A 72089-nucleotide genomic window follows, 5' to 3' on the forward strand; every position below is an offset into this window, starting at 1 on the left:
GAACTCGAGGGGTGTTCATGGTGCAGCAGAGCGATTCACAGGAATAGCAGATAACAAGTTTTGAGTCTCCTCTGAGAATTATTTCTGACCTTTGGGTAAAATTCCAAATTTGAGGAATGGGGTAGAGAGGTTTCTTGTTCCCATTTGTGATCAAAAAAGAAAACAGAGGAGGCTTCCATATTCCACGCTCACTCCTGTATCCCACTGAGAATGACTGCAGGCCTGAGGCCAGCAGAGGGAGAATAATGTGACTGCTTGTCACCCCCAACCTCCTGCCTGGCTCAACAGGAAGGGGCCCTGGGAGTTAAAGTATGGCACTCCTCTGGGCTAGGGTTCTTCTGTCCACACCCCAGGGCATGTGGCTCTAGTGGCTTTTCAAGCCCAGCTTATTGTCTCTTGGAATCCTTTGGGTGCCTTTAGTCCCACTCTCCAGGACCCCCCCCCAGTCCAGTCCTCATCATGTGGGCAATCCATCCTAGTAACTGATCGACTAATTTCCTCCCCTGGAGGTGGAGCCCAGGGTCCTGTCCATGCTACCCGAGTGCCGTACCGCTAGCCACATCCCCAGTGTCTCAAGTTCTCCATTTATTATTATTTGAAAATTTTATTTTATTATTTTTTTACGTTTGATTAATTAATTACTTAATCTGTAATTAATGACTGTGTAATTAATGACTGTGGAGGCGATCAGAAGAGGAGCTGTGGGGGTCAGTTCTCTTCTTCCACCATGTGGGTTCCTGGGACTGGACTCAGTCATTGGGATTGATAGCCAATGCCTCTACCGGCTGAGCCATCTCACCTGCCACTACTGTCGCTCTCTGCCAATGACTCAGCTACCAACTGTCTGCTCATATGCAGCAAAGAAGAGACAGGCAGAGTCTCTGGACGGCAAGGCAAGCCTCAGTGTCTGAATTAGCCCCCAAGAACCTCCAGGACGGAGATGATGCAGCTGCAAGGGGGTCGAAAACAGGAGCGCTTCTAAAGCTACTATGATGAATACGCTTAAACGATATTCATTTGAAATTTTGAGTTTTGTGTAGATACATATGCTCATGAGTGTAGTTAACATAGAAGCCAGAAGAGGTCATTGGGCTGTTGGATCCCCAGAACGTGAGCTACAGAGGTGATTGCAAGCTGTCAGGCATTGGTGCTGGGACTAGAACGTGGGTCCTCTGAAAGAGCAGCAAGTACTCCCACCCGCTGAGCCGCCTCTCCAGCCCGAAGGATGAAATTTTCTAGTGTGACCCAGTTCCTGTTTCTTAATGTTTCTATGCATATAGGAAAATTAAATTCATTTAGTAAGTAAATCTAATTTACTTCATATGTGGAACTAAATGAAGTTTAATTCATCTCACATGTAGTAAGAGACCAATAAAATTTCTCAAGTAATTTCATTTATACCAGAAATCATGTTAACCATGAATTCTAAAGTTCATTTTAAACATCATAATCAGTAGCAGAAAATATATCCGTATGGCAACGACACACAAAATTTCAACAGCTCTGAGATTCCACTTCACAACAGGAGCATGGGTGCCTGCTGTGGACACTTTGAATTTACAATTCTACCTCATGTTTTGAAAACTGGGGTAATGAACCAGGCATTGAGGCTGGGAGTATCAGGAGGACTCAGTGAGCTTCCTCTTGCCTGATGGCATTTTCTACAAGTTCTGTTGTGACCGGGTCACAACAAAGCGGAAGAGAAACACCAGTCTGTGGTCCTCACGCTGCGTCCTTTCTCCCGAAACACTCCTAATGAGATTTCTTACATCCGTCTTCTGTCCCCAAAGAGAACTGTCCAACAATATCCAAAGGAAAAGCAAGAGGCAAAAAGAATCATTCTGCAAATTAGTTTATAGTTTGATCAAAACCAATATCTCAAAACACGTACAAACATAAAGTGCTTCCTCTATTATATACATAAAATCTCTCAGGTCAATACAAAAGCTGTAGGATTTAATACATATTTTAAGGTTCAAGCCTGTTTCCTCATGCCCTATTCCAACAAATTGCCTTGCATATTCACATTGCTTTTCCTGCAGCAAGTATTTTCCGAGCTTTGGGGTACGTCCGATATGTGAATCACGAATCTCTGTCCATTGCTTAGGGTTATGAGGGCTTCTTGTCCCACAGGGAGACTGAGTTTAACAGTGCTTTCGGTGGCCTTGTCTTCGAGCAATACCTGGATGAGCTGCAGGGGGGAAGGGTTTGAAAGGAAAGGACAAAGGGTCAGTGTTATACTAGTCCTGGTTGCAGAAGCCACCCACTTGGGGGCCTACAGAACGTGTGTGCACTTCCTCTGCTCCTGCCAGAGGATCCTAATTTCTCAGGGGAATCTTTGGGATCTAGTGGAGATTTCATGGGAGGACACATGATCAGGGGAAAAGGCAGGAGAGATGGCTCAAGTCAAGTGGATTGACTTGAGGAATGGGGTGAGGGTCTGTGGTTTTGAGAAACATCCTAGAGCTGACAATTTCCCATAAAGATCCCCCCCCCCCACCATTCCTCAACCGTACAGTTAGATTGGGGGATGGGCTGTGAAAACAGTTGCCCTCCACCGGCTGAGTTGACATGAGGTTGAGAAGTAAGGGATTGCAGACGTTCACAGGCTCGAGTTCCCTCTCTCAATGACCTGCCTACACCCTGGGGAACAGGGAACGGATAGAGTCATAGAGTCCCTCACCTCTGGGGGAGTTGGAAAATCTGCAAAGCTTTGAGCAAATCTTAGAGTAGAAACAAGTGTCTCCGCTTGATCTGACTCCAACAGCAAAGCCCCCATAAGTGAATATATTTTTACAAAGATGTGCATGGGATACAAGTTAGATGCCAAGACTCACAAAAATATCTCTCTCCAGCTGCAACAGTCACACCCCTCCCCCCACCACACCCCCCAAATCTGTCTGTCTTTGGGCTAGCGAGATGGCTCAGCTGACAAAGGCAGTTGCTACCAAACCTGCTGAGTTTGATCTCAGAGACCTAAATGAGGGAAGGAGAGAATCAGCTCCTATAAGTTGTCCCTCTGACCTTCACATGAGCACATACACCCCTACACACACACACACACACACACACACACACACACACAGAGGAAAATAAATGCAACAGACAAAATAACTATCTTTGACTCCAACATTGATACAATAATCTTCTCCCCATCACACAATACACCCCTCTCTCTCTCTCTCTCTCTCTCTCTCTCTCTCTCTCTCTCTCTCTCCCTCCTCCCCCTCCCTTTCCCCCTCCCCCTCTCCCTCTCCCTCTCTGTGCTTTAAATCTGAGAACGTGAAGGCAGAAAACATAGTTTGTCTTTGGAAAAGGGTTTCCTTATTTGACGTCATCAGCACCTTTTGGTTTCTCTCTTAAACACGCCTTGGCATCTTAGGATGGTTGGACTGTCACCACAGCGCCCGAGACTGACAGATGGATGTGTCAGTCTGGAATGCTGACACAGCTGGTACCCTAGGTGCAGGGCAGCGCTAAATTGTTCTGAGAACGAGGCTCTCACAGATGTGCAGTGCACGGGGCGTTAACTCTCAGCAGATGAATACAGATGAGATGGGGGGCGGGGGGTGCTTTTTCGGTTGCCGATGATGAGCGCGCATGCCGAATAATGGGAGCCATGGAAATTAGAGGTGTGTAGCTTTCCGGTGTTAGCTTGTTTAAGTCATTACAGCTGATTCAGCAGGCGTGAAGAAACAGGGAGTTTTAATTAATCCCTAATGCATATTACCTCGGATTATCTGTCATTCATCTGCTTGTACTGCTTTATTACCAAGTTCAATTAAGTTTTTAATATCTTCTCTATTGTTTCCACCAATTAAGCATAAGTCAAACCTCATTGTGATGAACTTCTGGGGCGCTATGGGATGGGGTGGAGGGTTAAGGACAGGTGCTTGGAGCAGGAGGCTCGATGGGAGAAACGACAATAACGACCAGTGATTGGTTGGTCTGTGTTCTGAGGAATTTTCTGAGCCTTTCTCAGAGATTGGCTTACTGAACTCTTATAGCCCTAAGGGATTAAGCTGCTTGCTCTGGCTTCTCAGGTAGCAGATGAAGAGGTGAAATTCTGAAATTCATCTGCACGAACCACACACTCACCAGTCACTGACTTTAGAGTTAATCCCATCAGTGAAAGGGTCACTGACGATAGATGCTAGGAAGGTCAGTCTCGGAAAGGATGTGAACCCTGCACTCTGCCGGTCCTCAGTGAGGTGACCTTGGGAAAACCTCTCCACCACCCACAAGCCTCAGCTTTGTCTCGTGTAACACACAGCCGGTGACATCATCTTCCCACACAGCCGAGTGAAATTCATGCCTGCTCTCCGTCCTGTCCAACTGTGGCTCAGGAGGTCAGAGTTCACTGTTTACCTTGCTGGCTAAGAGCGAACAGCCAAGCTTGAACACGATTCTCTTCTGCCTGGACAAACTTAACTCTGAATCTTCTTCTAGAACCATCTATGCACTTAAGGAATCTCTAGTCAATTCGGGGAGATCCTACTACCCCTTGATACTCTATCACCCTGCATATATGGTTCCTCAGCCCAATCCCCAGAATAAATATGGTCACCATGGTCTATCTTTAAGAACAGGCTTAGTGAGCTGATTTACCCAGACCCTTCCTGACTTCAAATGCCCTCTTAGTGATTCCCACTCGCTGACTGCTCCTTGATGCTTAACTCTACATCTCTCTATATCTTCTTCATGTTTTCAGAGTCAAGCAAGACCCTGCTCTGTGGTCCTTGCACCACCATAGCAGTCTTGAGTAAAGTGTTCCTTATCATGTTTTAATCGATACCATGGAATGGTGTCTTTTCTTAACAAATTCTCATACTGCAGCCCATACTCTTCCTGGAAGCGGAATACTAAGCACAGCACTAAAGCTGATGGTTCTACAGGGTTCTACAGAATGCTCTAGAATAGGTTCAGATGGGTTTTCATAGATTTTTCCAGGTCATTGTTCAAGGCGAGCCATCCTCCTGTCGTAGCCTTTGTCCTAGAGGTCCGGGGCTCCTTTCCGTCACTGCTCCTGTGATGCTGGTTCTAGACCATCCTCATCTGAGCAGTCCAGCTCCCACCGTAGGTAGGGGCCTGGCTCGTTGATTGCATTCGCTCACACAGGAGAACCCACGTCGTGACGGGCTGACTCCTTTGTCCACTGTTACGAGTTGCAATGAAATACCTGATATTTCTGATGGTCTCAAGTGACCCCCGTGAAAGGATCAGTGGCACATTCTTGTCATTCTGGTGATTGGGCGGTGGGGACAGGAGGACTCCAGCCAGCCTCGCTGAAGCAGCAAGACCCAGGTCTCCATGAGAGACCCTGTCTCAAAATAAGGGTAGGTAGCCCCAAGAAATGACACCTGAAGTTTACCTCTGTCCTACACGCACACATACACACACACATACATACACACACCTGTGCACACGTGCCCTTTTACAAGAACATGCAAATATATGCACATTCATGCGTATGCATACAACAAGATAATAAAAAGTATTACTATTATATTATTATTATTAAGGGGTAGATTTCAAGTGCCATAATGAGGAACCTCCAGGGCTGGCTTTCCATAGCTATATTAGAAGCTAGAATAAACCCTGCACCAGCTTGTCTGTACCCAATGTCCACAGACTGCCCGTACCAAATGGCAACATTAAAGACGAGCCAATGGCAGGGGCTTCACACTTGATACCAGAGCCCAAGGATAAATCCAACCAGTGAGTCCTTCGTAGCCCAGAGCAACCAAATCTAAAAGGTAAAGTTTGTTACTATTCATTCCTGTCTTACATACTCTCTGGGTTCTTGGCCACACAGGTTAAACCAAAAACCACCGTGGCTAGATACTTCCTCTCTCTTGGTTGGTCCAAATGATGGAATCTGTTTTCCTGCCCAAGCCACATACCACCTGGGAGGAAAAGGATCCCATGCTCCCTTGAGGGACAAAGTCTCTGGGCCTCAGTTCTTTCTCTGCCTCAGGGAGCTGTATGGCTCCCTGTGGCATCTTTTCTACTTTTATTTTAATAGAATATCCATCTTAAATCTCTAGACTCCCACCCCGCATCCTTACCATTAAGCTCAGAATACTCTCATTCCTTCCAACTCCAATAAAGTCTTCGTTCCCCATCTCTATTTGTAAATTCTCTTATTATTGAAAGGGAGAACGGACAATGGGGGCTCTGGGAGACAATGGCACTGACAGCTTAGTCACACTGTGTGAGCACCGTGAAGACAAACTCACCAACAGCTTAGTCACACTGCGTGAGCAGTGTGAACACAAACTCACCGACGACAGCTTAGTCACACTGTGTGAGCGCCGTGAAGGCAAACTCACTGACAGCTTAGTCACACTGTGTGAGCAGTGTGAACACAAACTCACCGACAGCTTAGTCACACTGTGTGAGCGCCGTGAAGGCAAACTCACCGACAGCTTAGTCACACTGTGTGAGCGCCGTGAAGGCAAACTCACCGTTTACACATTTCACCTTTCTCCTCATGCCCGGCATATCACTGTACCACATACTACACACCTGTGCTGCCCGGCAGTGAACAGACAAGCTATCCTAATTGCCCTTCACAAAATGACTACAGACCCAAAGAGAGTTCTGGAAGCCCCTTATCATTGTTCAGTCTGTGTGATCTTTATGAGTTTCCTACCCCTCATGCATTTTTATTAACTCTGTTTATCTCTCTCTCTCTCTCTCTCTCTCTCTCTCTCTCTCTCTCTCTCTCTCTCTCTCTCTCTCTCTCTCTCTCTCTGTTTACCTTATTGCCTGTGGCGGTGTCCACCAGGAAGCCCAGCACCTGGAGAACCATGCTGCTCACACCCATGGGACCGCAGCTCTGGCTCATGTGTTTCAGTGTCACCTGAGGTGACTCCACACTCCGGCTTGCACATTCCAATGTTGGCAAAGTATCCAGAGGGTGGAAAAGGGCCTGGTCTGGCTGGGTGAGGAACTGCTCATCTGACAGCAAGTCCTGGAGACTCCCCAGGTCCTCCTCTTCCTCTTCTTCCTCTACGAACGACTCCAGAATGTGAATCACATATTCCAAAAGCAGCAAATGGAACAGATGCCAGGCGCCTACATTTCAATAACACCAGAAATGAATACAAACGATAGATGGCGGACAGACAGGCATAAATCAATCTCTCCTGAATGGATGGCTTTGAACTTCTTGCTACCAGAGAATCAACAGAATGGCTGGTGTGGTTGGTGGTAAGGAACCTGTGACTCTTGCAGTCGTCCACACACAAGAAACCCAGCACATCAGCCCTCAGAGATAGAGGGCCAAAGACTCGAGCTGAGTCCCTACGAAAGAACTGAAAACTCACCTGGTGTGAGGTAGGAGAAAAAAGTCCACCACAGAGATGGGTGCTGTCCCTCTGCTCTTCCAGAGAGATGTCTGCCCTTGATGTTTGCCCAAGAAACAGAACGGGAGCTCTGGCCTGTGCAATCTTTAAAGATACTTTTTAAACAAAGGCAGAACTGTGGCTCTGATGTGATTTATTTAAGGAGAGAGAGGATGAGGGAGATGCTGCGGGTGAATGGAAGGAGAACTGGAATTGCAAGCATAGGGCAGCAGCAGGGCCTGGTGACAGGTAGGTCACAAATAAATGCAGACGTGACCTGTTCTCTGGGCAGCGGTCAGTTTTGCACGAGGACACCAGCAATGTGCGCCTGTGTGAGTGGGCATCGCTAGGGGTTTCAGTTGGCTGTGGTTTACAGAGGTGTAAAATGATGAATGTGTTTGCCAGAAGTGTGGACTCCATTTTTTTTCTGAGTCAGGATTCTCTATGTATCTTTGGTGGACTCCATCTTCTTACAGGTTCTGTCCACATCAAATGTTTTTGCCCATTTCCAAGCCTCCACGATGTCTCCTATCCAGTGTTCATCCATTCTTGATGGATGTAGGGGGATGGGCACTCCCTGTGAGGCAGTTGCTGACTTGCCTATAGTCAACTTGGTCAGCGATGCCCAGCCTTCTAAGCCTTGTCAAAGCTAGTCTACATGAGGAGGGGAATCTGCTGGTGTGGATGCTTTGGCTTTGAGTGACAGGCCGGGAGATGGAATGACACCCTCAGACCCGGGCATTCTTCTGGGCTCACACATTGGTCTTACTCTACTTCTTTGCCGCGATGAGTGTTAGCATCAAGTCTGGACCTCATTAGAAGGGAGTGCCTCATTAAAAATGGGTGTCACCCACACGGTAACTTCTAGGAGCCATCCTCCCAAGAGCAGAGCTACAGGGTGTTTGCAAACTGATCTAGAAAATGGCTTGCCTTCTCCCTGCTCGGTCTGTGTGGGGCCAGGGCACCTGGCAGCTGGTGGGGCAAGGCTGACTCTGACCCCCTAGTGCATAGGCTATAGGAGGGGAGGCTCAATCTGCCGCATTAGCTGTCATTAGTGGGACTAAACACCTGACGGAGGCAGCCTAAGGGAGGGAGGGCATGGCCTACAGTTTCAGAGGGCTCAGTCTGTCATGGTAGGGAAGGCATGGTGGAGCAAAGCAGTCCACACCATAGAACACAGACTGCCTTGTCCCCTCTGCTCTGTCAGGCCCTCGGTGGTGGGAGACACCACACACTTTCCAGTTGGATCATCCTTCCTCAGGTACTTTACTCTAGAAATGTCTTCACAGATACACCTGGAGGTGCACCTCATCTGTCTCCTAGGAGACTCTAAACCCACAAAAGTTGACACGCTATCTGCTCGGCACCCATGAAAGTGCCTTGAACATTGCCGGCGGGGGCAGGGGCAGGGGGGGGGGCGAGAAAAACCTGTTCAACGAATGATTCATCCCAGGAAACCGCAAAAGCAAACAAACAACAAACAAACAAAAAACCAGTTCCCTCCCCACGACTCCTGTACGCTTCATCCTCCACTGGCATGGCTGGCCTCGACAGAGGAAAACCAACTCTTGAGCAGGAAGTCTGCCATTTGCACACGGTGGTGGTTTTAGCAGTGGCTGTTCCTAACAGTTAAAAAAGGGGCTTCAAAGGACATGTCTCCCCTCCATCTCCGAGCACTTTTCTCAAAAATGTCACAATTTGAGCTGGGCAGTGGTGGCGCACGCCTTTAATCCCAGCCCTCGGGAGGCAGAGGCATGCGGATCTCTGTGAGTTCGAGACCAGCCTGGTCTACAAGAGCTAGCTCCAGGACAGGCTCTAAAGCTGCAGAGAAACCCTGTCTTGAAAAACCAAAAAAAAAAAAAAAAAGTCACAATTTATGACTCAAAAACAGGGATAGTTTTCCCGTGTGTCCAGCTGTCACGGATGAGATTGACACACAGTCCGGTTATTCGATAGACAGTCACCTTGCCACCAACGAACAGATAACCACAGTTGTCTGTGTCTGTGTCTGTGGTGCACATTATACAAAATGTTAAGGGAAAAGAGGAATAGATTCTACACAGCAACATTAATATTTATACTACTGTAACATTCTTTTTATTTATTATTTACCGTATCATTTATCTATTTATTAATATTTATCTAATAAGACATTATTATATACAGTTATTATTTCTTTGCTTGCTTTTCAGTGCCAGGGCTTGAACCTCAGGGCCTTGCACACGTCGAGCAAGTGCTGTCTCGTGGAGTCCGCCCCCCACCTCAGTGCTCTCTCGGCCCCTTAAACACGTCTCCGAGTCTTGGACTTACCAAAACTGTCTCTGTGGCTCAGGGTCATGGCTTTGCTCATGGCGGTGAGAAGGAAATTCCATCTTAGCTGGAAGCTGGAGGCCAGCTTGACAAATTCTTCTTTGCTTTTGCTTGGCTATTATTTTTGCGTGTGAGAAAAAAATATATATATTTTGTTTGCGACAAAATTAAAAAAAAATCCAAAACACACCACCACCACCACTGCCACCAAACCCCATGTTCCCAAATACTTACTGATCAACAGCAGACATTTTAAAAAGAGAAGGACAAAGAGCGAGACAGAGATGGCCAAGTAAGAACAGAGGCAGACTTTGTGTGAGGGCTTTGCCTTGTCTTATAGGGTTCTGTTTTGTCATGGTGTTGCCTCTTGGAGGCCTGCTCTTTTTTGAAGGGAGATGGAGGTGAGTAGATGGGAGGAGGGTGGAGAGAGGTGGGGGATGGAGGGAGGGGAACTGTGGTTGGGATGTACTATATGAGAGAAGTATTTATTCTCAATTAAAAAAAAAAAAACAAAAGAACCAAAGCAGAAGGAAGCGGGGTGGGGGGGGGGGGCTATTTCTAGTCTTGAAAGAAAGACATAGCGTCCACTTTTGCTGTTCGTGACCCTGCCCTTGGACCTACAGATACCTGATGGATCCTAATATTAGGTTTAGGGTTTGGCTCAGGAGACAGCTGTTGAAGGAGTGCTTGCCTCAAAAGCAGGAAGACCTGAGTTCCGTCCCCAGAGTACACAGGATAAAGAAGAGTCCAGACAGCCTCGCCTACTGATGAGCCCTTAGCCAGTGAAGGACCCTGTCTCAAAGGACTGCCAGGGAAAGCCAGGACCGGACAACAGCAGCAGAATGAGAGAGAAAGCCTGCCTCAAACACACGATAGAAGGAGAACCAATGCCTAGAAAGTTGACCTCTGACCTCTTCATACAGGCGGCATACTCACCTATGACCCCCACCCCCCAAACCACCCTGTCATAAAATCTTTACAGTGCTTTCAGGGAAGTGGGGGGGGGTGCACAACTCTTTCGCAAGAAAGAAAAAAAGGGTGGACAGTATCTGGGCTCAGGACCAGTGCTGTCCTTTGGCCCGTACACATGTAAACGCTGCCGCACCCACAGACAAGTTTGAAGTCTGACGTTTCTGCTTCTGTCTGTCTCCCTTCCACTGAGTCATTTTTGAGGAAGTCTCCTTTGATTTCCAGATGCAACATGTGAGGTGGCTAAGCCTCTTGTGACGAGACTATGTCTCTTCCCGCAGACAGTAGCAATCTTCTCATGACTGACAAAGCCCAGCCTGACTAAGCCTGATCACAACTGAATCAAGGCTGAAAAATCATGCCACTTCTTAGCCATCTCCTCACATCCTGACCCCACATCCTGACCCCACATCTTACCCTACATCCTCACCCCACATCCTGACCCCACATCTTACCCTACATCCTTAACCCACATCCTCACTCCACATCCTTACCCCACATCTTACCCCACTCAGGTCTGCCCTTTTCCTTTACAATCTAGAAATCCAAAAATTAGTCTGAGGAGGCTGGTCCTCTCTCTCTCTCTCTCTCTCTCTCTCTCTCTCTCTCTCTCTCTCTCGTGTGTGTGTGTGTGTGTGTGTATGCACACGTGTGTGCGCGCATGCATGCACTGCCTGTGGAGGTCTATAGGTGGCACTGGACTCATTGGAGCTGGAGTTACAGGTATGAGCTTCCCCATGTGGGTTCTAGGAGCTGAACTTTGAGTCCTCAGGAAGAGCAGCAAGTGCTCTTAACCACTGAGCATCCCTTCAGACCCTACTTTTCCCATTTGTTTTGTGGGATGAATGACCAGACCTAATTTGTTAGGGTCACTGGAGTCAGGCCACCAGGCTAGGAATCTAGCAATAAGCTTGCTTCATTTCCTTTGGATATGGGTCTGAGGTAGAGCCCTTTGAAATAGGTGGAGAGAAGCAGGGAGGTGGGAAATCAACCTATTTCATTCTCAGTCCCCACACAATTGTTAAAGCAAGGTCAGTTGTGAAGTACGTTGAGTAAACTTTACAGGGGGCATTGATTTGAACTAAGTTCTTGTACCGAGTCCCAACAGGTCCATATGGGTTCACTCAGACTAATGCTCTGTCACCAAAAGAAAACTAAGGCTTTTATTTGACCCAAGAAATCAGGACAGAGGGGTAGGCAGAGGAGAGGGGACGATTAGGAAGGAAGGGAAGGAAGGAGTGGGAGACTAGCCAAGGTCTCAGCCCATGATAACTGGCATGATATGACTTTGTTGAACCTTAACGGCCCATTGACTTTCTGTCCCTCTTTCTTCCTTCTTTAGCTTTTCCTGTCTGAAAACACTGCTAATGTGACAGAGGGGCCCTTTCTGGCTTGGGGGGTTGCCCAGCGCAGGAGCCATTCTTTGTTTAAATGAGCTTTGTTCACTTCATTTTCTTTAGCAGGCACCACAAAGAAATGCCGTGGAGAAGTACCACTGGTAGTTCCCGTAAACCAGCTCTTTCTGCATGCCATGTCTAACTGACAGGGGGTACACAACCCACAGCACTAGATCGTGGGGGTGCCTGTGTGGGAAACAGCTCCGGTTGCTAGCGGTGTGAGTGCCTGCCCTTGCGCTCACATAACTCTGGCCATTGGATGACTGAGGTGGCTGGCACTAACCTGGGTGTCAATCGGATGCTGCCACACGTGACTATGATGTTCTCTGTGGAGACTAAGAGCAGCATTTGGTCACATGGGCACTACAACCATGGAATGCCGTGAGTTTTAAGTGTGTATACCATATGACTGTCCCCAAGCCCTGTCTAAGTGTCGGTCATAGGCCATGTGGCCCGTGCGTGACTGGCAACTGTATGTCTTTGAAGAAGAGAGGGAAAGTTTGGTTGGAGACAGGGAAATGTCTTTTCTTCTTTCCACCCCCTCGGAAAACCTGCACAGGCCGAAGAGCTTCTCTGAGCCTTGCCATCTTTCTTACCACATTTCCCACCTCGGAGGGGCTCCCACTAGTGATCAAGACGGTGGAGTGAGGGTGAGGTTGAAGGACATTGGGACTGTGAAAACACGGGAGTACATTTGCTGGTTTATTTTTTTATTTATCTATTTTGAGGTAACCCTGAAACCCAGCCTCAAGTTTGGTGATGCATTTCTGTCTTCCCACCTCCACCTCTGAAGGCCAGGATTACAGGGATGCACCACTGGAGGCTGGGATTACAGGGGTGCATCACTGTGTATAGTTTTTATGAGATGCTGGGGATTAGACATCATCTATGCTAGGCAAGAACTTTACCAGCTGAACCACATCCTCAGCCCACAGGGATGGGGTGTCACCTAAAGGCACCTGGGAGGGAGCTCTGGGTGGCCAGGAGCACCAGTGAACATTTGGCCCACCACTGTCGCTTCAAGGCACTTCTTGATTTCTACATTTAAAAGTGTTCTTGGGTCCAAACTGAGTAGACGGGGAACAAAGTTGGACATATTCGTCGCTAACAACCCCGCCAGATGCTGACAACCACAGCCATGAGTCATCTCTGACAGGCCCAAGGCTCTGCACTGACTGCTTGATTGACCATCATCTGGATCGTTGTTTTTAAATCAGCCAGACTATTTTATAATAACAAGCCCTTCCAGGGCATGTTCTACAAAAGCGCCATTTTTCTTAACACGCCACATTGGTGAAGACTGCAGAGAGGGTGCTGGAGATGGGCAGGCAACACGTGGGGGGTCACGTGGGGTCATGTGACTTGCACTGTGAGCAAGCAGGTCAGCCTGGCTGCTTAGAGGCAGGACTGGCATTAAAGATTTCTTGGTTAAAGACGGAGACTGAGTGATTGTGCAGACGCAGGGCAGACCCTCAGGAGCCTGCACCCTTGACAAGGTGCAACCTTCAGCTGTCCAGTCCATCATCGGCTAGTATAGGATCTGGAATTATTATTACTTTTTTCTTTCACACAGGGCCTGGCTATGTAGCCCAGGCTAGTCCTGAATTCATAATGTTCCAGCCTCAGTTTTTTTAGTCTTAGGTGTCCACCCTCCTCACATAGCTTGGGGGTGATTATCTTTTAAGAAGCAAAGAATGAGAGGGACCATTGGAAAGAACTTCCGGGCTCTTAGGCATTTTTTTTCTGACTCATCTCTTGGAGATGCAGATGCCGGCCAGGGCTACCCAGAAGGCTGGGAAGCTGGGGTGGGGGGGGGGGCACAGGGGGACAGGGGAGTAGTGGTAAGAGAATGCCCTTTTCCAGTTCTCAGGCCCCAGGGTACTGGATCTGGCCTACAAGTCTACGCTAGGGTTCTCTTCCCCGAAACTTTGCCCCTCTCGCTCAGCTGATAATTAGGCTGTGTGCCTTTCACACGTCACTTCAAGTCCCACACTTTCTCCAAGGCCCCTTGAAGGCAAGTCCTGGATTCCATCTAAGTTCAGGTCCAAAGCCCTGAGCTGCCCCCGCTCAACAGGGACCACAGGCATGGTGCTATAGCTCCTCTCTTGGTCTTCATGGCTTTTCACGGCTTGCTGTCTACCTGGATGGCGATGAAAGTTAAGCCCAGAACCGCAGTGAAAGGAATCCCAAGAGGCCCACGTGCCAGAAGAAGAAGCTATCCAGTCACACCCACTGACCACCCATCTGTGTGTGCGCGTGTGTGCATGCGTGCATGCGTGTACATAAGCGTGTATGGTCCTGGGAGTGGAAACCTTAACTTCACACATGCTAAGCAGCGCTGTGCCTACACACACACCCTGACCTCTACACAGCTGCAGCCCTTCCCCCCCCTTCAGCTCTTCCTTTCTTCTTCTTTTGTTGTTTTGTTTGTGTTGTTGTTGTTTGAGATGGGGTCTCTCTATGCAGTCTTAGCTGTTCTAGAGCTTGCTATGGACTCATAGAGATCCTCCTGCCTCTTCCTATAGAATTCTGGGATTAAAGGTATGAACCACCATGCCCAGCCTTTGAGGTTCTTCAGACTTTATTGGGACATGTCTGTAAAACACCCAGATGGGCACTGCTATTCCCAGGGCAGACCCTTCCTCCTCAACAGCCCACCTGATGCTCATGCCCTCGCCCCCTCATCCTCTTTCTAAGGTTTATGTGCACACCTGCCTCCACTCATCTGTAGACACATCCCTTATTCTAACAGACACCTGTGTACCCAAACACGTGTACGTGCACAACCATGTACCTTACTCCTCCATCTCGCACTTCTACTCAATGCATGTATGCTACTCCATGTTCACTTAAATGCAGTACACACACACACACACACACACACACACACACAAGGTGACATGCCATCTCCCAATTTTGTGCCTTGTTAGAGAGTTGAGAGGCCAAGTCCCTGGCATAACACCCACACTACACCAACATACTTGTGACCATCAGAGAACTTCTTTCTCATGCCCTCAGGACAGACAGTACTTCAAAGGGACTCTTCCCTAGGCCTGTGCTCTTTGGAAACAAAGGCTGAATTCTGAGCCCAGCTTCCCACCTCCCAGGCCATCAAGGCCAGAGTCATACAGGTAAGTGCTGGGTACTAGAGGCTATAATTTAGCTGGAAGGATCAACACCCACTCCTGTCCTGTAAGAATTCAGAGTTTTCTACCTGGAAGACGAGCGCTTGGAGGCTTGAAGATACACAGTTCAGGAGTTCAGCAAGATCCGTGGAGGTTTCCAGCAAAGAAATCAGACAGCCCAAGCCTGCAAGGGCACAGAGTGGGAATAAACAAAAGATTGCATGAACTAGGTACTCATGCCCCAGTAACCCAGGGGCCAGACCCGAAGAACAGTCCAGAGGGAATTCCCGGGACTCATCTTGAACACAAAGGATCACCCCAGTCATTTCTGGGGCCACCTTCTTGGTAATCGTAGTCTTATCTCTGCAATTTGTTGCAATGGAAAGACATGTTTGGAGACAATAGCTCTACCTTGCAATTACACAGAGTCTGGGCTTCAGATGAGCTCACTGCACAGTGCAGACATGACCTCACCTATCCTTGACAGGTTCACAAATGAGCTAGTTTATTAGTGTCACTTAAATGATGGGGGCATCAAAGGCAGTAAGTGCCTTGCCTGGGGTTATGTACTCACACAGGTGGAACCCCCGCCTGTGTGTGATGTCAGGTCTGGGTGTCCCAGGTAGCATGGGAGGAGGAAGAACTCCTCTCCTTCCTGGGGGCAGCTGCCTAGCAAGTGTTTAGGAAGCAACAGGGTGCCGTGACTCTGGATTTCAGAAACATGGGGTCTTCAGGTACCAAAATTAACTAGCATGCACTGACTGAACGCTGCAAGCCTCTCGGAGGGACACAGAGAGATGCTAGCAGACACACATGTGCCCTAGACAGGCCAAGAGGAAGTTCGTAGGCATCTGAGGCCCCTGTGTCTTCACTGGGCTCTATAGATGGGTTAGAGCTAGAGACAAGAATAGTGTACGGATACCCACTTGGGATTTCTGGGGAAGCCAGTGCCCTTGGAGGGAGACTTTTAAGCCCCTCACTATTGGGAATTGATGCCCAGAGCTCTGAACCTTGCTGGGCTAAGGGAACTGGGGCATGCCAGGGGCATCTAGATTGGAGATAGCCAGGGTCTTAGGGACACAGGACATAAGTGACAAGTGAAAGAGGGTTGACAGATACTATTACCCAAAGCATGGGTTATTCCATAGCTTAATAACTAGCACGTACAGCCTTGGCAAGGCCACCTCTACTTCAAGGTCAAAGAAAAGACTATTTTGAAGGTGGCTTATGTGCAACCATCCGGTCACAGAAACCGAAGTGCTGCTATGTGGCAGGGGCCCTCTGGGTGCCCCAGCATGAGCACAGCTGACACCGGAAGGCACTTGCGTCTTTGCAGGTAGCTTCAGTCACAGTGGAGAGGGCTGGGGAGGGAGGGGGTTAAGCCTTCAGAGAAAGAAGCTGCTAGATCTTCCTGGGGTATTCTGACTGGAAGTGGAGCTTGGCACCCATTGCCACCCTCCTGAAAGGTCCTCTGGAAGGTTCCAATCACTCTATCTGTTCCTGTCCCACCCCCACCCCCCAACCCCCAAACTCAGTGTGTCACCAGCAATTAACTGGGCCTCTTTGTAGAAAATGTATTTTCCCTTTCTTGGAAAAAGGATTACAGTTCTCGAATGTCAAGTGGAGGAATCTGGTGCGCTGTATGGGTTGTTTGTGGAATAGTGCCACGGTGAGCAGCCGGACCCCTACACCCCGCATTGTTAGAATTCAACGGGGCTAACAGCAGGTCAACAGGGCTTGGTAAGCCACGGCGCTGACTCCATCCCATCACACAGGATGGATTAGTGTGTATACAAGACAGATGCAGAATGACCCTCCCTGTTCCCCTGAGGAGGGTATCTGGATAGAAATGCTGTCAAGCAGCAACACTGAAGCCTATCTCTCTGTGCCCCTCTCTCCCCAAACATACATTGGCACTGACACCCTGTCTGACCCTCAGGAAGGCCCTGGGAGCAGATGCCATAAGGGATTTCCTGGGTTTCCTGTCGCCCCTGCAGGAAGACATGCGTTGAGCAAGGTCAGCGAGGTAACTACTGCTCAGGTGTCCAGGGATCTTCCTAGTTGTGGCTATGCCCGCCCCAAAGGGAGAGTGCTGTGAAGGAGGGTTACATTTCATCTCTGCATGGCTCTCCAGATCCTCTTCATGGCCCGAGTCACCTGCCAGGACCTTCTTCGAAATATCCAAAGTGCCTTCGCTGATGATGGCGCGCAGATCTGACTTCAGGAGGCCGACTCGTCTGTTATTCTTCAGGACCATCTTCATGGTCTAAGGATGCAGAGGGAGAACAGGGATTACCTCGTGTCGCAGTACCGTGGCTCATTCCCCCTGGACATCCCAGAGCTTCCTATTGCTGTTGAGGGGTAGGAAAAGTGGCTGTGGGTACATCCATTAACATCAATCTCAAATGGCATGAATGTTCAGACTGTATGCCTTCTAGGTCAGGAAGCCAGACCTGCCAAGCTTCGTCTTCCTCAGCACCCTACTCAGGCCCAAGACCCGAGAAAAGAAACTGGAGGGTAATTGATCAGTATCTCAAATGCTGTCCTTGATACTGAGCAGATGGCAGTGGGGTTTTGGAAGCCTGCCTTCTCTCCCTCTCTCTTGCTCTGGGTATTCAGGAGTCACTTTCTCTCTGAGGTGCAGTCCCAACCCTGTTTCTGTGCCTCCTTCTGGGAAGCTTCCAATGGGAATGCAACCTTTAAGAGCTGATTTACTGAATTATCAGGCAGGGACTACAGAAACCTTTACTTTCATGACTTCATAGTATAGGTACCCGGTGAGCCTTCAACTACACCCATCTCCATTTCCCAGAGGAGGGAGCAGCATTGGGATATTCAGTAAATATCCTCACGGGGGCACAAGAGCAGAGATCAGGCTCGGAGCAGGGCTCACTTCAGAACCCAAATGCGCCCCCTGACTGGGATGAAATCAAGGGCCCACTACATAGGCACTGCCAGGAAGACCCATGAATACGTATGCACTCCAGACTGGGGATGGACTGAAGCCCAGCTCAGAACCCAGGGAGGACCGTGTGCTAGATGTATGGACTGCTTAACAGAGGACCTGGTGAGTTCCTCTCCAGCTCAGAAGTACTTGGGGCATAGCGCTGGTGCCCGAGCTGTCTCCTGATCTGCTGTCTGAAGGGTTTCAGGCTCACATCCAGGATGCTGCCATTATACCAGGGTCCCTTGGCATCATTGTGGGGCTGGTTTTCTAGATGCTCTGTAATGCCAGTATACAGAGAGAGCTGAGGTGACTGGAATCTCCCAGGGCAAGGGCCAGGGTGAGCTTCTTGACGCACCACGAGACCTGGGGGCCTCGCTAGCCAGTGGCCAGTGGGCTTTCCTGTCTACCTGCTGCTTGTGGGTGGGCTGGAATAGATGCCAGGCTTTCTAGGTGCCCAAGCCCCTTATAGATGCAGTGTTTGTGCATGGTCCATACAGTCTTCCATACAGCTGAGACCATCTCTAGGGCACTCGGAGCACCCGATACCATAAAGGTTGTGTGGTGTGGTATTGTTGCAAGGCACGATGACAGGGAATGTCTGTCCACACTCAGTACAGACGTGACTGTAAAAGGCTTTTGAATCATCTTCAGGCTGAGGTGAGTTGAGCTATGGGAGAAACCTGCTGATCCAGGAGGCTCGAGCTGTATCACCAGCCTCTAGCGTGTACGCCAGCTACATAACCGCCACAGAGGCCAAAGGCTCAGAGCTGAGGAGACTGGAGCCCCAGACACACAGAGTCCAGAGGGTCGCATATAGAGGGGGAGGGGTTTGTCTGCCTACCCACCTGTCCATCATAGGGTCTACTGTGCTGCCTTTTACCTTTCACCTCTCACCTCTGACACCAGCTGGCCCAGGTTGGCACCCCCAGGGCATCCCTCCAGTATCTGTTAAACGCTGCTCTGCTTTCTCTCTTTGTGCAGAGAGATTAGAGGTGACTGGAGCCTTCCAGTGCCAGGGGCAGGGTGGGCTTCTCACATTGCACCACAGGACCTGAGGGCCTCCCCAGCCAGTGGCCAGCAGACTCCCGTATCTGCCTATGGTTGGGATGAAATGGCCTCCCTCCTGCAGTCAGGGACTGATACGGAGCTTCCCCGTGTGCCTTGGGAGCACGCAGGGAGGTTGAGCTGGGTGTACCTTTGCCATGTTGGAAAGGTATGTCTTTCTCCTGAGTCTTTTGACGAATCCAGTGACTTCTGTAAAGAATAATACACAGGGCCATTACTCCTTCTGCACATTCTAGCTCCTCTGGGCAGGCGGGGGAGGCACCCATGCCTAAGCAGGGAAGCTGGGCTGCCTGAGTCTGGGCCTTCTCCTCCTCCTCACCCGTCTGCTGGACCTTCCCAAAGGCAGAGGGAGTCGGGTAGCAACTGCATGGCCAATAGAAGCCTGGTGGCAGAGACTTGTATAATCCTAGCATCTGGGTTGGGCTGCTACAGGGTGGTTTGGGTTCCCCTTATCTACACGGTGAAGTATTGCTCCACCGCGATGGTACTGAGAAGACACGCCTCAGTGAGCAAATTAGTCATGAACGTGGAAATTTCCTAAAGGGATTGGTGCTTTTAAGAAAGGAGAACTCAGGTAAATTCCTCACCTCTTCCCCAGGGTGAGGGCAAAGCCGACGGACTGTCTATGAAACAGAAAACAGGTCCTGACTAGATCAGGTCTGCCACTGCCCTCAACGCTGGACCTCCAGCCTGTACAGCATCCCTTCCTCACAAAACAGCCGAGCTGCGACTCTCAGATGCTGCTGAGCTGCCCAGGGCACGATGCCTTACAGCAATCTGAGCTAACTAAGCCAGGCATTCCGAGGAGTCTAGAATTTGCACCAAGATCTCCAAATACCCCAACTTTCTCATATCTTTGGAAAAACTATTAAAGGAAAGGATGGAGGGAAAAGGTGTGGGGGAGGGGCTGTGTGTGTGGGGGGAGAGGCTGTGTGTGTGTGAGGAGAGGCTGTGTGTGTGTGGGGGAGAGGCTGTGTGGGGGGAGAGGCTGTGTGTGTGGGGGAGAGGCTGTGTGGGGGGAGAGGCTGTGTGGGGGGGAGAGGCTGTGTGTGTGGGGGAGGGGCTGTGTGTGGGGGGGGGAGAGGCTGTGTGTGTGTGGAGAGAGGCTGGAAGGGGATAGAGGATGTGTGTGTTGGGGGGAGAGGTTGTGTGTGTGTGTGGTGGGGGAGAGGTGGTGTGTGTGTGGGGAGAGGCTGTGTGTGTGTGTGTGGGGGGAGAGGTTATGTGTGGGGGGAGAGCTGTAGGGGGTGGGGAGAGGCTGTGGGAGGGGGAGAGGCTGTGTGGAGGGAGAGGCTTGTGTGGGGGGAGAGACTGTGGGTGGGGGGGAGAGGCTGCGAGTAGTGAGAGTTTCTTACGCTTTCCCTCTCCTCCTAAATGAACTTGGCTATCCACCTGACAGCTATTGAGGAGAACATACCCAGGCAGTGTTTGGCAGTGGGTGGCTCAGCCCAGGAAGCCATCAGAACCACTGATGACAAAATCACCCAGGCAGACGGGGCTCTGCATCCATTTCACGGGGTTACTGCGCACGTCCCACCGGTGGATGGAGCTGCCCTTGTGGCAGCATTCGGTTCTTCGTCTTGCAGAACCTGGGTTTTGTGTGGAGCCCTACCTTTGAGTTTGGAGATCTGTAAGACAGCTGGAAACCCTTCCAGAGCACTGAGAAGCCACAGTTTGAATCTCTTACTGAACAGCCGGACAGATTTCAGGTACTGGATACTAACGTCCTCCAGGAGTCGGGGAGGAGCGTGTCCTCCAGGCCCTGCAGAGAAAGAATCAAGCAGCATGAGCCGGCTTGGCTGCCTCAGGTGCTGCCAATAACTGACACGGGGGACCCAGCAGGTGGTGGTAGGGCTGAGGGAGGTCGCGAATGACCTAATGCAGCCACTGCTTTTTGTACATGACATCCTGGCACCATCATGTGCCAGAACTGCAATCTGGACTTCCCAATATTGATACTGGAATCTTTTTCTTTCTTTCTGATCCTGCGGATGGATTGTACATACCAGCAAATACTAGCCACTGAGATCCACTCTAGTCCCTGATTCAGCTAAAGCAACAAAAACCCAGAGCCAAACAAAAATCAACAACAAGCAGCCAGCACTCTGGTTAAACCAGGAGGGGCAGAAATCTACATGTTTAAGGACAGAGTCAGCTTCTTTCATTCTCCTTCTGTAGTGAAAAGCTAGAGGCACCAGATCTTGAAACCTGAAAGGTGAGATTTGTGATGAGCAAGACAGATCACCACAGAAACAATGCCTGTCTGACCCTCAAAACCTAGGGACTGCCTCCAGAGACTGGAGCTACAGAGCAAGGTAAGCCCCACAAAGGCTGCTCCAGAGTAACCAACCATGGCTCTGCATTCAAAAAACATCTTCTCTGAAATTGTATTTGTTTTTTATTTTATGTGGCACGAGTGTTTCCCTGAGGCACATCTGTGCACTACATGTGTGAGTGCCCGATGAGGCTAGAAGAGGCTTTGGATCCCCTGAAACTGGAGCTACAGAAGGTTGTGAGCTGCCATATGGGTGCTGGAACCAATCCTGGGTCCCTTGGAAGAGCAGTCAGTGCACTTAAACTCTGCGTCATCGCCCCCCGTGACTGCCCTGGAAAAATGCCCTTTTAAAAGACTAGCCTGGGAGAACATCTAATAATCCCAGACCAGAGACTGAGGTAGGAGGATTGTGAGTTCCAGTCAGCTTTGACTGCATAGGAGAATCCTGTCTCAAGAAGCAAACAAAACAAGCAAACAAGATAATAATAAATTAAACATCTTTGGTTGGTATGTCCAGATATGGAAACTGGCTAAATTCTGAATTATGGGTCATTGTATTCTTTGTATGAGGAAAATTTAAAAAGAGCAAAAGGCCCTGATTCACTCACGCACTGGTCATGTCTGTGTTAAGGGTGTGCTGTTCTGGGCCGGTGTGTGTACTGGGGGTGTGCTGTTCTGAGCTGGTGGTGTGTACTGGGGTGTGCTGTTCTGGGCCGGTGTGTGTACTGGGGGTGGTGCTGTTCTGGGCTAGTGCGTATTGGGGGGTGCTGTTCTAACTCGACCACTGTCGTCTGTTTCTGGAAGGGACGCGCAGGAGGATCAGGCTCTGCTCACCTTAAAAACAGCTGCATGTCATAGCATCCAAAGAGCTGGCGCACGTCAGGCAGCGACATGAGCATGACGGTGTCTGCTGCAGAGATTTCCAGAAGGATGTGATTAATTCCTTCCACGCTAATGTGACAGAATGCATCATCAGAAACTTCAGGCTGTGCCTTGTGGGCCCCATCCCCATCCATTCAGAGACCCCGCAGGCTTGCATGGGCTTCACACCACGGCACTGATATGCTATCAGTCTCACCAGCCGTGGTTTGGAGACTATTTTTTTTCTATTTCGTGTGTACTGGTGTTTTTGCCTGCGTTGCGTTTCTGTGTGAAGGCATCAGACAGTTGAGAGCGACCATGTGGCTGGCTGGGATTGAACCCGGGGTTCTCTGGAAGAGCAGCCCTGCTCTTAACCACTGAGCCATCTCTCCAGCAGAACTACTCTTTTCAGCAACCAAAGCCGGTCTGCCCTGCCTTGGTCTCACATCAGAAACCTATTTCCTTGAGGATGCTTCCTAGATGGAACGCTATTTCTGACCACCAGGGGGCTCCAGTTGATATAAGATGAAGGTTGGGCCACGTGGGGGGGGGCAATCAGGGTTGAGAATAAAAGTTCACTGACTGACTGACTAATCCCTTTGTTCATTTTCCAGCACAAAAAGAAAAGGAACAGCCTTGCACCTTGGGCCTCTTCCTCAGCACCAACTGTGAAGTCATGGGAGGCATCTCAAGTTGTCAGTTTCCTTCTTTTCCTGTTTATATATCCGTCATTTCCATTTTTTTTTAAACTAGATTGGCAGCTGCCAGCCAATGAAGACTGCTGCCTTTAAAGGTTAGTTATTACGTGTGTGTATGTGCACGTGTGTCTCTGTGTTAGTATCCACAGATGTGTGTGTAAGCCTGCAGCATCAGAGACATCAGGTCCCCTGGAGCAGGAGTTACAGGTGCTCTGAGCCACCATGCTGGTGCTGGCACTGGACTCGGTCCCTACGAAAGCAAATGAGTGCTCTTCACTACTGAGCCCCAGCCCTAAGATTCTTGCCCTGTGGGATTTATCCAGGCGGAGACATCCTGAGCAGGACAAAACCCTCCAGGACCCCAGTCAGGAAGCGAGTCCCAGTAATAGGCTGTCAAGGAAGTGAGAGCCACAGTAAGGACGTGACTTCGAATCCTATTGACAGGAGACTTCTCCAAAGAGAGTCAGGGAAATGCTATGCTGAGGGCAGGGTGTGTGTCTCCATCCACTTATAGCCTGGTTGGTGACTCTTGCTCCAAGGTCCCTGCTCCTGCTCACTGGTGAGGCAACATCCACAAGTGTTTTCTCCAGTTGTTCCCCTCTCCCTGATATCTGTTACTGACCAAGGCTGAACTGTGTCCCTTCTCACATTGACCATGATGAAACTCCTGTCCAGACAATCCAAAATGGGGGGGCCTTCCGATTTTCCCACTGGGGTCGGAACTTTATGGGGGAGGGCAGACTAACTTTGCTAGTTCAACCTCTGCCACCATCTCCTTTAGGTTTGAAGTCTTTCATTGTCATGTCCCGTTGGGGAACATCTTGCTGCCTCTGCCTACAACATATGTTCCATCTGGATGCCCTTCTGTCCCCAGGTTTCTGACTGCCTAAGCCTCTGCTTTTCCTACTGGGGATTGGAAGCAGCATGGTGACCTGCTTTGGGAGTCCTTTCAGCTTCTGCTCTCCTCTCTGGGCACCCAGAACAGTCTAACATGCAGCCTGCTATGGTTGTCCTCCTCTGAACTTATGAAGGGGTTTATGCCATTGTGGAGGATAAGATATCAGTGTTTAGAGACAGGGCCTTTAGGGAACTGACTTGGATTTAGAAGGTCATTAGGGAAGAGCCTGATGACTGGATGCTCATGGTTCTATAAGAGGAGGAGAAAATCCAGGGTGCTCACACGTGTGTATTCGCACAGTGCATGCGCGCCGCGCGCGCGCGCGCACACACACACACACAACACACACACACGATTTGTGTATTGCGCTGAGCTGCCAACAAGAACGCTGTCATCAGACAGAGTCCTTAAGACCTTGACCCTTTAAACTATGACTTTTTAAATCCTTTATAAAGGAGCCTTTCCCAGGTATCCTGTTACAGTAATTGTGATAGTTTGAATGTGAACTGTCTCCCATGGCCTATAGGTTAAAGGCTTGTCCTTGCTGTAACGCTCTTAGGAGGTTAGGCCCAGTAGGCAGTGTTCCCAGCCACTGGGGGTGTGGCCTTTAAGAGGACTGTGACACTTGCTCTCTTCCTCTTTCTCATAGTGTCTCACCAGGGGGAATACTTTGTTCTGATGCTCACCCCTGCCTTCACTGTTCTATTCTACCTCCTCAGAGATGCAGAGTGAAGAGTCAATCAAACACGGACCGAAATTTCCCAAACTACAAGCGAAAAGAAATGCCCCTTCGTTGTAAGTTTGTCTCAGGTATTCTGCTGCAGTTCACAGTAGCCGGCTAACACCGGCAGGAAAAGGTGACCAGTGACCAGCTCTAGGGCCCATCAGACTTATTGGGGTAACATTGTTTTTTCATTACCAACTCAGGCATTTCTCAAGTTTGGGGAAAATGCCTTCCGAGTCACAGAGATGGAGCCAGTCCTCTCTCACTGTCACGCTCACACTGGCTCCATAGCCCATGTGTGCATGCTGAGGGGCCTGCCACTCAAAGCTGACATGCTTAGGTCGGAAAAGCATTGGGAAAACTTCGTTGGAGTGTGCCCTTGTTTCCCTGGATTTTTATCTCATGCTTAGAAAAGTAAGATCCAGGCAGACAGATGGCCCAAGTGTAGCTTCAAGCAGTTTTTTTTTGTTTTGTTTGTTTTTTGTTTGTTGTTTTTTTGGTTTTCGAGACAGGGTTTCTCTGCAGCTTTTTTAGAGCCTGTCCTGTAACTAGCTCTTGTAGACCAGGCTGGCCTCGAACTCACAGAGATCCGCCTGCCTCTGCCTCTCGAGTGCTGGGATTAAAGGTGTGCGCCACCACCGCCCAGCCAAGCACGGTTTCTTGAGTTCCACCCCTGCCCACTTGGGTGGAAGGACGGAGCTACGCCTGAGAAGTCGTCTCCTGCATTCACACATGTGTCATGTCTACACAAAGAATAAATAAACTGCAATTCAAAAATTAATTTTTGGTAAGCCTAGCACTTGGGGAGGCAAAGACAGGCAGATTTCTGTGGGTTTTGAGGCCAGTCTGGTTCTGGGTCTACAAAGAGCAGCTCTAGGACAGCCGGGGTTACACAGAGAAACCCTGTCTTGAAAAACCAAACAATTTTGTGTTTTCCACAGCCCATTCTACGCCCCTCCTTCTGTAATGGGGAGGCCCCATTATACTTTATACTATAGGTAGCTTTATACTATAGGTAGGTGATGTATCACTGAGTGCCACACAGTCAGTTCTAGAATAAAATCTAACAATGCCTATGCCAGATCACCTGCCTCAAAGTCCTTTTTCTTCTTTCTTTCCTCTCTTTTCTTTTTTAGGCTGAAGACTGACCCAGGGTCTTGTGCTTGCTAGCCAGCTCTCTACCACTGAGCGAGCTAAATCCATAATCCCTACTGTCCTGTTTCTTTTGACCATGACATGTGTTGATAAAATGGCTTGGGCATTACTGGGGGAAAAAAAGGTAGCTATTACCACCCCATACTTTATTCACGCTCAGCTGAATCTGTTCTTCAAGAGTGATGATGCCTGATGCCCGTATCGGAACCTTGAAGAATTTCCAAATGCCTTCACTGAGACTAGGACCTCACCAATGACCAAACAGTTGCGTGATGAGTTGTTGGAATGCAGAGGGATAGCTCTGGGTATCCCCGGATGGATCTGATCAAGTTAAGTGGTTGACACCAATCATAAGTGCTTGTATTTTATAGACAAAAGCCTACCTTTTCCAGCTCTTGGTTTCCTCACATTCTGTAAAATGTCTTGACAGTAGTTGCAGTACTCGTCCGCGAGGAAGATCACCTCGGAAAGCATTTGGATGTCAGCTCATCTGTCAGGCCACTTCGCAAGCAATCATCCTGAGAGAGCCCGTGGAATCTGCTCTCTGAGGCCATCCCTGTCACTGTTCTGACATGACTGTGGCCGGACTTTTCACCCTGCCTGTGTTCTTTGTTTGCAGAGAGTCAGTACAAGTTACAGACTGACACCTCATGGGCTCTAGTTTTCCTGTGGGAACTCACCTAGCACGGTTGGTTATACAGCACTGTAACTTTTGGGGGTGTGAAGTGTGTGTGGTATTGTAGGTGCACATATGTGTGTGTGAACACGCACATGTGTGTGTAAAGGCCAGAGGCTGACTTCCAATGTCTTCATCTACCTTTAATTCCACCTCTAATTTTTTAAAGAATTTTTATATTTACTTATTCATGCATGTGGGAACATGTATGCCACAGCACATGTGTGAGGTCATATTCCGTATTCATGTGTGTGGGTGTATATGGAAACATACATGCCATGGCACATGTGTGAGTTCATGTTCATGATGTAGGTGTATATGGAAGCATGCATGCTACAGCGCATGTGTAAGTCAGAGGAATGGTTTCTCTCCTTTCACTGTGTGAGTCCTAGGAATTGAATCCAGTTTGTCAGGCTTGCTTCTCTCTGCTGATCCATCTCAACTGACCTGACTCCCTCTTTTTGCTTTTGCTGGTGCTGGTGCTGGTGTTGATGGTGGTGTGTGTGTGTGTGTGTGTGTGTGTGTTGTGTACTGTGCATGTTTACATAGGCCCATGGAGGTCATTGGGAATCCCTCTCCTCACTTTTGCCTTGTTCCTTGAGACGGGTACCACTGACCCTGGGCCACTGATTGGCTAGACTAGTTTGTCTAAGATTCCTGCTATCCTCCTGTCTTCAGCCACCCCAGCACTGGGATTGTAGACCTGGGCCTCTGCCAGTGTTGAGGCTGCCGTGGATTCTGGACCTGGGTCCTCATGCTTGCACAATGGGCAACTTACATTATTGATTGAACCATTTTCCAAGGCCAGCAATGTTTGACACCTTTCTTCCTAAACACTAGCACCCTGCATTATTTCCCAGCTCCAGGTTCTAGAGAATCCAGTTCTCTGCCTTCTTGTTCTGACCCCCTTCTTTCACGCAGGAGACCTCACTTGAGAAAATGAACAGCATCAGTCCCAGGGAGCCTTGCACCTGCTCTGAGGGCCAGACCTCAGTTTCAGGCCCACAGGGAAGACTGATCCTCACAGGCCTGAGAGGAAGGAGGCGCTATCCCAGTGATGACAACACCTCACAGGCAAAGTAAGAAGGCCCTGAAAGTAAAAGGCGGATGTCCCTCAGGGCACAAACCTACCAGCTTACAGGGAGTACTTATTTGCCAACTCTTGCTCCCAAATGGACATCTTCTGAAGGGAGACACGGGTGATCCTATCCGTTCCGTCTTTATTGGGGAGTGATTTTCACACTACAAGTCATTGATACGATGATAGTTCTTAAAACAAAATGAGTTCTCTGGCACATAGACTAAGTCATAGTCACAGATATAAGTCACTCTGTCTCACGGTCTTAGACGTGCTACTGTTTCTGCAGCTTCCCCTATAGTACAACCACAGTGATTCCTACAGCACTGTCAGCTACATGGCCACAAAGGGAGGGGTTTAGCTGTAACCCCTCTTAGGGTTTCTGTTGCTGTTGAAGAGACACCATGACCTCGGCAGCTCTTATAAAGGAAAACATTGAATTGAGGGGGCCGCTTACAGTTCAGAGGTTTAGCCCATTTATCATCGTGGCAGGGACATGGCGGCTGGGAGTATGGTGGTGTTCAGACGGACATGGTTGCTGGAGAATTTTACCACTTTGATCCAAAGGCAACAGGAAGTGAACAGTACTGCTGGGCATAGCTTGAGCATATATGAGACCTCAAAGCCCACCCCCACAGTGGACACACTTCCTCCTACAAGGACACGCCTCCTAATAGTGCCACTCCCTTTGGGGGCCATTGTCTTTCAAACCACCGCAAATACATTACCCAACGGATCATTCTTGGGGGGGGGGGTGGTCCTGTGTTACAGTCAGGAGCTGAATAGTCATGATTAATAAAATATCAGCTATGAGCAGCCTAATGTCACTACGTATTTCTAGAAACTGGTCGTCTGTAGAATGTGCTCCTTGAAATAAACTTGGGGTCGGAGCTGTTTCAGAAGAGAGTTGTTTCAGAAATCCTGGGCTGACCGGAAGATGACCGTCACAGGCTTCACTTTTGAGTAACAAATTTCGGGCTAGAAGGGAAGGGGCCAGGGATGTGATGGAAACCACACAGGCCCTCCTCACACTGTTGACCATCTGGGTAGGGGGTGGGACTGCTCCTGGCTAGTTGACACCAATTTTACTTAGTGTGACATCTTTGGGATTTTTGGAAGCTTTCCCCTATAATAGGTTGCTGAAATGAATTCCACTAATTGAACTTTGGTGTAAAGCCAACCACACAGATTGGAGGCTTTTCATCCTCCTCTCCATCTTAAGTATGTGCTCAGTTCTGGTCTTGGAATTCGGGCAAGCTTCCCGGTCAAGGTTTCACATCCTATCCCTGGTTCCCTCAGTTCCTACATGGGCATGCTGAACTCAGTCACTTGCTGGTTTCTGGGGTCTGGGTATGTTGTTGTCTATCAGGGTTCCTGAGGGTCAGCAGCTCCTTTGAACTCCTGGGCACTCTTCCTCAGGCAGAGGGCTGTGCTCAGTCATCAATCCCACAAGTGCCACACACAACAGCAACACCCCAGGGGGAATTTCTCCTTGTTTGTGACACCCCTTATTACTACTGAGTATCACACTGAGGACTGGGGAGTTGGAGGGACCACCCAACAGCCAGGGCTTCTGAACTGGTAGCATCTGGTAAAGCAGGTGACCCTGAACTTCCGAAATGCATACTGTGAGTTCAGGTTTCCAGCACGCGGCACCAACCAACACCCTTTCTGTAGACTCTTAGAAATCAGTGGGGACATCAGTGTCCCACACACACACACACCACACACACACGGCAGAATGTAGAGTGGTGTCGCTCAAAGGCTTGTTTCTATGGATGCTGTCCGTGCCCCAGTCCTGCTGTACCCTGCTCTCTGGTCTCTGGGGATAGTGAGGAACCGACCATCAGGAAGGGCCTGTTTCACAAGCTCACCAGTCTGACCATCAGCGCTTCTCTTAGAGATGACCCAGAGAACTCACAGTTCCAGCGTCCGGGCAGCTTCTCACAGTGAAAACTCCACTTTTACCGGCCGTCTACCTCAGAGCCCAGACAGACCTGGATATAGCTGCTCTCTGGCTGCTGCTATCTGTTCCCAAAGTCATGTTTCTCAAAGTGTGGTCCTGAAACTACATCTTTGTAATAGGGATACATACTCCTAGTCCCCAGGGGGTGATTCAGAGGAGGCCAGAAATCTAGCATTTCCACCACCTTTTCTGGCACACTCAGGGTTGATATCAGGCAGGTGTGTGGGTGTGCACACACGTGTGCTTCCAGGCAGAGGCCGGAGCAGATACCCGGCACCTTCCTCTATTGCCGTTGACTGGATGCCTGATGTTTTGTCTAGGCTTGCTGGCTGCTGAGCCAACCGGATCCAACCTGTCTCTGCTCTTCAATGCTGGGTTATAGGCATGTGCAGCTGTGCCTAGCTGTTTCTTCTCTGGGTGCTTGGGGTCCAATATCAGATCCTCACCAAGCGCTCTCACTCGCTGAGCCATCCTGGAGTCTCTAGGCAGACTTTCTCTTTTTCTTTTCCTTTCTTTCTTCCTCCCTTCTCCCTTTCCTCCTCCTCCCTTCCTTTCTTCTTTTCAATTCTGAACCACTGAAGTCTCTCTATTTCAACATGACCAATCACTGTCTTGCCACCACCCAGAAGTCATGCTAGGATGTATGGGACACTGAAGGATTCTCAGCCCTAGACTGGACTTCTGGATCACCCCCTCCCGCTGTGAGGCTCAGGGTGAGAAAAGAATGTAGAGCCCGAGGTTGGGGGAGGGGTGCCGTGCACTCACCAACTCATGGTAGTTGCAGTTAGCTGAATAAATCCACACAAATGAAGCTACCCAAGTCCGCATGTATGCAGAGGAGCTCACAAGGCCCTACCCCTAGCTAAGGAGCCATTGGCAGTTGTGAGATCCTCTGCGTCCATGCTGGACTTGGGTAGCTTCCACCTTGTGTGGATTTATGCAGCCACCATGATTCTGCTAGAGGAGAAAGAGTCACTTTTCTTTGGGGATGTGCCACTGGCAGGTTGCCCACGCTACAGGGAATAAACCCTCACCCTTGGGCATACGGGCAGAGCAAACTGGACTCAAGAGGACCTGAAGTGTGGAGGGGGTGTGTTGGGAGGCTATTTGGAGGGGATTGCTGAAAGGGAGCAGGGTAGGGCAATATGAAACTTGTCAAATAAGACTACTTATAGAGATAAAGGATTCTAAGACTATAAAAGTACTTGTTATGGGACATCAGAAGGACAATTCACGAGTGCTTGGCATGTAGGGCACTTGGGCTACTCTCCCTCATGTCACGGCAGTAGGTGAACAGCTGGTCTTCAGCAACACACACCCACCATAACTTCTGCCTCACCACAACCCCAGAGGAAGTACATGAAAACTTCCAGAGTGTGAGCCAAAGTAACCTCTTCAGCTTAGTTAATTTGGTTAGAGCAGGTGTTTTGTTACAGCAATGGAAAGCTGACTAATACAAGGCTTATCCATCAATCCCTGAGCATACAATGAGGGTGCCATCTTACTGTTGCCAGATGTGTCCCCACAGTGTTCCCTGAGTTACTTTGGTCTCTCTATCGCCTTTTTTCTTTCTATATCTTTGATCAACCCCCCCACCATATCCTGTTCTCCTTTGAGAGGCTTTGATGGTGCCTCACACCCCCATGATGAGGGATCCAAATCCCTCAGTCTGGGATTTGCAAGGTCTTCCCATTTGGCACCTGTCTACCTTCCTCACCAAAGCATAAGGCCATTCCTCATTGCCGCCATGCTGTTAGCCCTACCTCCCAGGTCAAATGCAAGCTACACCCCAAGATGAATACTCTTCCAATGAGGATTCAGGGAATCCCTTCAGGACCAGCTATGTCCTAGCATACCAGGCAGAGCCTCTGGTGCCCCAAGTTAGTCTAATCTCCAGATCCCGAGACTCTGCTACTTTACATGACACAAGGGATATATATATATATATATATATTATATGTGTGTGTGTGTGTGTGTGTGTGTGTGTGTGTATTTATACGTATACACACACACACACACACACACACCACACACACACACACACACGGTCTTTGGAAACTAGAAGGCGAGAAACAGATTCCCCCAGGGACTGGCGATTAGGGCAGAGCTCTACAGATACCGTGACCTTAGCCTGGTGGGAACTGCTGGGGAACTCCTGTCCCCAGAACAGCAGACACTCCATTTTGTGTGGTTCAAGGCTACCGATACCATTTTAATTTGCTAGAGCACCCGCGTCTTCTGTGGTCCTTCTCCTAGTCATTGCTCACGGCTGAATGAACGTCAGGGCTAAAGCAGTGGGCAGAGGGGGACGCAAAGGGAAGATAAACAAGAGTGCTTGCCCCTGGGTGCGAAATGGCCAAGCTAGCCGGATAGAAGGAAGGACAAGGGACCAACCGAGACAAGTTGAGTCTGTCCTAGCTACCCCCCACCCCCTTCCACACACACACCAGGGCTCCACAAGGTAACTTGCCATTTCCTAGCTAACTTCTCAGTTTTATGGATAGTTACACTTTTTAAAAAAGGATTTATTTTATTTTATATGTGTGGTATTTGCCTGCACGCACAGATATGTGCACCACATGCATGCTTAGTTGTCATGGATTCCCTGGAAACTGGATTACAGCTGTGAGCTGCCATGTGGGAATCCAAGCTGTGTCCTCTAGAGAGCAGGAGTGCTCTTAACCACTGCCCATCTCTCCAGCTCTGGGACAGTTATATTTTTAAAAATACATTCTTGCATCTAACTGTAACAGACATTCTGAATTGCGGGCACAGACAACTTGCCTCTTAAGAAAAGCTTCTGCCTGCTCCATGAAGGAGACCGCCCCAGATCACCTCAGGGGAGGAAGGGGAGGAGAAGAGCATACCAAGACTAGGAAGTCCAGATGCACCTGGTTCTGAGCGCTATCACTCCAGGGAGTGGTGCACCTGGGCTTAGTGTGCTCTTACTCTGGGGGGTGGACTCAGTTGTTGCTGACCCATCTGCTGAGCCTCCCCGTTGACGGCCTGCTCCGCCTCCCTGTGTCGTGGGGTGAATCCAGCAGTACAGGAACTAAGACCACTAGTGCAATCAGGGGACTCAAGAGGAGGGTCAGCTCTCATTCATAATAACCACTCTGACCCCCACAGACCCTCCTGCCTTTGCGGATTCACCACCCTTCGATACTGTCCCAGTCTCTCCAGGTCAACCGCAGCTCCCTGCCCACAGACAGTGCTTCTCAAGTACAAGACCCTGGGATTTTTGTCTTTATAACTTTTGGGTTATATCCCATGAAGCCCCCAATAGTATTGGTTACAAAATAGATGTTTAAAAATGATTCTTCGTGAGATTGTATCTGCTAGGGACAATGTTTCTGTCCCTCCAAATCCCTGTGCTGCTAATCTTAAACTGTGCTGGAATTTTAGAAGTGGGGCCTTGGGAGGTGATTAAGTTAGGAGGGTGGGACCTCGACCAACTGGAACGCTCACAAGGTCAGAGAAGGCTGTGCAAACCAAGGTCGGCGGGAGCAGCCTGCCGTCTGCAGTTCAGTACAGAGCCCTCGCCAGCGCCACCCAGGACCAAAAGAAATCAGTGTGTTTAAACTGTGTAGTTCAGAGTAGTTTGCTTTAGCAAACCGAGCTAAGACACCATCAGAGTACTGTCATGAGGTCTTGGCCAACTAAAGCAAAGCTCAACTCAGGGTCACAGATTAGCTATGAAATAGTTCTGATGTCCTGATTCTAAGAGTGGAAGGAATACCACGGCAGCGCACTGCAGCAAATTTATGACTAGCCACCTTTGCAGCCTTTAGAGTTATACCTCAAGAAATGCAGCTCAACAGTGACAGCGGCTGAGCAGGGTGGTCCTTCGGGACAGGGGCCAGGTCTGTCCTAGGTGAGTGTAATGTATGCTGGACGCTCAACAGCGAGACCAATAGGTGGTGGATCAAGGATTGTCCAGGACACCACACACAGAAACAGTTGTAACTCCCAAATTCAAGGGGTCTATTAACCACATCTATTTCACACCATACTCACTATTTCCTCCTGCTTAATAACGTTGTTAAAATCAGTAGATTTTCCAAAGGCGACAGCATCACCACTGTGGAAGAACAGACAACAGAGAAATCGCATGACTAAGAAGCTGCTCTCTGAACGGGAGGAAGGAATTTCTCCTGCAGCAAGCTTGTTTGCTTAAGATATAACTCTTTATCAAAAACTTGTCCTCCAAGGTGATTGCCACGTGCTTGAGATTTTTTTTAAAATCTATTTCTGTATCTGGGACAACCTTGCGTTTTAATTTTTAAAAAAATTATTCCCTCCAGAAGCAAGGTTATGATAACCATCAAGGAAACAGCTTCACTCCTGTGGAAGAAGAAAAAAACCATGGTGAAAAGGGGATCTTTACTACTTTCTCATTCGGGTGTTTTCATTAGCAACCCAGATATGGTAATGCCACATGACGGAGGCGACAGAGCGGTCATAGAACAAGGGAACTGGGGGTTGATAGTAGACTCTCAGCTTCATTGTGCTACGCTCGATGGACTGCTGTGTTTAAGAAACACACACAGTAGAGAATAGATTTAGTCCTGTTGAGTGCTGTGGTATGTTTTCCCTTTAATTATAGGCATAAGACAGACAGGTGCAGGGCCTCCTGCTTGCACCAGGAAATGTGTCTTCTCTGGATGTAAAAGAGGAGAGAGCATCTTCCTCCCTGTCTGCCCCTGGGGCTAAGGCTGAGCTGAGCGGCAGGCATGGTTGGGTAGCTTTGTCCACCACCTCAGCCATCACTGTCCTCTTTGCCTCAGAGTGCTAGGCTCTCTCCCCTCCCCTCAAAGTGGGGAGCAATCGTCAGGTGGACACTGAGGGAGTGGGCCAGCAATGGCGTTCATTGCATCAGAAGATTCCATCCCTGCTCGGCCTCCCAAAAAACCCAGGTGCCTCCCAAAAACCTTCTAAAGATTGTGTTATGCTGTCATTCTGCCCTCCTGTCTGAGTCATGAAAACCCGGGCAGAGCATTTGGTATGCATCTGATAATGTTTCTACACAGTACTCTATCTCCCGAGTGGTGGGCAGATTGAGAGGCTGGATACACGTCCTTCAGGAAACTACACGTTTCATTCTTTACAAGAACTGTTATCAAAACATCCATTTGACTCTGGGCATTCCAAATGGCTCACGGGATATAGTTACCATTCAACCCAGAAATATCGATGGAGGAACTCTGCCTATAAGGTGGCTCGCAAATGCTAGAAAATGTGTTTTAGGAATTCCGTTTTTGGCGTGTAGTGTGGACACAACGTGAGCTGTGTGCACCCCACCCCACTTCATATATTGGAGTATTAGCCTCTAATGTAGCTATATATGGAGATAGAATTTGTGTGTGTGTGTGTGTGTGTGTGTGTGTGTGGTTATGTTGTAGATTGCCTTTTATTTTATAAGGACAATTAAGAGATTGCCTTGAGGTCTCCAAAAAATATAAACTTCGAACAGCTGAAACTATGGAGATTATGGAGGCTGTTGAAGTTGGAATAAATACATTTTGCATTATGAGACAACCATGAGCCTATGGGGCCAAGGGTGCTATGCTTGAGTATCAAGTTGAAGAGGGTGGGCTTGTGAGGGAGAACTTGGACTGTCAACCTGACTGGTTTGGGGAACACCTGGGCCATTAAGGAGGGACGTGCTTGAGTGAATCTATGAATGTGTTTCCAGAGTCACTGACGGAGAAGGGGAGACCCACCACGAATGTGGCGGCACCGTCTCCTGGGATGGGGTCTTGGACTGAATAAAAGAGGGGGAAAGCAGAAAAGTCAGCTGAGAATTTGGCAGTCCCCACTCTCTGCTTCCTGGTCAGCATTGAAGACAAGCAGGTCTGCTGTGCCTTGCTCTCAGTGAGGGGATATGTCAGTCTGAACTGCAAGACAAAACAAAGCCTCGCTTGCTCTGCCATTTTGCCGGGTACTTAGCCACGGCAACAACAACAACAAAGATACAACCAATCCATATAGATTTTGGAACATTATATCAATTAAAACCAAGAAACTAAGAATTCATGAACTGTGAATTAACCCCTAGAGTAAAAAAAGACAGAGAGACATTTGAAATGAAGATTCACCCAGCATCAGAAAAAACTTAACCAGAAAACTATGGTTGTCAGCATTTGGGGACATCTTAAGAATCATCATTAAAGCGTTCTCCTTTTGGAGACATGGGTCTCATTCTGTAGCTCTGGCTGGCTTGGAACTCTCTTTGTAGACCAAACTTGCTTCACATTCATAGAGATCCATCTACCTCTACCTCTCAAGTGCTGGGACATCAGACCGAATCCTTAGGCTTTTTGTCCAACAAAGTAGGAGGAAATGCAATTTCTCTACAATTCTACATTGGGTCAATATAAGATTCCTACTATCTTTCCTATGTAAAAATAAATACAAGACCACGATATGAATATTAGATCCATTTATCCATTCAGCCATCCTTCCCGCTAGTGACCATCTAACCCATCTATTTGTCTATCCATCTGTCTGTTCAACTGTCCATCCATCCACCTATTCACCATCCATTGCTTAACTATCTATTGATCTGCATCTCATTCAGTCATCATGGACGTGCTAAGTGTCTACCACATGACAGGCACATGTTAAGTGTCGTCTACCACAAGACAGGCATTTTGCTGGCTGTCAGGCATAGCTGTGTTTGAGACACACATCTGTTCTAATCTATTGAGGAAGAAAACAAAATGGAAAGATGTTGAAAGAATCATGGCCGCAGACATGTGAGGTGTTATGATGTATGTTGGAATAGTCCTATACCCCTGCGAATTCAGTGGTTCATAAACATGTCCACTGGTAGCTAGATGAGCTCACCTGAGCTTCCTTTGCAAGTAGCATCATGAGCTTCCATGAGCTGCCTTTACAACTGGCCTCATTTGACTGAAACTTATACAAGATACTTGGATAATACTTATTAAGCCCTTTTGATGGTGAGAGTGAGCTTCACCAGGCATTTCCTTACGCTATTCAGACATAAGAAAGAGGCAGCTAGCAGATCTGGGTCAGATGAAGGGAACAATGATGGGGCACGTCACCCCTCTCTCTCACCCCTCTCCCCCTGCTGACTCACAGCCTTGGAGCAACTAGCACCGCTCATTAGGGCTGAGTCAGGCCCTCAAGTATTTCCAACTTTTACACAAAACTCCCAAATTCCTGCTAGGTGACTGGTGTTAGATATGGGTTTAACTCAAGGCTAACTGGAAGACCAAGGGGGCCGCTTGACAGAATAAGGGACCTGTGTGTGGCTAGTCTCACTACGGGAGCCAAGTTATCCTTTAATGTTAATGAGGATATTTTGTGCATTGAAATAACAAGAGTGAGAAAGAGAAAAAGTTTCAGCCTCACAGAGTGAGGGGACCATCCCAACAAAATCCACTTGTCAGATTGTCAGAGAGAACCAGCGGGGCTGTCTCAATCCTGTTTGGGATGACGATGATGCTCAACACCTGGGGCAATAAATAGGGTTGGTGAGCTCAAACCAGTTTTCCTTCAAAATCACCTCTTATTAGAGCACTGGTTCTCAACCTTCCTGATGCTATGACCCTTTAATACACCACCTCACGTTGTGGTGACCCCACCCAACCATGACATTATTTTTGTTGTTACTTTGTAACTGTTATTTTGCTATGGTTATGAATCGTCAAGTAAATACCTATGTTTTCTGATGGCCTTCGGTGACCCCTGTGAAAGGATCATTTGACCCCATCAAAGGGATCATGACCCAGAGGTGGAGAACCACTATTTTAGAGCCTCGTGCAAGCAAAGATGCACAGAATCCATGGGATTGGGCATGCAGATCAGCCTAAAGCATGTGTCAGACATGCACAAGGGCCTGAGATGATCTCTATAAGTGTACTGTAGATTAAATAAAATATACATAGAAGCAGAAGGAGAGATGTTTCCGGAGAGAAAGGAAGGGAACCAGGCGAGGAGGAAGGGAATCAAGAGAGAGTAATGAGGGGGTAAATATGATCAAAATACATTATAACCATGTGCGGAAATGTTTTAAGAAACATTATTTTTTAATAACAAGTATATGCTAATTTCAATTAAAAAAAGACATCAGCATGAGTTAGGACGCAAACTGGAGGCAAAAATACAGTTGGAACACAAAGCCAATGAACAGAGAACCTCTGTTGGTCTCTAGCCTTAAGGCCTGGCATGGAGAGCCCTGGAGGTCTCAGTCAACACGAGTGGGTGCAATGAGGACCTGGTGGATTGGACCTAGAGAGAACTGCAGACACTTGCTGTGCTTGAACCTGGAAAACTCGAGCTAGGAAGTAAGACGTGGCAGACCTGAGTTCCACTTGTCCTACCCTGGGGTCCCCTGCCACCCAGGAGCAGCCAGAGTGAGAACAGGGTCGAAGCAGGTCTGTCCAGGGTGCCAGCAAACAAGGGCTGTGTGTCTTTGGGTGCACTGGCTCCTGCGTCATTTCCCCATTGCGGTTCTGAATCAGAACATTGGGGACATTTATAGGCTCTGAGTCAAAGCAGAGTCATTGCTGAACTATGGCCCTAGTGAAACCACACACAATACTCAGTGCTGGCCTTGCTTTCAGGTCCCCCTCTGGGTGTCTAAAGCCTTTGCAGTTCCAGGTCACCAAAGCAGAGCCAAGAGCAAGCCAATGGCACAGGTGTGGGCCCTGTGTTAGCCGGTCCCATGAGGATGTGTGGCCCTTGTGGGCTACCCCTTCAGCTGCTGTGTCCTACCTAGGCTATTAGGATTTAATAAACACTGGGCAAGGGCAAGGGCAGTTAGACCAGGGGGAAGACAGGAGACCAGGGAGGGAAGGATGTGGCATCCTGCTGTAGCCACTGATGACTACGCTTCCTTCAGGAAGACTCTTGGGTTCTGGAGGTCCTGGACAGGAATGGCGTGGGGCTAGATGACTCTAAGTCCTATTAAGGCCTCTAAATATTTGATAACGTGAACTCAGACTTCCTTTCCAGGTTCACCTATAGTCAGATTCTTCTGAGGACCCCTTGGAGAAACCCAGGGAACCCTGTTTCTTTGGGAACCAGCAAACACCCAGTGTGGCTTTATGTAGTATGAAATCACATTATTTTAATTAGTTTCCCCAATCACTTGGCTTTGAAGAGACCAAGACACACTTCCAGGACACACAGTTAATCTTAAATAAATAGATAAGTAAATATCCCCACAAGTCTATCAAGTGTGGCGTTAGCTCTACCTCTGGTTTGTCTGTACATTCTTGGGCTTTGACGTTCACTGTCATTAATCCAGACTTCCCTTACATCACTCGACACCCCAATCTCTCTCGCACATCGCTCCAACAGTGGGGAAAACAACTTGAAACAATTACAAAGGTAAGAGGATAAAAATGCAGTAAAATCCAATTCTCAGCCCATGCTGGCCTAGCATGAGCACCCAGGCAGAAGCACTGCCTCGCAGCCACTGTGGGTCCGCCTGCAGTGCTCTCTCACCACGGGTGACATAATTATTTTGGTTTTTGATTGAAAGACACTCTTCACGGATAGCTTTGGAAATAAAGTTAAACCGTAAACATAGATTCAGATAGGGACACGCCATGACGTCCACAATTGCAAAATCTGTACAGTTTGATTACATTGTAATTACAGGCATCTCAGAAAACCACACCAACCACTTGTATGGGGCTGTGCTTCATTCACCCTCACCCTCAGGCCACCCTGCAGAGGGAGAAGCTAAGAGCTGTTGTCCCGGGTTTATAGATGGGGCAGGAGGAGGAGAATGCGGAGGAGGAGGGCTCTGATCTGAGTTCAGAGCGATTACCTATCATCCTGATCTTTTAGGGCACATTTATGCCAGACAAGGTAATAACAATAGGGGCTGTGGATATAGCTGAGTTTGTTAGCGACCTACCTACCATGCACAGGGACAGGGTTCATCTCTCCCAGCACACAGACACACAGACAGAAACACAGACAGACAAACAGACAGACAGGCACGCACGTACGCGCACACACACAGACACAGACACATACATCCACACACACTGGTTCCATCCTTCCCAAAACACAGATACAGCAAACAGACAGGCACACACACACATACACACACACACATACACATACTCACACTGGTTCCATCCTTCCCAAAACACAGATAGACAGACAGACAGACACATGTACACACACAAACACACGTGTGCGTGCATAAACATGCAAAAACATCATACACACTGGTTCCATCTCTCCCAGCACAAACAGAAAGACAGACAGACAGACAGACAGACACCACACACACACACACACACACACACACACACACAATGGTTCCATCTCTCCCAGCACACATACACATACAGAGAGGCAGACAGACAGAAACACACAATGGTTTCATTCCTTCCAGCAGACACAGAGACACACACACTCACACATGCAAAGAGAGACACACAAAAACCCTTAGAAAAAGTGTTTCGAAACTAAAAATGTACAAGAATTATGCTACTGGAAAAAAAATATGCTGGCAAGCTGAGCACCATAGCTTAGTCATTTTCTTCATGGAGGGAGGTTGCTACTCAGCTGTTTAACTGTCTCCTGACCCATTAGATTTAATGAACAACTTAATTGCAAAATGACGACCTGTGGGAAAGCCTCTGTAAGTGTTGAAAGTGTAAGTTATCCACATTTGCCTACCTGATGCAAACTTCAGCCCCTGGGTGTGTGTGGTGGGGGGTGGGGGTCAAGTTTCACAGGGAGACAGCAAATAACAGCAGGCATTGCAGTGGGTGGCTCTGGGCAGAGATGGCAGGGAGGGGTCCTTGGATCAAATGATAAGTTCCTGAGGATGTCAGGGAGGCTGAACCCTGCTTCCAAAGTCTTTGCGAGCCAGAGTGTCATCTGGGGGCATGATTCTTCATACACAAGTTTCTTTTCTTTCTTTTTTTTCTTTGAGCTGCCAGAACACAACTGGGTAATGTATATGTTTAACCTTAGCAAGTCCTAACCAGCCCTGAAAGCATAGGGTGGACAGGGCCAAAAAGCTGGTTGCAAACTTGGACACCTCATTAGTGGGGAGACTCATCAGCGGTCTCGCTGGGGGGTCCTGGCCCCAAAGGCTCTGTTTACATCTTAGCCCCTTCTTGTACACTGGCTGCCTAAATGGAAGGAAAAGAGGGCGTCACTGGGCAGGGGACCCTTTGGCAGAGCTGCTGTGACCTGGCACTGTCAGGTGGTGGTGGCCACAATTGCTAGGCTCCAGCTACCTCTGCTGAGCTTGCTTTCCCCAAGGGGTGGGGGAGGTGGGAAGAGGAGTGCTCTGCTTGTCCTGCATTGCTGGTACATGGATCCAGCTGTGGACAGATCCACAGCCACATTCCACAGGCTCAGGCTGCTACCCCAAGGCAGTCCCCTGAGCTCACCAACTGGCAGGAGAACAAAGGAATGGAAGTACAAAGGCTCAGCATTTGAGGGACAGCATAGACACTTTCAAAGGCCTTTAGCTGGAAAAGTCCCGTGTGTGTGTGTGTGTGTGTGTGTGTGTGTGTGTATGTGTGTGTGTACATGTCTGTGTCTGTGTGCTGGGATGGATGTAATGCATATGTGTATGTGTGTGTGTTGTAAGTGTATGTTTGTATGTGTGTCTCTCTGTGTGTATATGCCTATGTGCTGAGAGGTATGGAACTTGTGTGTGTGTATGCTTGTGTTCATGTGTCTGTATGTGTGTATGTACATGTCTAACATGTCTATGTCTGTGTACTGGGAGAAATGAAACCCATGTGTGTATGTGTGTTGTGTGTGTGTGTCTATGTGTGTATGTTTATATCTTTTTGTGTGTGCATGTCTGTGTCTGTGTGATGAGAAAGATGGAACTCGTACCCAAGTGTGTGTGGATGTGTGTGTGTGTACAAGTCAGTCTGTGTGCTGAGAATGATAGAACCCATGCATGTGTGTGTTTGTGTGTTCACGCGTGTGCGTGCACGTGCTGTGGCAGAGAGGAGGGCAAAGATTAGTTCCTTTACATCTTGAAGGGAAACAAAACCACATGTAATTCTTTTTGGAATCTATATGAAGTAGAATGGAAAAGGACAGACTAGGTTACTTGGGATTTAAGTTAAGCAGGGCCACTTCCCCAGGTATGATTAAACACACATGTACATACACACATGCACACACACACTCCACACTGACAGAGGAGGGAAGCGTTTTGCACCTTGGCCTCAGTCTGATGAATTTCTAGGTCAGCAATTACACCATGTCCAGGTGTTAGTATGGCTTCCTGGCTAGTCCCTGGGAGGCTTGTCCCTGCAAAATCACACTACCCTGGAGGAGAGAGAGAGAAAGAGAGAGAGAGAGAGAGAGAGAGAGAGAGAGAGAGAGAGAGAGAGAGAGAGAGAGAGAGAGAGATCTGCACTTTGTGAGGGGGTCTTTTTCATATGGTAAAAAGCAAATAAAAAATCTTAAGATGCTGGTCAGATCTTGGCCTTTCTTGGGTCTCGGGTGAGATTTACCACACCCATCCCATCCATGGATACTGCATCTATCTTCTGTCACCTCTGCAGGTGATAAGCAGACACTGTGTCCTGGTCCTCAAGATGGGCCCTTTACTGTATCCTGGAGCATCTCTCCCCCCCAGCACAGGCATGGAGAAAGTGGCGTGGCGGTAGTCCTCGGGCTTGAGTGCAGACTGGGCTGATGGGAGGGGCTATAGCAAAGCACAAAGAAACAGACAGACGGGCTTGTCTCGACACTGAATGTATTTTATCTAAGCTATATGCCTCTTTGAAGTGTTTGGGGACAGTGGCATAATGCTGAATGAAAGCCACTTTCCCTGTTCTTAGCCAAATCTCTGTACTAATGCGTGTGTGACTGTGTGTGTGTGTGTGTTTTCATTACTTTCCCTAACACAAAGTCCAGAAAGTGTGTGTGTGTTGGGGTCAGGCAGGGATATGTGTTTAAACCAGACCCTTGAACAGCCTAGGCACAGGTTAGTGTCCCAGACAGTTGCTTTAGATCGCTTGTATGTGCCACTCTAAAACGGTTCTGGTAAGAAATGCTCATCTTTCTTTCAGCTGTGGCGCTGAAACTCGGGACTTCACAAGAACACACGCTAGACAAGTGCTCCACCACTGAGCTACACCCTCAGCCCGAGGCTGCCTCTCCAGAGGACTCTCTATCCTGCCCCTCAGCAAATAGCAGGGCTGTTGTACATTAGCCGTCATCCCTGAACTCATAAAGAAACGCCGGCCTCGGTGAGGCAGACAACTTTGGGGGGAACCTCAAAACCTCTCATCTGAAGCCTTGCCCAGGGCTCTCTCCCTTGGGTCTTAAATGCGGGGAGCGAGTGTAAGCAGAGCCAGCTGCGCTCCCTTGCTCCCTCAGGTTGATGACTTCCAGGTGTGCAGAGCCGGGCCCTCCTTGCTGGCTTCCCTTTCCACCACTCAGATCTGTTAGAGGCAGACGGTTCCTGTACCTCCCAGGCACTGTCACCTCGCCTCTCATGTGGGGAGAAGGGCGAGAGCTTTGAAGGGAAGCAAGGACTGGAGTGGCTGCAGCCTGTGCAGGTTTGAGATCCCTGGCCACCCCAAGGACTGGGCTGGGAGACGTCACGGGGCTTACCATGCCTTTTCTCCTAGATTATGGAGTTATGCTTGCTTTATTATTTTTAATTGAATTTTTTACTGGTGTAATTATAGATTTATGTGTAGCTGTAAGAAATAATTAAGGGAGAGGTCCCTTTTATGCTCTGCTCGGTTCCACCCAGCAATAACTGTTTGAAAACTATTGTACAATCTCCCTTTGGATCTATTGGGCATTGATTCCAGAAGGCACCAACCCTCTAAGGAAGCCTAATTCCATGGCTGCCAAGTCCCCATATGAAACGTATAGAATGTGTAGAGACCTTGCACACACCCCTGAACACTGTAAATCAGCTCCGGTTGACGCATGTACCTAGGACAAAGGAAATTCTATGAAAAAAGCTGCAACACTATATCATGTAAGGGATGATGCTTTAAAAAAAAAAAAACAGTTCCTATATTCCGTGCAGACAGAATTTTTCTTCCACATAATTCCCACCCACGGTTGATGAAATCTGCAGAGACAGAGTCTGCTGTCCCATGCCACAGTTCAGATACTGCCACTGGTACAACTCACCTACCTTATTCACATTTTCTGTTTTACTTAAACTGTGCTTGTATATGTGTGCAAGTGTGTGCACGCATGCGTGTTTTTCTAAACAATTCTATTACCTTCGTAGGTTCCTATATCTCTCACCACAACTGAGATGTTGTTATCGGGAAATCCATGGATACAAAATTCAAGAAAACATTTGCAAACGACATAAACAACAAAGGGCTAGTATCGAAAATGGAGGAAGATAACCCGGAAGTACAGAAATAAGGATGTCTCACAGGATGGCGCTTTTAGAGCCAGGCTCGTCTCCAGCCTCCCTCACCCTGGACCAGTTCTGCCAACCGTCTGCTCCTCGTTTCATCATTTGAACATGCCCTAGAAGTGGAATCTCTTAGGGTTGGGGCTGTTTTCACTTAGCGCAATTCCACAGAGATTTATCCAAGTTTCGACATGGGTCAACGGCTTACTCCTTTTCACTGGTGGGTGACAGTCTGTGGTGTGGATGTGCCACAGTTAGATGGACCTGCCACCTGCCGCAGGGCATCTGGGCTGACTCGAGTCCGAGGCTGTTAGCACTGCAGCTGTTGGGAACATTCTTAGGGGGCGGGATCCCATGTGGACAGGAGGTTTCATTTCTCAGGGACAAATGTCTCGGAGATTGATGGAAGCTTAGACAGTACTCACGTGATGGGTTTTTATGAAAACCTGCCAAACCATTTGGTAGGGTAACTAATTGTTTTGTATTCCCACCGGAGATGTGGGAACAGTCCGCGTTCTCTGCATCGTCAGTAGGATTTGGTCTTTCTAGTTCTGTTCCTCCCACAGGTCTGCAGGCACAGCTCACAGCAGAAAGGGCTAGCTGTGTGGGGTGTGTGTCTGCCTTTTGTCTAATAGGATCGTTTTTGGGTTTTCATACTATTGAGTTTTACATGCTCTTTCTAAATTCTAGATTCTGGTCATCTGACAACTGTGTTCATTGCAAATATTTTCTTTCCGTCTGTGTCTTTTCTATCCCCTTTTCAGGACTTTTGAAAAAGCTCAACTAAGTTTTTCCTTTTAGGGTTCACGCATTTGGGACTAAGCCTTGGAACTTTCTGCCTAGCCATAGGACCCATTAAGATTATTCTACTTTTTAAATTTAATATTCCTATATTTTATTTATTTGCTTTTTGTTGTTAATTTTGTGCTACAATTTTGCAAATATTACCTAGTACAATCTCAAACTCTTGAACAATTGGGAACCTCAGCCTTCCTACTAGCTGGGGTACAGCCTTATTCTTTTGTGGAGGTTGAGACAGGGTCTTTCTACATAGCCCTGGATGTCCCCGAACTTACTATACATAGACCAGTGTGGCCTCAAACTCATGGACGTCTGACTGCCCCTGCCTCCTGGGTACTGGGATTAAAGACGTGTGCCATCATGCCTGGCACAGCTTTATTCTTATCCTTCTATTTTAGGTTTAAGCTTCTGACCCATCTTGAGTTAATTTTCATCAAAGTTGCAAAGCTTATGTTGACGTCCATTTTTCTTTTGCATGTGGGGTTCTGTTAAATGTGACCCCTTTTTTAATCAGTTCTCAACCTGTGAGTGGAGACACCTTGGGGGTTGGATGACCCTTTCACAGGGGCCACCTAAGACTGCTGGAAAATACAGGCATTTACATCTACAATATGATTCATAAGAGTAGCAGGATCACAGCTATAAAGTAGCAATGAAAATGATGTTATGGTTGGGAGTCACCACAACATGAGGGACTATATTAGAGGGTCACAGCATCAGGAAGGTTGAGGAACAATGGTCTTCTATTAAGTTATTTGTGTACCTTTGTCATCACTTGAGGGGCTGGCAAGGTGGCTCAGTGGGTAAAGGCACTTACTGCCAGGCCTGAGAACCTAGGTTGGATCCCTGGAAAACATTGTGGGAAGAGGCCTCATTCCTACAGGTTGTTCTTTGATCCTCACTCACATGACATTGTATGCATGCATATGCACACATGATCATAGATAATGTGTAGTGATTTTAGAATTAAAAATCAGATGGTTATATCTGATGGGTCTGCTTCTAGGATCTCTCTCCTGCTCTGTGTCCCCGTGCCATCAGTCCAACCAGGAGACCTCGACTGTCACAGCCACACGGAGCTCAGAAGGTAGAGTGTTTCCACGGTGCTCTGCTTCATTGAGGCTGTTGGGGCTGCTGGCCTTCCCGTATGGCTTCTGAACAGCTTTTTATATGTCGAGGGAAAAATCTTGCTGGGATTTTTGTCCCTTAAAGCAACCTCGGTAAGAGACCCAACTAAATCATTTAAAGAGAGAAATTCAAGACTTTCTTAGTATATTTGCAGACTTGTGCAACTGTGTAGATAACAGGTAACCCTGCAGGTCAGGGACACTGAGCCTTAGGAAAGCCTCTGCAAGGCTCGTCCTTGGCTGGAGTCTGGGAACGTGGCCTGCTCAGTGTTCCCAGTGGCAGTTTGCTGGTAGGAGGGGCTCACTGAGTGGAAACTATACAAATGACACAGCTTTTGCAGAACGCCTGCTTTCTTCGGGGGGTATTTTGGGGTGTTCTTTCTATGATTTAGAGATGTGTATTATCAGCTCCTGACAGAGACCTTGAATATCAAGTCTCTAGTGTACTTCCTCAGGCAAAAAGACGGCTACATTTTGTTGGCTGAGGAGTGGGTTTAGTCTTCTGAACCCTCACTTTCTAGTCTTCAGTTCTTCGGCAACTGTCCCAGTACTTGCTCTGACTGGGGACACATCTCTGTCCCTGCAGCTACGACAAAGCACCATCAGTGAAGTAATATATGAGCAAAAGAAGTTTCTCTCTTACAGATCAAGGGGCTGAGAGGTCCAGTGGTGGCACCAGCAGATCCAGGGTCTGGCAGAGGCTCCCTCTCTGGTTCTCAGGCTCTAAGATGGTGCCGTGTTCTACATACCTCCACAGTGAATGCCAGAGGAGCAAGAGGGACAGATGCTCTATTCTTACAAAGCAGAAGAGATGAGAGGGCCAAGCTGTGGCATGAGGGCAGAATGTCATTCATGAGGGCATTGTCCTTATGGTTTCAACCACTCATAAAGATCACCCCCACACACACCATGTCTGTCTGTGTGTGCAGATCTGTGTGTAGATGTGTGTGCCTAGGTGTGCGCTTGAGGCTCCAACTCCTAACAATACTACACTGGGGAATTTTAGTTCATCTTGAGTTTTGGAGGGACACAGGTATTCAAACCACAGCACAGTAGAAACAGACGAAGCTCCGGGGTTCTGCTGCTGTGAAGACTCTAATCATGAGCCCGCATAGTCTCTCACGAGACACCTGGACCACCGCAGCTCCGGCCTCACAGGCTGTGGCCTCTCCCTCGCCTCCCAGCGTCATCTTCTGCCGCGCTCCACCGCTGCACAGCAGGGTGCCCAAGCTTTCCCATCCCTCCTGTCTCCTCCACAGAAGCCCTGCCTGCTGCTCTCTCCCTCTTCACCTGTCAGAATCCCAACCTGTCTGACCTCGATGGCTCAGCGTGAAGCCCATGTCCCCCATCACTCCTCTATCACCTCCCGTCGGAATGTCCGTTCCCCTTCTCCCTGGGACCTTGTACATTTCTGAGACTTACGTCATGTGTGAATCACATTAAGCATGCCATCTCGGTTCTCCTATTAAGCAAGCAGTGGGAAGGGGCCATGTCTCATCTGCGCCACAGGCTCATCCCCCTGATGTCATCAGGAATGGTGGGTTCAAGAGAACCCCCAGCAGAGAATGAGGAGCGGGATTGTGGAAGGCCCGGATGATTAGAACAAAATAGAGCCACGCACAACATGGTCATGGGAAGGTGAGTATCGCTGACAGTAAGGCTTATATTATAGAGGAATATGAAGTATGGCCAGAAAAGGAAGCAGGATTGGAAGGCTGCCAGCGGTGCCTAGTGGGTGGTCTTTACCTTAGGTGCTCCTGGGAAGGGAAGAGGCAGGCAAATTAGGAAGCTTGGTCTAGTGGCTATGTTTGGAGTAGGGGGAGACTGAGAAAGAGCTCCATGGGAATCCAGCTGTCCCTCAGCATCCACAGGGGACCGGCCCCAGACCTCCTCCAATGCTCAGGTCCCTTCTATATGCAAAGAGCATAAGTGACTCCTCAAATATGCTTTGAACCACCTAGATTACACAATGTCAAAAGCAATGCTATGTGTTGTGCAAGGACTCTTAGGCTGCATTATTTAGGATAGATACCATCATAGGACGAGATGTCTGTGCGTGCTTAGGACAGATATGAAGACCACAGACTTAACTGCCAAGCACAAGGCCTCAGTTTGGTTGAATCTGAGGATGGTGAACCTTTAGCGTGGCTCAGTCTATAGATGTGGAGCCCATGACCACTCTCCAAGCAGAATGATAAGGGCTTACACGAAATATCAGTATCTCAAAGGGGAAGAACGAACAAGACTGGCAGGGGAGAGAGCTGGCCCTGGGGTCACAAGAGTGAGAGAACTAGCCCTGCCCCACACCAGCTGCAGGACACGGGAGAGCGGGCCCTGCACCCTACCTTGGCGGCACACTAGAGCTGACCCTGCTGTCTGGTCAGAGATGATCCAGCCCTGAAGGCATGAGAGTTGACCCTGCCCCCCTACCTCATATGCCCTCTACAGGATTCAGGAGAAAGGGCCTTGTATCTTGCCTGGGCAAAAGAGTAGAGCTAGCCCTGGTGATATGAATGAGGGGGACCTGGATCTGAGGACCTGAAAACAGAACTGATCCTGCCCCTTGCTGCAGGCTGCTTCAGGTGAGCTAGCCAAGGGGAGCCGGCCTGGGTAGTTACAATGAGGGGAAGCTAACGAGCTGACCAACCTTCCTACCACCGGGCCCAGAACCAGGGCTATGAGTTTGCCTATACCAACATCTACCAAATCTATGAACAGATGGAGCCCATGAAGGGGACAAACCTATAGATTCAAAACAACAGGATCTCCATGCCACAGGACAACAGCAGGATACCCCAGAGGAGCCTCAGTGAGAGCCTATTATTTATTGGTGGTGTGGCGGAAACCAGAGGCCTCGAGCCAGACGGATGACTCATGGTAACGAACACTTGAGAGTAAAGATGAGCAAACTTTGAAGGGCAAACTGTGTGTCTCAACCGGCCACGCTACAGCTTCCACGGAAAGTTTCTTCTTTGTTACTGCTTTTGTTTTTATTTTTATTTTGTTTCTTTGCTTTTTTCTTTTAAATTTTCTTTTTTTTGGTTGGGGGGGGGCGATGCAAGAGGACAGGGAGATAAATGATGTGAAAGACACAGAGAACCAACGAAAATAAAGAGGAATGAAGGAAGGAAGGAAGGAAAAGAAGAAAGAAAGAAACCAGGCTTGTGTCCCGTGACCAAAGAACTCAAGGACAGACACTAACCTGTGACAGCTTTTTTTACCCAGGAGGTAGCAGTAATGGGAGTAGAAGAAAGAACTTTTCTTGATATAGATTCCATCATAGTGATACCTGGAAAACAGAGGGCATCCATTAACGCTTGTCCAAGTGCATGGTTTGTGTGCACAGTTCCTCTCAGTGAGGACCGCAGCAGGTTAGGTGTACCCACTGCATCTCTGACCCCCCTGGAGGCTGCAGCCCAACACCAGACGCATCTCAACAGCCCTACTAAGGGGCTTCCCAATGTGATGTCGCGGGGCAGGGCCTCTTGTCCTTCCGCCCTTCACACAGACTCCTTCATGGCCCCACCGCCTCTGCAGAGTCTGCGAAACCTACAGCACTATGCCCAGGCTAACAACAGACCCAGGCTGCTTGATTACTGCCAAGGTTAGACTTGGCACTCGCCACTGTCTCCCGTTTCTCCACGGGCAGCCAGTCCTTCCTCTAATTGACTTCTGTCCCTGCTCACTGACTTCCTGCCTTGATTTAAAACAAACAACAAATGACGATGATAATTGCCTGGCAATTTTGATAAGGACACATTTGATGGCACTGGAATTTCCTTTCCTGTTAAAACTGTCACCTTAGGGCCCCCAGCCTCCTCCATAGGCTAATTGACCAAATACTTAAGACATTTTAGTTCCAAGTATAATCAAAGCGATTGGCATTATTCTCCGTGTGTAATTATTTGAACTTCTTAATAAGTGAACACATTTCTGTGGCATGGATTCTATTCTAATTGGTATTAATAATAAAAACCCGGAGGCAGAAATTATGGGGTGAAAGCTGAGAGATCGGAGAAGCAGTGTGGCCAGCCACAACAGAGACCTTATACCTCTACCGAATCCTCAGACCTAAAAAGCGATCCTGTCCTCAGACTGCCTTCTCAGACTGCATCTCCAGACTGCATATGTCTCCACCAAACCTCAGACTGCTGTCAGAGACCAGCTTGGACAAAAGTACCACTTACCACGGTAGGGGCATGGGGATTTTGGGGGCCTCCACAGACTACCCTGCTCCTCAGACTTGTCCTGCTTTATATTCCTTTCTCTGCCCAGACATATCACTCATTCCTGGCTTCACCTCCCTAGTGCTGGGGTTAAAGTCCCGGGACTCCCCAGTACTAGGATTAAAGGTGTGAGTCACCACTGTCTGGTCTCTAGTGGCTTAGCTCTGCACCCCGATCTTTAGGCAAGCTTTATTTGTTAAAACATAAACAAAATATCACTATGCACGTCTAAGCATCTGAAATATATTTAGTGATCTTTATATTTTAACAAGATTTTGGAAGCAAATGAATGCAGCGCTGCCTGAATGACTTCAGACACGGACTCAGCCTGAGCCACGGCACCATCTGGTAAGAGCCGTCCTGAATGACTTCAGACACGGACTCAGCCTGAGCCACGGCACCGTCTGGTAAACGCTGTCACGCGTGGTTTATTCTGTGTCACTCGTCTTGTCATTTACTGCGATGTGCCTGCATTTTCACTTTCACCATTTAACACAAAACAAACGTCATTACTCTACCTGGCACTTCCTCGTGTGCCCAGCCTCCGGGTGCCCAGGTCAGGAAAAACCAAGCGCACGAGCTGCAGGAACAAGCGGATTTGAAGATGCAATTTGAAAACTGAAGACAAACTCATTTTTATCTACACTTACCAAAGAGTTATACAAAGTATTATAACCAATTATAAAAGGTATACATGCAAATGAATAGGGGAGTATATCAGATACATAAAATACATCACAGAGTGAGAGGTGGCATTTTAAATAAACCTTGCTATCCAGGCTGTGATGTGTAATGTCCTGGCTTAGATCCCCAGCACCAAACCTCTAAAACAGTGGTTCTCAACCTGTGGGTTGTGACCCCATTGGGTTTGCCTAAGACCATCAGAAAACACAGATTTCTACATTACAATCCATTACAGTAGCAAAGTGACAGTTAATGAAGTAGCAACAAAACAATTCATGGTCGAGGAATTGTATTGGAGGGTCGCAGCGCTAAGGAAGGGTGAGAACCATAGTTCTAAAACCAAACTTCGATTTAGAGTCTCAGTATTCCTATGCATCCTCTGTGTCTCTAGATGAAATCACAGGCATCTGATAGTGTGTGCGGTCTTGCATTCTGCCCTCTTCACCGTCACACCGCAGACTGGAGTCATGAAACGTCTCTCGAAACTGGACTGTCAGCAGCTGTGGGGTCCAGCCTGGGGCCGCCATCACTGTTCCACGGCTTTCCTCCTTTCCCGGCGTCACTGCGTTTTCATGGCTCCCTCCTTTCTTGCATCCCAAGGTTTTTAGGAGAGAATGACACCTGAATTCAATAACAGCCACCTGAATTCACATTCCCATCCCTGGGCTGAGTTGCCTTGATGTGCCCACGTTCAGTGAGACCCGAGTTCCACTCACCCACAGGAATCTATTACAGTTGCCTGATCAAGGCGTTAACCACAGGCACAGTCTCCGGGCTCACAGCTGCTAGGAGAAATCTTGCCTGTAGGGACACGTTGGAAGCCAGAACAGGGAGCACCACATCACTGCTGGTGATGTCTGCTCTTTCTCTGAGAGCGGCTCAGCCGAGCTCCTGCTTCCCTTGTGCCACCTGCCTCCCTTTTGGATTATTTTCCAGGAGCAGCGTTTGAGAGAAATGAGGAGGGGTTTCATCGTATCCGCCTTACCATCTTTCTCTCATCCCTGTCTGTCTGTCATCTACCTATTATCCATCTAGCTATGTATCTTCTGTCTGTCTACACATCAGCCCAGCATCTATCCGTATGTCACTCTCTAATCTATCTATCCTTGCCGTAGCTATACAACAGGGCAAAGCAAAAAGGGGAAAGAAAAGAACAAAACAGTGAACTGTGTGACAGCACAGCCTCGGGGCTTATCTCTCCCAGGCATTTGTTATCAAATGAGCATTTACTTAGGAAACTAAAAGGAAAAAAAAATGCCTGAGCTCATTCATGCATGATGATGTAGAGATGAGGGAATATGAAGGGTTCTCACTAAGGGACCATGCTCTCTGCTGCAAGAGGTGTGTAGGAAGGGTGGTCCTGTCACTCACAGTGTTTCCTGTGGGGCCACTGCAGTTGCCATCTTGTGACAACCCAGAACTCGCGTGGGTAGGACAAGAAGGACCTTGGTGGCTAAAGAGAGAGAAAGGCTAAGGCTCTGGTTCTGTGGGCACCACCCACTGTCTGCTCAGACCCAGAACGGCCAAGAACTTCCTGCGGCCAGAAGTTAGCCATGTGTGAGAAAGCTGGAGTTGGGGAGAGCGGAGACTTTTCCTGTATCGTTGCAGAACCTGAAGAAAGCAGACACCAGCACGCTCCACCAGAAAACTTAATCTACCAAGCCAAGGGACACGTGATGAAAAGCACTCAAGGCAAGTACTGAAGAAGCCATCACCATAGGGTCCAGCTGGGGCTGGAGAGATGTCTCAGCGGTTAAGAGCACTGTCTGCTCTTGCAGAGGACCTGGTTCAGTTACCAGTACCCACATGGTGGCTCACAACTATCTGTGCAACTCCAGTTCCAGTTCCTCACATAGATATACATGCCGGCAAGACATCAATGCACATAAAATAAAAATAAAGAAATCATTTTTAATAAAAAGGGACCATCGGGCTCTTAAAAGGACCTCTTGGTCCTTCCTCCCAGAAAGGTTCAACCAATACCTGGCAACTGAGTGAGGCAGGGATACAGGAAACAAGCCCCACATCTAGTTCTTTGCGGCATGCCACAGAGCTGGGAAATGGGGGAGACCAGGCCACTTGGAAGCTGCATTAGAGCTCGGAAACTATATGAGACTGGGCATTTCAAGCAAAGTTGTCTTGTCGCCCAGGGTTTCTAGGAAGGCCCGCTGCCTGTTTACAAGAAGGAGATAGGAGAGCACCAGGAACACAGTGACAAGGGACACAAGAATAAGGTCTGTGGCTACTCCCAGCTCCTGCTGCTCACGCAAGTGTGTGCATGTGTGCAAATGGACCATGCCCGTGGCTATACCTTTGAGAGGGAGGCTACAGCCAGCATTTATTTCCCCCTTCTTAGCACTTTTCCATTTCCACATTGCTCACGACGGAGATGCAATCCTTTCCTAATCAGAAAAACATTCATCCAGTGTTATTTTAGCAGAGGAAGTCGGCCTCCGGAAACTCCCCGATCCATGGAAGATATCATTTGCGGCCAGAATGTGCATCGCGCACTGGACGCCCGTTCGAATCATCTGTGCAGGAACTCCTTGGGAATCAGCTCAGTTCCCAGGGGATGAGGGAGGAAGCGAGAATTGGATATTCTGTTGTTTCTCTTGTAAACATGCTTTGTGGTCATATCCTCTTCCCCTTCCCTTCCCTTCTCCGTTTAGCTACAGCTTTGGCACACGGGATACATTCCCAACAATCAGTCCCACTCCACTGGCCTATTCTCCAGGCAACTTGCCAGCCAAACTTAATGTTAGAGCCTTGGCATCTTGGGGAGTGGATTCTAAGGGAAATAATAAGACAAAGAATTCAAAATAAATGTGGAGGTCAGACACCGGAGTCTCATTTCTTTCCGTTGGAATGTACTGCCATCTAACAACCCACGACAAGATCTTTCTTTCTGTTTGGTGCCGAGGCTGGACACACAGGGGCTCCACATGCTAAGCAAGAACTCTCCCACTGAGCTATATTCCTGGACCCTAGATCTTAAAAGGAGGTGGAAGAGAATTTTCTTCTAGAACTGAACAACCTCTAACAACACCGTTCAGAGAGATGAGAAGGAAGCCGTCGCTGCAGTCTTAGCCAGGGAAAGAGCATGCCCTGCTGACGTCACCCACTTCCCTTTGAGAAGACTGGCAAGTGGGCAGATAAGAGACGGCGGCTCTGCCAGGCTACTCAGTACTCCGCAGCGTCTTTGATGCTGTTCCCTTAAAATTCTGAGTGATGAAATCGCGGACATTTGGGCTGCATGAAAGCAGGTGGGGATTCTCAGTGGGCTGGAAAACCTTTCTGAGTCACCCCATAAGATACGGTGTAGTTCTCTGCTTTCATTTTGGTCTGCTTATTTCCATGTAGTATTTACAGCTTATACAGCAGTCTCGGGAGAGCAAACTTCAGGCTCACTTATGTGAGAAAAAATATTTATTTTTGTTGGTGGCAGATTTGCTGTGGAACTAAGGGAATGACAAGAAGGATTAAAGCCCCCCAAAGAAATTTTAAAAAGCAAATGGAAAACAAACAAAACAAAACCAAGAAGAAAACAGTCCTGTGTTTGAGCACACTATAGAGGCACGATGTGGTACCAGGAGGCACTGGGAGACACTGGGCGGCATCCTTGAAGCCACGTTTAGGGGGGAATAGCCACAAACTGAAGTCACGACGAAATGGATGGGCAGGAAGGTGGCCTTTTAGGAGCCAAGAGTGGTCCTGAGTAAGGCATGGCAATAAGAGCAGTTGCTTTCTACATTCAAGCAGCGGCCACATTAGAAGATTTGACCACACATCACAAGCACAGAGTGGCCCTCAAAGACCAGAAGCTTCAGCTGTGAGAACTGAGTTGGAAGGGTAGATCTAAATATAATAGATATCGAGGCCAATAAACCCCCAGGACCTGCCTGTCTCTGTCTCCTCAGCACTAGGGTTACAGTCATACACCACCACTTCAAGTGTTTTTCATGGATGCTGGGGATCAGAACTCAGGGCCCCAAGCTTGCTCAGCAAGCACCTTTCCTCCTGAGCCATCTCCCCAGTTGGTCTAGTCCTTTTGTCTTTATAGGCTCTTTCGTTTTCTTATCCAGACAAGATGATGATGACAATGATTAATTTTTTAACCATCTGGCTATCCATTCACCAGTGATCCAAGAACACCCTAAAGCAATCCAATCCTGTGTACACGAGGACCCTTACAAAGGAAGGGGACAAGCATAACTGGCAGCTCTGTGACCCCCATGAACAAGCTCCTTCTCACCCCAGTCATTTAAGATCACCCTGGCTATGCGGTGCAGGTTGTCAACTGGTCGACTGTGCCCAGTGATTTTCATCCATCCGTGTTCTGCGGGTCGAACGACAAATTGTGGCCTGCGCTGTGTTGTTCGGAGGAATGGCACCCTCCCCTTTGCAGAAATGCGCTCTTCTTCACTGAGCTTCAGGTCTCAGCCTAGAGAGGGCACACTGGTCTCAGATGAAGTCCACAGCCAAGGTAAGGGGCTTAGAATTTGGTCTGGGCATCACTCAGACCAGGTGATCGCCAATGTCTCCATTCTCTAGGGCCTCTCCACATCAACAAGTGGAGAGAACTCTGTGCCTGCTTCAGGAGGCTAGATCCTGCATCGTGGCCAGTTGCAGGACCCTCGGCTTTCATCCCTCCAGGTTTATTCTGCGAGCAATGGAACAACCCCGGGGGATCGCTGCCGAGGCCTGGTGGCCTGAACACCTAGAATGTGGTGACTTGTTCTCTGTCAACCTCACCGCTACCGTCCCAGCATCTAAAGCAGGGTCTACCTTTAAAGGAGTTCTTCATAAGAGCTGTTGAATGAAGGGGGTCTCATGCTGTAATTTTGTTGCGTATTAACTGTTCTCAGAAGAAGTTCTTGGCTATGAGTACTAACTTCCAAAGCCAATGAGTTCTCTGAGCCTAGCTGAAGTGCAGGAAGCATCAATTGTTGGGCAGCAGTGTGGTTCAGAACTGTGTTCTGGGAGCTTTGGCACTTCTAGGCGGGAGTAAGCGCCTAGCAGACCAAGCTCTTTGGCGAATGCTGGGGTTGCCACAAAAGGAGTACTTCAACTTTCCCCCAAACCACTGGAAACCGTGGAGATGGAAAGTGAATTTTCAATACAAATGAAGGATATTGACTGGCGGCTCCTGAGAACAAAGCCAACTAGACCTATAGAGACCCCATTGAATCCAAATGCACATTAGACTTCCCTTAGGCACTCAGCAGGGGTCTACGTATATGGGGTCCCATTCAGCTTTGCCATCAGCAACACTGTACCTACCTCAGCCTGTGTTTGAACCATCACATAACCTGACAACATTTCTCTGAATGTATCTTCACACTTAAGTGCCCCCCCCCCGGGGGGAGGGCGGGAGGCTGTACCTTACAAAACCAAACGTCTCAGTGAACACAGCTCTGCTAGGTCTCCATACTTACCTTCCCGAATGTTGCTGGGTTAACCTGGTTCTGAGCACTCTGCCCACAGGTCTCCACATAAATCTCATACATGAGACATCGAGGTACGCTGAACCCTTCGCAGACGCAGAAATTGTCAACTAGCCTGTAGAGACAGAGGGGAAGCAGAAACAGGAAATTGGCAGCAGTTTTTCTGGAGTGTCAAACCCATGACCGGGCGCATACGTGGGTCCAGCCAAATGACCTCCTCTAGCTTACGGGATGGAGCAGACGCTCACAGGCAGCAGAGGAAGTGATCTCTTTTGTCCTCTGGCGGCCAGTGCTAGGAATACAGTTGTCAACACTTATAAGGCTGGGGGTTTTATTGGAGGGGAAGTTACATGCTAAAAAGAAGTAGGTACTGTTGGATGAATCTTTTCAGAGGCTGTAGCCAAGGTCTATGTAACTACAGGATAGAGAATTATTTACTTGGTAAAGCAGCAAACACCACAGCGTACACTCAAGGAGTCAAGGCAGATAGGAGGGTATGGTGTTAATTGGTCCCAGAGGCCCACAGGCTAACAGCCTGGCCATGGCCTGCTATGGTGTTAAGACAGGGGGATGGTGGGACTGGTATAAGGATGTTAAGTCACTGGGGAGGTGCCTTTGAAGGGGATATTGGGACCTCCCCCTCTGCTTTATGGCTGCCATCAGCATCATGGCTCTTCAGACACTCTTCATGATGCCATGTCCTGCTGCAGACACCAAAACCATGGGGCCGGTTGACCCTGGACTGAAACCTCTGCAGGAGCCATAAATCAGAAGAAGCCATTTCTTTAATAACTTGATTTTCTCAATGTTTGCCATTTTTATCTCTCCCACCGTAATGCCAAGTAGAAGCGAGAAAGCCATCTGTGTTGGAGGTGTTAGCAGACTGCCCCCGGGAGCACAACCCCAAGGAGAAAGTGCTGTGGTAAGCCTGACGGCTATTACATGTGGTTCTGGGGAGAGGATGTGGGGCAAAACTACCACAGGGGACCCTGGTTAAGGGGCTGCCAGTGTGCCACCAAAATTCCCTTGTATTTGCCTGAGGTTGGATGTTGGAGCCCATCCTAGCCAAGTCCTGAGGGTCTGTACCCACAGTATTGTGCCCATTCTTGTGTTCCCCAGTCTGACGGCCTCTTCCTGTCTCTGAAATGGAAACCTCGTCCTTCCATTCCCCTAGACTAGCCAACATCCTGACTTTTCTCCCGGGAATAATTCACCATGTGCAGATATGACAATGGCACTGATGTCCCAGAAAGACCCCGCTTGACTAATAGATCATTGCTGTCCCACCTAACAGATCACTGACTGGAAGACAAAGGGTGAAGTAATGGAGAAACATGGCCTTTCTTCTACTTGACAACAGTTAGGGACCCTCCCTACCCTCTCCTGAGCTGCTTCCCAGGGCCCCGGCTCTTGGCCATTGCTCTCTCTGTAGATCTATCTACCCTTCTCTTTGGGAAGCCGGGTCTTTTCCATCCCAAGGCAGTGTTCTGAATGCTAATGCTAGGTGAATTGAAGTCTTCAAGGCCTCTCTCCCAGCCCTGAAGGTCATGTCAGCAGAGGCCCGCTTACTTAAGAATTCTGGGCATGGGACTTGATTAAGACTTGCTGCTAAAATAAGCCCTCTTGAAGACATTAGTTATCTCTGAAAGGGACTTGGGGCACCTGCCTTGCCCCAAGCCCCAAGCCACCTAAGGAGGATGCCCAAGTATTTTAAATTTTATAATCATTCTTTCAAATCTACATAGCAAAATTCAAAATCCCAGACACGCATTGGTGAGCTAAAGCAGTTAATTGGGTACCAAGTTAGCTCTTCCTGCTTGGGCCTGGTCACATGGTGATGTTTTTTCTCACTCAGGATGAGAAGGACCAAAATTCTTTTTGGAGGAAAATAGTAACTATTTATAACCATAAAACTCTGATTTTTTTTTCTATTTCTTACTCAGGTGACTCTTTAAAAAGAGTTTTCCCTGAGAAAGATTTCTTAAAACTTACAAAAAGAAAAATATAGGCTGATATATAATAGTCACCTTATAAAGCCACAGTCTGAGGACTGGTTTCAATTATTTTCTCATTTATAAAGAGTCACAAACTCTTTTGAGTTTAGTCCCAGGGGATGAGAGTATTTTTCTTTCTAGTTTTTTTTTGTATTTAAATAGCCAAGAAATGAATTTCACAACTAATATGGAATGCATGGTTGAAGCTAAAATTTGTTTTATGTTAGGCACATTCATTCTAGAGCTCACGCCAGGAGAAAAACCAAAAACCAAACAACAAAACCAAAAAAACGTTTCCTCCCCTGGCTAACGCCTGCCTGAGTTCCAGGTCTTCTACCAACAGGCCTAGGTCTGGGGCAAGCTGGATTGCTTCCCAAGGGAAGTGTGACCCACGGGGACTGTCGAATGTAAAACTGGAGCCCAGTGCGGATTCGGGACCGCGTGTGTGGGAACCAGCGTCCTCAGCCATGGCCCCCCACCCTCGACCTACTGGGGCTCCTTATCTCCGTCGGTCTGGGCTCCCCGCCCCGCCGGCCTGCCACCTTCCCTGTCCCTCGGCCCTTGGCCGTGTCCCCGCCGCTCACCACTGGATGATGCCCCGGTGCAGGCCGCGGCCGCCCGAAGGGGAGGCCGGCACCGCCTCCGCCATGGGTCTGGCCGGCTGCAGCCGGGCAGCTATCGGGCGGCACCGGTCCCCTCGGTCGTGTTTACTTTAGAGCTGGGGCACGCGGGGGACGCGCGCGCGGGGAGCCCTGTGGCAGCCAGGGAGGAGAATGCTGGGCCCCTGCCCTGCACCCAGAGGTGCGGGTTAGGATCGCCCACCCCGCCAGATCTAAGGCCAGAAAGACACCCCACCCCATCCCACCCCATCCCATGGCGGCCAACTTTGGACCAATGGATTGAGCCAGGAAGCAAAAAAGACACATGCTTCCAACCAGGTCGCAAGTTCTGTTTGATCACCAAGGGTCCTCAACTGGACTGCACTTGGAAATAATTTGGTTATTTTGGCACTTTTGAAAAATACCGATGTCCAAGCAATTTCTTCCCCTAAAGGGGTTCAATATTAACTGGCCCGGGTGGGGGTGGGCCATGGGGAGTGGAGGTGACCTGGGAAAAGCCACTCTCTGGATGAAGCTGTTTCTAGATAGATAGGCAGATCCCAGGTAAGGCCAGTGTGCAGCTTCAGGTGGCTGCTGCTGTAGAATGATCCCAGAGCCGGCCAGGCCAAGTACTTCCTTGTGCTGCAGAGCCAAGTGTGTGTGTGTGGGGGGGGGGGGGGGAGGTGTGTGTGTGTGTGTGTGTGTGTGTGTGTGTGTGTTTGTGTCTCACTTCTTTCTTGGGGAAATAGGCTGTTGTACCCAGTGATGCTCCACAGGCATATCATGCTGCACAGCAGGAGCCCAGCAGCCAGGAGGTGACACCCACTGCCTGCTGCTTCTGAGTCTCCTAAGGATGTCTCAGTCTAGATGAAAAACATTTGACAATCATCTTCACACGGTATCAAAGCTCAGCTTAGAAACGAGTGGAGGACATGGGCATGCCTTTCTCCAGAGAAGATGCACAAGTGTTCGCTAAACACTCGAAGTGATGCTCAACTTTAGATATTAAGGAAAGGCCAGCCTGGGCCGTACCCATTGGAATGACTTTTAAAAGTCCTTAGAAAACCCAGCACTCGGGAGGCAGAGGCAGGCGGATCTCTGTGAGTTCGAGACCAGCCTGGTCTACAAGAGCTAGCTCCAGGACAAGCTCTAAAAAAGCTGCAGAGAAACCCTGTCTCGAAAAACCAAAAAATAAAAATAAAAAAAAAGTCCTTAGAAAACAACAAATGTTGGTGAAGGTGTAGAGAAACTGGGACCCTTGTTTCCTGCTGGTAGGGATGTAAAGTGGAGCGGTTGCTATGGGAAACGGTATGGCCCGTTCCTCTAACCATGGAATTATCAAATAATCGAGTATTGCCCAGCTCTAGAAACACTCAAAGAAACAGCGAGCAAGCATTGAAAAATGTGTGGCTGAGTTTATAGAATCCATGGGGAAACCATCTGAGTGTCCACGGACAGACAAATGGGTAAAGAAAATGTGGGATAGCCAAACCATGTGCTGGTATTTATTCTTCAAAAGTAATTAAATTCCGACAAGCTCCAATGTGGATGGGATTTTAAAACTGTTAGTCTAATTGAGGAAGAGCCCAAAGGGTGCTCCTCTTTATATGAGGTACGTTGGGTAATCAAACTCAGAGAGACAGAAAAATAGCTGGTGGTTCTCTAGGGGTAGTTGTGGAGGGTGTTAACTAGGGAACACACATTCCATCAGTGTAGAGTTCAGTCTAGCATGATGGGAACGCTGTAGAGATAGATGGATGATCCTTACACAACATGTGAATGTACTTCATGTTACTGAGTTGTGCAGTTAAAAATGAGTGGAATGTTTTAGGTGATATATACTTATTACTTTTTGAAACAATCTGCCCCATAATGCACCTATTTGAAAGCCACTACTGAAAGCAGGGCAGAAATCCATTAAGCACATGGAAGTGCCAACTGCCTCCTACATTGGGGCACATCACAGGTTGTGGGAGCCTCCCTTCCACGGGAACACCATCATCATGGGTCAGGTTCAAGGCCGTTCCAAAGCAGCAATGACAGGACACCCAAGGAGGAACCTTCACCTTGAGGTGTGACTAGGTCACTGCAGCTGGGGCAGGATGGCATCCAGACCTTCTCAGGGATACCACACTACACTGGGGTGAAATCAGCCTTGTCTTGAAGCAGGGAGAATCTACAGGGCTGGAGTGGGTGTGAGCGGGGGAGTTAGAATAACCTGGTCAACAAGTAACACCAAAAGAGATACCACTGCCAATGTTCTTCTTAATTTGGTGTCTTTGTTTAGGAAAGGCTGATTTCAAAAGCCATCTCTAGGGTCAAGTGGCCTTGCATCATGCTCTCGGAGTCAGGAGCTGAGACTCTTCTCTGGAGAGCATCCCTCACAGCAGGGAACGGCAGCTGTGTGTGCAGGTGAGAAGCACGTTGGAACGCCGCTCTCAAGCTCCTCTAGGAGAAACAGCTGAATGGAGGAAGGAGTGTAAAATGCCAGCTTCGAAGAAGAATTCCCATCAAGAAACACAGAGATGAAGTGCTGGGAAAGACTCTGCAAGGTAGCTGTCTCGGAGGCAGCCGTCTTTCCCTAGCTGAATCTCCAAGTGCTGATAGGTCCTTTGTTGCTTCCACAGGAGCCACCGTGATTCTCAGAGGCTGGGCTTTCTGCAGTGACACAGGGGGCTCCTGCTCCTGGGTTCAGGGAAACAGAGGGCATGGCTCCTCCGGGCCTGACTTAGTTACGTTTTATTGCTATGAAGGGACACCATGTCCACAGCAACTTGTATAAAGGAAAACATTTAATTGGGACTGGCTTACTCTTTTCTGAGGGTTAGTATATTGTCATCATGGCAGGAAGCATGGCAGCGTGCAGGCAGACATGGTGCTGGAGGGGGAGCTGAGAGCTCTGCATCCAGATGAGCAGGCAGCAGGAAGTGAACTGACTTGAGCTTCTGAGACCTTAAAACTCATCTACTAGTGACATACATCCTCCCAAAGACCACACCTACTCCAACAAGGCCATACATCCTAATAATGCCACTCCCTTTGGACCAAGTATTCAAACACGAGTCTATGGAGGTCGTTCCTATTCAAACCACCACATTATCCCATGGGCGGCTTCATCACTTAGGCAATGTCTCAAGACACCAGCTCCTGTCCCCTAGAAAATAGACAGAACCAAGGCAAGTGTCTGTTTGTCATTCCGGTTCTTGTTACCCACCTTGACTATGTAAAATTTGCAAGTGCAGCAAGGACCATAAGTTCCTGGCATGGGACTGGACTTTGAAAATACAAAATACAGCACATGTGACCTTTGGGGCGACTGCAGGTTTCCGCTAGTTGTTACTTCCGGTGACAGAGGGTACGAAATGCAAGCATTACCTCATTGTAGCCCCAAGCTATTGAGGCCTGTCAATTAGAGGACTCTAGAAATGAGACCATGGGGTCGATTTCATACCTTCTACTCCCCAAGGGCCTATGGATTTCAGATGCCACCTGTGTCCTTTTATGATCAAGCATGTTAGAGATTCAGACTTTGACTAGTTACATGCTAATACAGTGACATTCTTAATGTCACTTAATGTTGTCTTAATGGTCTACACATGCAAAGGACACTTCTCTTTGCCCAGGACATTTTATCAGCAGACTATCTATGACCCTTATTCAAGTTGAACACACAGCTACCTAAGTGCTAAGTAAAAGTAGCTCTACAAACCATTTTCATTCCAAAGGTTGATTCACTCAGTCTTGCAGCGGAGGGGACAGCCTGACCTACGCCTTTAGCTCATACTAGAAAAGCCCCATCTCTGACTCCAGCTTGGCGTCTTCACTCGGCTGCCCTGTACCACGGCGATGAAACTCAGTCTGCACGCTTCTGTCACACGGTAACTCAGTTCCATAAGCTGCACCTTAACGCGGACAATGCCTTTCCTGCTCCCGCTGAGGATGCTTCTCTTACCGCTAAACCGACCTGTCTTTCCCCCCTCCAGGCTAATTGGTTTCTAGATTATCCAATTAGTCTCAATTCACCTTCCAAGAAGCACCAGCTGTGCTTCATCCTTGCACAAAGCCACCTCTGATGATCCTGGGTGTTTAATTTTGTTCAATTCTTGCAATTATTCACATTCTGGGGATGGACTCAGGTGCCTCCAGGCAATGATAGGTTTTAAATAAAGCTAATGAGTACAGGGAACAAACACATCGGGCCAGAAATTTCACAGTGAAGCAGGCAACTGCACAAAGGGAAAAACAGCCCAGCTCTCACTGTCTGTCTGGGTGTGAAAGACACTATTTAAAGCAACAGGCTGCAGGCTTTCAAATCATATTGGAGTAAAACACGCCCATTGGAGAGAATGAAAATCACGCCCACATGTCAGAGGAGAGGAGTGTAAAAGCTGCCCTGAACTTACTAGCCGGGTGTTGTCTAGTTGGAAGCAATAGAACACTGAAAAACTAACAATATCCCCTCTTTCCCATGGGGAGTCTCACTATGTAGCCCAGGCTAGCCTGGAACTCCTGGGCTCAAGTGATCTTTTTACCTCAGTCCCCTAAGTAGCTAGGACTATTCAGATAGACATAACAGGATGACTGGCTCCCTGCCACTCTTAATGTGGGACACTGTAGAGATACCCACTTGCCATAGAGGTCTCTTTCCCTTCTCCTGTTTCCATAGGCCATAAGGAAAGCTGGCTGTGTGTGGTATAACAAACAACGTTATCTGCAGAGGAACTCAGAGAATGCGCGGAATGAGAAGGCACTGGCCCTCATTTGTCTCAGAATGCGGAGCACATTACAACTCAGAGGGTAATGTGCTTGAACGCTGGCACACTGGCAGAGGACTTCTCCAGAAGGCTGATAGAGAATCAACAAAAGGAAGATGGGAAGCAATTTCCTGTTCTTCGCAGGACTGGTGGGGGCTTCATATGTTGTTGCGTGAAAACTGTCAAATGAGGGAGGCCATTAGGTACTGTTTCATTCATAACTGCCCACAAAGGCTTACGCCTTTGCCTACTTTGTTAAGTAACAGTTAAAAGAATGGGCGAAAAGCACACTATATCATGACTTTAGGTGTGTGTAAACGTTATTTGATCGGGTTTTAAGGGCGTGGAGATTACTTTGCAAAGGGGTTTTTGAGTGACAGCCCCGGAGCGTGACTCATCTTCCTCTTCTCTTACACTCCGGTTCACTCTTCTGTATGAACACAGCCAAGCAGCTGCTTGCTCCCATCAATTTGAATGGAATCATTTTCCCTGTACTGACCCCACCGTGAAATGAATTCTACTGAAGCATCTTCAAACCACGCATATGTTTGAGATAGCCTCCTGTAGGCCGTGGGATGCTCCTACTAATTACCCGTTGGGATTCCCCAGTAGAAGGAAGCTGGAAGGAAGCATGATTTACAAGGGCATCTGCTGGAACTTTCCCAGTGGCTGTCTGCAGATGGTTACAATAAAGCAGGCTTCAGAAGCCTGCCTTTATAGACGCTGCCAGTAAGACCCCGCAAAGATGGAAATATAGGTTGAATCTTTTAACTGAATGGTGGGACCAGAAGAGTTTCTGACTTCAGATTTATTTGTTAGATTTGGAACATTTGTGTATATATATATATATATATATATATATATATATATATATGTATATATGTATGTATATATATGTATACACACACACATCCATATATATGGTTGGGCAGGAGTCTGGTCCAAGCACAAAGTTTCTTTCTATTTCAAACACACCATAGACACACAGTCTGGGGTTGGTTGTGATTGGTTATACTTGGGTGTGTGAAAGACACTCTGTCACTATTCAGAAAGTTTTGTCTCTGGCACCCTTCAGATTTCTGGTGTTTGGATTAGGTGTGCTCAACTCCTACGGCCACGGTCATCTTTTAAAGTACAGCTTTCACGTGTGACAGCGGTGCCAGGCTCCTGACAGTGTGTGCAGAGCCTTTGCACAGACACGCAGCTAGACCTCTCCACCCGCCCCCACCCTGTGCGACCACTCAGCGTGGGCTCAGGTCTCAAAACTTTGCTCAGGGAAGCTGGGGTAAGAGGTCACAGGAAGCCACCTGGGAGACCAGGAGAAACAGATGCCTGAGAGTTCTTTGACTTCAGGAGGGATCCTGAAGGGAAGGGCTACGTGGTTTCCCCTGACAGGCTGCCATTCCACTTGAGCTAATCTGAGCAAGCTTGCTTTCCCCTTTTCAAATGGACAAAATTCTAACAGCTGTCATTTGTACTCTAAAGGGAAGGTTCTGGGTTACTCCCACACCAGCCCTGAGGTGCGGAGCAGGGGGACAGTGTTAACAGTCACCTGCTCACACAGTGGCTCTCCAGGTAACTCCTGTGTCCATCTGTGTGCTGGGGCTGGGAGACCCCAGTAAAGGTATGCTGCAGTGTGTGTTTATAGTATCCATGGTAACTACCATCTTTCATAAAGACACAAGAGTAAAAAAAAAGCTACCCCAACATGCCTTGAAATATATATATATATATATATATATATATATATATATATATATAATATATTAGATAATAACTAGAGGTCCAAGATGTCATGGAGTCCAGGATCACAGGTCTCCTACCACAGGGACCTATAATGACATGGAATATGCAGGAATAACTCTGAGATGAGAGGAAGGTGGGGACTGAGGTCCAACCATGCCCAGTCATATGGATGCCCTGGTTGCCATGGAACAAGCACCGCCCAAAAGAATAAGGGGTTAATGTAGACGGCAGTCTTGGAAGGGAAAGTGCCATGGGACAGTGCCTGCATGTGCCTGTCACCTCCCCACAATTCTTCCTGCACCTCCCACCCACTCCAAAGGGTATTGTGACTTGATCTTTGAGTGACAGTTGCCCTCCACACACACAAATCTAGCCAACATGCTTAATAATATTTAGGGGAAATTAAACATGAATAATCTCCTCAAATCTTCGTAGATAGGACGTAGCATTCTTGGACTGGAATCAGAAGTGGATCTCACCTTCAAAGACCTTCAGCAAGCCATGTCTGTAAGAGAGACCCCAGTCCCCAAAACATCATGACCCAAAAAGCCAGCACTGTCAGATGAGGACTAAATGTTCAAACACATGAACCTGTGGGGGACATTTCCTACCTGATCCTGTTGGTGACATTTGTCTTTCAAACCATAACACCTGCTGTAGCTTTAATGTTCCTCTTCGAAACTTGATGTTGAAAATGCTTGTGTTGGGGGTATTAACAAGTGTGGCCTTTGGAGCAGTGATTATACCGTCCTCATGAATATTAGTGTCTTAAAAATGACGAGCTTTGCTCTTTATTGTGCTTCTACCTTTCTACCCTTCTGTCACACATGGATACAGTCTTCAATATCCCATCTTGGGGGCTGGAGAGCTGGCTCAGTGGTTAAGAGCTGGCTCTGCTCTTCCAGAGGTCCTGAGTTCAATTCCCAGCAACTGCATGGTGGCTCACAACCATCTCTAATGGCACCTGATGCCCTCTTCTGGTGTGCAGGAGTACATGCAGAAGGAGTACTCATACCAAAAACAAACAAAAAAAGCATAAATAAAATTTTATAAAAAGATCCCATCTTGGAAGCAAAGCTAGTGTTCTCACCAGATTCAAATAGGCTAATCCTTTGATCTTTGACTCCCCATCCTCCAGAACTGTGAACAATATATTTGTATAATTTATAATTGTACATAGAGGCCAGTGCTTGTAGTAGGAACAGAACTGCCCCAGGAAGTTACTTGTGTGCTTTATACTTAGCTGCTATTTTAAACAATGACAATATTCATGTTATAGATAGTTCTCAACAAAAAACAAGAATTCACTCTAAAGGCCCTCTAATGTAAGTACTTACCTGATGTTTCACTTAATGCTCTGAGAACTCTTGAAACTGTCTAGGCAATTAAATTACATCATGTGCAATTAATAAAGGTAAACTCTAACCAGAGAGTTTGACTCTTCCTGTGCAGTCCTTTCTTAATTTTGTCAAAACTGTCTCAAAAACTAAAATTGTCTTAAAAATGTAAAAAGAAACAAGTGATCAAGCCCTTGCTTAGCTATGTGTTACTATAGCCATAAAATTTTGGGGTCATTGATGTTTACCCTTCTTTTTGGTTTCAAAACTCCTCAAACATGTTAAAAAGAATCTTGAGACTTCTAATTCCGCCTTCAATAAATTTATAAGAAGACAAAAATTAAAAAGATATGGCCTGCCTCTTGCTTCTCCATTCCCTACTTCCCTTTTCTCCTACCCCACTTGCATTCAGAGGAGCGGAAGTCCTGGTGTCCCCACAGGAGTAGCATCCCTGGCTTTGGCTGTAGAAACATTTCTAGCCCTTGGGACCCTAGGTCTGAGAGACAAGCAAGGTTCAAGTTGCATTGTTTAGCCCTGTTTTACGTTTCCCTTGTGGGACCTAGCGTCGCTTTTGTAGGTTCTTGGTCCTGTGGGTTAGAGAACATAAAACAGACATGGAAGGCAGCTGGAGGAGCAGGCAGCAGAGAGCGAGAAAACAACAGGGCAGACAAGTTTGGAGGAGGGAGAAGGAGGGAAAGGGTGGTGGGACTCTCTGAGTTAGAAGCCACAAGAGTCCAGCTCAGCAATGGAGCTGCATGAAGGCAGGAAGGCTATGGGGTCCATAGGTGCATGTCTCATTAAGGGGACCTTGTTTCTTCCATTGCCTTATCTTGCCCCATGTTGTGTTGTATCGTCTGGTATCCTGTATACCCTACCATACTGTACTGTATAGTATTATATTACATCATATCACATCATGCATTCCACATCACATTACACTGTATTTTATCACACTATGCCATACCATATCATACTGTACTGAAGCAGTTATCATACCATGTGTCATATATCCGATTCTTTGTATGTTGCTTCTTTATGTTGCCAAACGAGATTCTCTCTTTCACATGGGAAGGGTCTTATCTCAAAAGAGACAGCCTCGGTGGCAGGCATGTGTTTACATTTGTAGAGAGTGTTACTGACTGCTTGGATGGAAGCCACACCCCAGCCCGTTGAGTCCATATCCAAAGAGTATGGGATATTTGGATGGAGGTTCTACCCCAAGTCCCCTCCCCTCCCAAGACTCCACCCACAAGAAAGCCTGACAAACGATGACCCCGCCCCAGAGATGCTAAAGACCACTTACTTCCACAGGGTATTTAAACTGCCCCCCCCCCCCCAGAGAACAAACACGTGTGGTTTTCCAATCTTCCTTTCCCGACTCCTCTCTGTGGGGGTTGGAAAGCCATCCGGAAGCATTTATATCCGTAAAACCTGGGCTTTTTCTAATTCAGCTGATTTGGTCTGATTTGGATTATGGCTTTGGCGGGGAGGCTTATTATCGGGGTGCAGAAACTTTTCACTGACCACCGGCTGTGTCTTTTGTCAAGGGTGTCAGTGGCATTTTTCCTCTCACTTGTGGCAGAGGGTGCCCACACGTTGATATTCATTTGTCCTGAGTTGGCTAGAAAACAGATGGCTGTGAGGGTTCTCTCTGCCTGCCCCGATTCCTGAGTCACCATCGGACAAACACACATCCTCTGGTTTTCTCCTCGGCTAGCATGGGAACTCATGATTCAGTGAGCTGACACACACTCGGAAGCCCAAACACACTTAGCACAAAGGACTTGCTTGGCTCTGGGTGTTTTACTTCATTTTATTTTTTTAATCAAGGGTAAGATAACAACTTTGCAGGGAATATGTGGGATCACAGAGTGTAGAGTTAAAGACTTTATTACTCCTCTCGGCATGCAACAGACCACCCTCTGCTTGGTCAGTCCAGCCTCACGGGCCCTCCTCACTCTCAGGCAGGCTTTCCTTGGGGGTTCCCCAGAGACTCTGGGAGGCTGGAGTTCTCCATGCCCTCTCTTTTTGTCTCCCCTTTCCTATCCTCTCCATCTCCCGTCATTCCTAGGGGTGGAATATTGAAGATTAGAACCAAAATAATGTGGGTGCCAAATGAGCGCTCTGTGATGGGACTATCATTGCTACCCTGTCATAGTCTCTCCAGACGCTCATCTAACGCTAAGGCTAGGATGCAGTTCCACTGCACAGAGCATGCTTGGCGTGGTGATGGGCTTCCATCCTTCACACCAAAGCAAACAGAAACTCATCAAACGCTTTCCCGTCTACTGACCTATGCAGTGCCTGAAGCTTAGAACCTGCTGGTCCTTGAGGAGCAATACATTTGTATGCTTTGGCCTCTGCATAAACTGCCCTTTTTGCCCAGCGAGGGAGGGCTCTCTTCCTCCTACTTTACTGGTGCCCATGCTCCTTCAGCTAATCTCCCTTGGCATGGAAAGCCTCCCCCAGAGGCTCCCATTCTCGCTGACCCCCTGCCTGTGGCTCGTGTGTGTCATAGCATTGCACATTTGGACTCAGACACATGCTTTGTGTGTCACTGTCCTGCTCACTAGTGAGGACTAGCTAGGACTAGCCTAGTGTTAGCAGGTACCTGTGTGTGCCAAATACGTGTTTATTGCATGGCTGAAGAAAAGAGAAACGTCTCCCACACAGAAGTGGTAGAACTGGAAGCTGTGTTTCTTCAAGGCTGTTTTGTTGTTGTTGTTTTTGTGTGCACATGCACGTGTGTGTGTGTGTGTGTGTGTGTGTGTGTGTGTGTGTGCTTTTTGCTGTAATGCCATCGCTTCTGTTTCTCGGGGTGGGAGTACTGCTTTTGTTTGGAGCCACCAGGAGCTGACACTTGTCACTTGAACTTCCTGACTTTGTTGGCTCTGCCAGACATACAGAGGCCTCTGCATTTGATTTCCTCTGCAAGGAAGAAAAACAAAACAAAACAAAACAAAACAAAAGTCTCAGTTTATCATGGGACTCGGCACAGGAAAACTTGCACAATGGCTCCCAAGCTCCCTCGCTTTTTGGAAAGCTGTTCCAAGCCAGGAAGAGAGTTCCTCAAATCCAACAAAGGCTGCTTGTCTTCCTGGAGAGAAAGCAGCTTTGCCAGCAGTGGATGGCTCAGGGGCTCTGTGAACCTGCAGGCCAGTCAAGGAAGGAAGGCTGAGGGTTCCCTGGAGAGAAGAACCGTTTTACTGGGGTCATTGGATGATGGCAGCTATGAATTACGACTTCTTTGGATAATGCACATGTTTGAAAACACTGTGAGGTCAGCAAATGTTTAGGAGGAAGCCAGAAGGCCCCAGGGACTCCAAAGTCAGCAAGATAAACATTTGCCCTGGCTTGCCTCACTCTTCCCAGTCTCCCCTCATCTGTCCCTTGGCTATAGTCAGTATGTAGTGTCTGTTATGGCCCCACCCACATGCTCCACTCATTGGACCATCAGATGTCTGTCAGTCTTGGATAACGATGCTGATTTTGTAACAAAATTTTAAAAACCTTCCTCCATTTTCTTCCTCCCTTTTGTATTAACTTAATATTTTTATCACTTCATCTGGAAAAAAATCCTTGAGTTGAATGGCAGTAATAACCTGTCTCTCTGCTGTTAATAATTATTACAGAAATTACAGCATACACTATTATGTCTAAATCAGTACAGCAGCCTCGCACTGACAGTGGACGTACATAAACATTCCATTTGCTTTTCTTCCTGCCGAGGTGGAGACCCTGTGTCTGTCTGCCTCCCACCTGCTGTGGACTCAGGTAGCTTTCCACTCCTTGTGGGGCAGGACTCGGGTCACTGACCATGAATGATAACAACCATCATTTTCATCTTTCTACACCTCCAGTGTCAACAATAAAGCTCTGGTCCAAGTTATCTATCTGGTTTATTTTCTTCTGTTGTTGGTTCTGTAATGATCTGTTCTGTCTCTTTAAGAGACAAGCCACACCTACTCCCTCCCCCATCCGCTGAGGAAGGCAGATCTTCCTTCCTGCTTGTAGCCTGAGTCTCTTCCTTTTCCATCTCCCTCTTGAAGCGGCAGCTTCTGTCTCTCCTCTCTCTCTCTGCTTCTCTCTCCTCTCTTTTCTCTCTCTCTCTCTCTCTCTCTCTCTCTCTCTCTCTCTCTCTCTCTCTCCCTTCCCCTCCATAACCCATTTAATAAATATCCTACCTCACTCTGCATGGCGTGCCTATCCATGTCTCTGTCTCTCACCTGCAGCTGACACATAGCTCGCTGTCCAGGTTCAGCCGCCTTGGGAGACCTTAGGCGTGGTCTCGTGCACCGTACCTGCCCCGGCCTGCCGCCACTCAGGGACCTGCAGCGTTTCTGCTGCTGCAGCCACTTGGGGATCCACAGAATTTTATTTTTACCATTACAGGTTCTCTTTTATCAGAGCCCGCCTTCTAGCTTGGCTCTCCTACTACGAGCTAAAACTCATCCTTTAGGGTTGTCCTAATTGATAACCCATTCTGGTAAACCCAGTTTTTGTTTCTAAATGTGTCTTATTTTACCCACTTTCTCAGTGCATTTACTCTGCTTTAAAAATGCCTTGGTGGCATTTGCTACCTTCAACACATGGATTACGGACTCCACCATCTTCTCTCTCTCATGGTTAATGTGGGGCCAAGGGCCATGTGTGGCCCAGGCTACACAGTTGCCACGGCAGGCAGCACCTGGTTCCAGGAAAAGCCATAAACTGATACCACCCAGGGAGGGCCAGCAGTAAAGGGAAGTACCTGACATTCCAACCATTAGATAAGATTAGATAAGATCACCAGATGTCCTTGAGCCCAAGGCTCACCTATTTCCCTTTTGCCAAGACCCCCTAGACAAATGTCAGCCAATCAGGGTTCCCAACCCTGGAAATACCCTCACCCCAACCTCTATTATGATAAAACAACAACAACAACAACAAAAACCCTTCCCTGACTGGGCTGGGCACTCTCTGCTCTCAACCCCTGCATTGGACAGAGAGTCCAAGCTTAAGCTTGAATAAAGGCTCTTTGATTTTACAGAGTGAGGGCCCCATGGTGGTTGGCAGGGGTGTAACTGTTGATATGGAAGTCTAGCATCTGTTTAAAGGTGATGTGTGCTGTTACTATTATTTCCCCCTCTCTTTTCTTTTTCTTTCTTTCTCTCTCTCTCTTTCTCCCTCACTCCTTCCCTCCCTCCATCTCTCCCTTCCTTCTTTCCTTTTGTTTTTTTCTGAGACAGAGTTTCTCTGTGTAACAGCCCTGGCTATCCTGGAATTCTCTTTGTAGATCAGGCTGGCCTCGAACTCACAGGCATCCACCTACCTCTGCCTTCTGAGTGTCGGGATTAAAGACATGAGCCACCATGCTCAACCCTCCTTGTCCTTTTAATAGTGTGAGCTGCCTTGTTCTCCAGATCAACAATAACGGGACTTGGGGTGCATTTCTTACATTTTGTCTAGTTTGGTACTGGTTAGATTTCTTCAGTCTTATAGTTTAGAGTCTCACTGCAGTTGTGAGAGATTCT

At 48.2% G+C, this 72089-nt stretch overlaps 1 protein-coding gene across 1 annotated transcript; it reads right to left on the reverse strand.

The window, feature by feature from the left end:
* Positions 1–1996: 1996 nt before the first annotated feature.
* Positions 1997–58789, reverse strand: Rfx8 (regulatory factor X8). The gene is given in 18 exon segments (XM_038344093.1): positions 1997–2191; positions 6764–7080; positions 9660–9774; positions 15240–15334; positions 17260–17416; positions 19293–19351; positions 20775–20897; positions 20900–20927; positions 22277–22347; positions 22350–22388; positions 26157–26235; positions 27573–27622; positions 27625–27691; positions 33511–33574; positions 48995–49081; positions 50537–50598; positions 56138–56261; positions 58725–58789. Coding segments are annotated over 18 exon segments (1797 nt in total).
* Positions 58790–72089: the final 13300 nt, after the last annotated feature.

The sequence above is a fragment of the Arvicola amphibius genome, chromosome 9 (assembly GCF_903992535.2).
Source record: "Arvicola amphibius chromosome 9, mArvAmp1.2, whole genome shotgun sequence".
NCBI classification, from domain to species: domain Eukaryota; kingdom Metazoa; phylum Chordata; class Mammalia; order Rodentia; family Cricetidae; genus Arvicola; species Arvicola amphibius.